Source organism: Oryzias latipes, chromosome 23, assembly GCF_053564925.1.
Source record: "Oryzias latipes strain Hd-rR chromosome 23, Olatipes_Hd-rR_3.1".
In the NCBI taxonomy this organism is placed as follows: domain Eukaryota; kingdom Metazoa; phylum Chordata; class Actinopteri; order Beloniformes; family Adrianichthyidae; genus Oryzias; species Oryzias latipes.
In genome coordinates this window covers 10,338,023-10,410,111 of record NC_136259.1, presented here as the reverse complement: position 1 = coordinate 10,410,111, position 72,089 = coordinate 10,338,023, and the positions used below count along the sequence as shown (strand labels likewise).

The following is a 72,089-nucleotide window of genomic DNA, read 5'->3' as shown; positions in this document are numbered from 1 at the left end:
ATTTACTTTAGACGTGGTCAACATTTCTATGCTACTGCTTAAGGCGGTTTCAGCTGTGAGCAGGCCTCCTGACTCGCTGTCAACTTTGAATGGTTGATGCTTTTGTGAGAATCGCGTGACGTCTTTACAGTCAGTTAGCAGCTTTATTGTTGGTGCTTAATTGCTTTTTATACCGTTTGTGCATCAGTAGATAGATATGTTAAATAGTTCGATATGTAACTTTTTCAACTCATTTTAACTTATTTTCTAAAAGGCCTATAACATGCTATTTTTAAGCATTTGATAGTAAACAATATTCATTTATGATATTTTACCTTTGGCACACAAAAGAATATAAAAAAAATTAAATATTAGGTGTTTTCCTGAGTTCTTTTCTAACCTGGAAGTAAGACGACTGTATCGCTGACTGTCACTCTTGGTGGGTGCCGCCCATTTCGTGACGTCAACCTAGACTCGGCCTCAGCAGCGGGTCTGCATTTCGTTCACCAAAACAAACAACATCCGAAGTTTTGCAAAGATGGATGTGCATATTGTTTATTAAAAAAAGTGTTTAGCTGATCACCGCTTGCTACACTGAGAAAGTGGGCGTGTTTGTTAGGGTAGGGGTGGTGCTGGCAGCTCAGACCCTTCCAGGAAGGGTTCCTCACTTTATGATGTCACAATGTGAAAGCAGATTTTTAGAGGAATATTCAGAAATGTGTGAATGGATCAAAATACTACTTTGGAATTGTTTTTGTGAGGAATGAACATTATAATACACTTAAAAGCTCAAAAAGTTGATTTTGCATGATATAGGCCCTTTAACATCAACACTGTGAAGAACATCAGAATGAGTGAATGCAAATTGGCGTTTGCAAAAAAAATTAGGTGACACATGTTTAATACAGTACTCAGGAGGGGAAAAGGTGTTTGAAAGAGCTGTTTCTTAAACCACCTAAAGGTTGTGGGTGTTTAAAGGCTGGAACTGAGAGTAATTGAGAGCTCAATTGAGAGCTCAGTTCAGTTTAGTGAGAGTTACCCACTGATCAAAAGAGAAATGCAACCTAAATGGCCGTTCATGCCAGTGAACAGGATTTTAGTTCCCCTAACAAAAAATTGACTTCAACATTTGTCTCCTTCCTCTTTTTGTGTCTCACACCAACAGTTGTTGAGTTATTCCTACAAATCCAGTTGGTTGCACAAACCTTTAGGTTTTAAATTTTTAAATAGATTAAAAAAAGCATTTTAGTTTTTCTTTTTTTGGTGAAATTCTCTCCTCCAATTAAAAAATTATCCATAATAAGTTGACATAGAGCTTTAATTGAGGTGCAAAGTCAGTTTGTTTACTGTTTAACATGTTCATGGGTCAGAACAGTTTAATGTATTGGTAAAGAAAACATCGTCTTGTCTAAACTGACATTTGCTGTGTAAGAATTTCCTCCTTACTTCCTAACTACTAAAACTGTGTGGTGCAGAACTATCTAGTACAGTTCAGACGCTATGCTCACTACATTTTTCTTTTGAACTGCAAAGATGATATCTTTATTTGTGTGGTCTATATTCGCCAATTTAGCGAGCATCGATACATGCTAACTTTTCGCCAAGACTTTTGGGAGATTTCTGGGGCACTGTATTTTGGAATTGTAGATTTGGACAGCTCCACAAATTAATATATATAGCGTACCATGTAGTGAGTAGTAAATCAATTTGGACACAACTATTTTTTAAGAAAGGTTATCAAGCAATTTGTTACAGAACTTCTGTTTTTCTGGGCAAATAGACTTTTAAGTCAGGACCATAAATATTTGGACAGAGACACATTCTTTCTAATTTTGTTTCTGTACATTACCACAGTGAATTTTAAATAAAACGACTCAGATGCCATTAAAGTGCAGACTTTCAGCTTTTATTTCATGGGTTGAACAAAAAGATTGCATAAAAATATGAAAAACTAAAGCATTTTTTTAAACACAATCCCTTCATTTCATGGACTCGTACGTAATTGGACAATTGACTTCCATGCTATTGCATGGGCAGGTGTGGGCAATTCCCTTGTTATGTCATTATGAGTGAAGCAGATAAAAGCCCTGGAGTTGATTAAAGGACTCGTGCTTGCATTTTGAAGATTTTGCTGAGAACAGATGACATGTGGTCAAAGGAGCTCTCCATGCAGGTGAAAGGAGCCATCATTAAGCTGAGAAAACAGAAAAAAACCATGCGAGAAATTGCTACAGTATTAGGAGTGGCAGAATCAACAGTGTGGTACATCCTGAGAAAGAAAGAAAGAAAGCACTGGTGAACTCAGCAGCGCAAAAAGACCTGGATGTCCACGGAAGACAACAGTGGTGGATGACCGCAGAGTCATTTCCATGGTGAAGAGGAACCCGTTCACAACAAAAAGACTGCATGAAAGTAGATACAGAGGGTAACTGCAAGATGCAAGCCACTCATAAGCCTCAAGAACAGGAAGGCTAGATTGGACTTTGCTAAAAAGGATCTAAAAAAGCCAGCACAGTTCTGGAAAAATATTCTTTGGACAGATGAAACCAAAATCACCCTCTACAAGAATGATGGCAAGAGAAAAGTATGGAGAAGCTCATGATCCAAACCACACTACATCATCAGTATGACACTGTGGAGGCAGTGTGATGGTCTGGGCGTGCAGAGCTGCTAGTGGCACTGGGACAGCAGTGTTTATTGATGACATGACACAGGACAGAAGCAGCCTAATGAATTCTGAAGTGTTTAGAGACATACTGTCTGCGCAGATCCAGGTGAATGCAGCCAAACTGATTGGGCGTTTCATAATGTAGATGGACAACGACCCAAAACATACAGCCAAAGCAACTCAGAAGTTTATTAAAGCAAAGAAGTGGAATATTCTTGAATGACCAAGTCAGTCACCTGATCTTAACCCAATTGAGCATTAATTTCACTTGTTGAAGACTAAACTTCAGACAGAAAGGCCCACAAACAAATAGCAACTGAAAGCCACTGCAGTAAAGGCCTGGCAGAGCATTCAGAAGGAGAAAACCCAGCATCTGGTGATGTCCATGAGTTCAAGGCTTCAGGCTGTCATTGCCAATAAAGGGTTTTCAACCAAATATTAGTAATGACCATTTTGTTTGCAGTTACAGTGATCCCTTGCTATAACGCGGTTTACTTTTCACGGTTTCGCTACTTCACGGATTTGCATCGTGCATTGTGTTCTGCATTCTGATTGGCTAAAAAAGTCACTCCGCTTCTTCTCTACCTGTGCGTCAATAATGTTGCAGTTTAATATGTACACGTGCGTAAATCAGCTTTCCAAATTACGTACATGCAAATCATCTTGCAATTTCAAGTTTCTCTAAAACCCATAGAAAAAGAGCAACACCAACTGTCAATCACTATATTCTTCTCCCGAACAAACACACAGCTGCACCGCGGGCTTGAGAAGGAGAAAACACTGCAGCTTCTCAGACTGAAGAGCATTGAAATACACCTGAGCCACTATTTGTCCATTTGTACTTTGTATTTTTTTCATGATCATTTTAAATTTTCTCCCTAATTCAATTACTCTCGGGTCGCGGTGGGCGGGGCTAATCTCCGCGATTTGAAGCCTGTTTACATCAATGATTCAAATTATTGACAGTACAGTACAGAAGTTATTTGTTGAAAAAAAAAAAAACGTTTTTAAAGTACTTTGATTTGTGAAACAAATGCTTGAGCCTGTAAAATGGTTTGTTCTTTCTTTTCAATGTATAATAGAGTATTTAATTGTATAATATTTTTCTAAAAAAATAGAGGTTTCTACTTCACAGATTTTGCCTATCACGGGTTCTTTCTGGAACGTAACCCCCGCGATAAACAAGGGTTTACTGTATTTCATTTGTCCAATTACTTACGAGCCCATGAAATAAAGGGATTGTGTTTAAAAAATGCTTTCGTTTTTCACATTTGCATGCAATCTTTTTGTTCAACCCATGAAATAAAAGCTGAAAGTCTGCACTTCAATGGCATCTGAGTTGTTTTATTTAAAATTCACTGTGGTAATATACAGAAACAAAATTAGAAAGAATGTGTCTCTGTCCAAATATTTATGGTCCTGACTGTGGGTTAAAAGAATATGGACAATGGGTCATGTAATAATTACTTTAATGAATGACAATTTATAGTGGACAATATTCATATATATGATATTTTACATTTTGCACACACAAGAACATTAACAAAAAGACACATTTGAAAATCTGGGTTATTCCTAATATTTTATTGTTTTATTGTATTAGTAACAGTTTCTTTTAAGTAGAAGAAAATGTGTAAGTAAGAGCTGCAGTATTACTGTTGAGAAATGAAATTCAGAAATGTTTAACTAATGAAAATGGATGCATGGGGTATTGAAATATTATAAACATGGATGCTGTGGGTACATCATATGCGGATTTAGTCAAGACATCAAAATGTCATACTGTTTAAGAATGTCTCTTTTGCCTTCACACTGTTCTGAATTCCAACACATTCCATTCTAATTGTATAAGTATGTCACATGTTTTGCATGCAGAGCTCTCCGCAAAACCACTTTAGTGAAGTAAACCGTCCCAATTTGTTTTCCACATATGTAAAACATGTTTATGCTTTTATTTTGTATTCACATGAGCTCACCTTAAGAAAAAGGTAGCAAATAAAAAATAATCTTACAAAGAATAGCATGTAACTTGTACAAACCTGCTTAACCTTTTAGGAGGAGGGCCAAGGTCTAGTTATTTATATGTATTCCAAGAAAAACATTATTTGCACAGGATTCCCTATTTAAATTTTGGATCAGTTGTATGGGCGACGGCAGTGTTTCGTTCATAGTTGGAGCTAAGAACCCTAAGAAGTTGGAGATGTTTAAAGTGAAATTTGGAAAGTTGGAACACTAAATAACCAGTCAAGTTCTGGGTCAGAAAATATAAAGTTTTAAAGTCTTGGTGATTCAGTAGACAGACTGTGTGGTGAACTTTCAAGCTTGTGTTTTTAAATGTTTACAACCAGGGAACTGAAGAACAGGACAGAGGATAATTATTGTGATCCAAATCTTTAAATCTCCCCATACTGCTGAATCTAAAAGAGACAAAAGCTCACATGGAAAAAGTAAAAAGATTACTGTTCTCATCAAGCTTTAGTGCGTTTCTCTGCTTGGCAGAAATCCTCTGTAGATCATGACTGAATATGTCCTATGTATTAAACACTGATTCACTATGTATATTCACTATGCATTGTATTAATTGGAAAATGTAAATATTTTTTTTTTAAATGTGTTACTTTATTACCAGAGAAGGTAAAAAATAAAATCAGGGGACCTTTTTTATTTTTACCTAAATGAAAATAAGCAAATTATCATGAAGTTCAGGAAGCCCAAGCAGTCTGGGGAGCCAGTACAAATGACAAAGGACCAATTCATATGTGTGCCCAAATAACTGGTTTAAAATTGTAAATATGTTGCCCATGAGTTGTTGCCAGTTTTTTGTAGTCTGTCAGAACAAAACAAAAAAACCCCGACTCTTATTGAAATTTTTTAGCAACCACAGGAGAACACAGGAGAACACAGGTGAGCACACGTGCCCTCTTCATTGAGGCAGAGCTACTTCCTGTCTCACTTTGTCTTTTCAGTGCACCTTTGTCAGATTTAAACACTTAATAAGGCATGTACATACATGAAATGCATTCACTGTCATATGGAAAGTAAGGACATGTTATAAACATGTATAGGACGTATAAAAACATTTAAATAAAGCATTACATTGGTAGCATAACGAGCTGGCAAAAGGCTGCACCAAAGGAGAGGTCGGTGCTGCCTCACCTCCTGGACTATTGATCAGGAATTGCACAATACACATTGATTTTGATCACACAGCAAAAACAATTGAATCATACAGAAAAAGTATTTGTAGCATGGATCGGTGAACAAATATTTTGTTATTAGTCGTCTATACATCTTATGATGGCGGTTGTGAACAAGTGGGATTAAACACTTTGAGTGTCCTGTACTTTGTGGGCCATAGGGCACGCATTAAACTTTAATTTTCTCAAAATTCTGTGTTCCATGGTGCTCAAAAAGCTGTTATTGTTTTAGTTTGACTTTGGCAACTATGAAGCTGCATCGCTTGGACTGTTGGAGCATTATGGGTACTGTAGAACTGAATAAAGTTCAGTAATTGCGAATGAATTGAGTAAACTTTTAACTATGGTGTTGCTGTCTCTGCTAAAGCTGCCTGTTGCGGATAAGAGAAAAACAAGAAGACCAACACAGTTCATTAGACAAACTTCCCATCAATCAACTCCTTCACCCAATCATATGCTTCTTGGCCCTTCAATGCATTCTGGGTAGTGTAGTAGTAGATTATACATTTGTTACATACAATTAAATGAAAATGCCAGAATATTAGAAGAAAAAAAACCAATAGATATTGAAATGACACAGCCAGTGCTACTGCAGAAATGTTGAAACAGAAAGGCAGTCATCAGAGATGTTTTCCAGTGACAGGCAGCCACTGTTCTTTACTGGAGGGTAAAATTCTACATATTCATTCTTCCTCATCGTACTGCTGGAGCCGGTTTGATTCATTTAAAAAATAGACTTTCAGGGGGTTATTCCAGAAAGCAAGGTAAAACTACCTTGACTTTAACCCTGAACTCTCGCTTAAGGAAGCCTAAATTTGCTTACTCTGGTTATGTTGGTTCCAAAACACCTGTTATGAGTTTGCTTAATTAACCTCCCCTTGGTAATCCTGAGTTAATGCGCGTGCACAGTGAGTGCACCAAGGCATTTTCAATGGATTGACAATTTCCAGAGCATCGTGGAAACACGTGGATTAAAAAGAGAGCTTCATACTTCAGTTTTTAATGACGGTGTATGAAGAGTATACGCCCATCATAACCTTCAACTAAACCTGCTCCAGACCAGGTTATGTTCAGAGCATAAGTTGCTATGGCAACTTAACATACCTTTAAACATACCTCCGTTTTTGGAACTGAAAGCTGAGGTTATCCGCTTCCTTTCCCTCAAACTTAGAGATTACTCACATAACCTGCTTTGTGGAACAGTGCCTAGTTCTTGCTTGTTCTTTCTCCAAGTTCATTTTGTTCTTTTTTTTTAATTTTCTTTAACAGGAATGCATCCTGTCAGGCATCATGTCAGTGAAGGGGAAAAGGGTTTTGCACATGGACCGCAACTCCTACTACGGAGCTGAGAGTGCTTCCATCACACCCCTTGAAGATGTAAGTTTAGACTGGCTTTAAAGTCTGTTGGGAATTGACACCGTAAAGGACAGCTGTTCTGTTAGACCTGGTTCATATTTTGAAATCTGCTTCTCTTCATCCTTTCAGCTTTACAAGCGCTTCAACATTCCTGGCAACCCGCCAGATTCAATGGGAAAAGGCCGGGATTGGAACGTGGACCTCATCCCCAAGTTCCTGATGGCTAACGGTGTTTGTCATTCCCCTGAAATATTTCCTATTCTTTTTTATTCAAGATGTAGGAAACCAGCTGAACCAAGTTTTTAGCAAACTATTCCTTTGGTTGACCATACCTTAAGGTTGTGCAGTCTGGCATAGATGGATAGATAGATAGATGGATAGATGGATAGATATTGATCGATTATGAACCCAGTCATTGACTACACATTGAGATTTAATCTGTTGTTGCTATAAGACGGGGTATTTCATATTTTAGCATGAATTTTGTTACCCTGATGCACATCACTGCTGCTTTAAACCCCTTACTAAGAACAAGTTTTTTTCTGAAACTGAAATCCCTCTTCCCATTGGGCGTCTGAAGATTTGTTACAGGTGTGCAGGTATGGTGAGTTATTGTGGCAATATGTTCAAATCTGAGATGGATATGCTAAACGTTTATCACAGGAGTTCTGTTCTAAAAAAAATCTTCGATAGACAAAATTCACAAAGGGACCATGAAAGGTGAAGTGTGTATAGTGAGGGATCAGTGTATTAACAGAATTTCTTTTTTAGATCAGCCAGTACCACAAGCTACGTTTTTAGTCGAGTATATACCAAAAGCCCCATACTGTGCATCCCTAAAATAACTTGATGTTTTTGTTTAAAACGGACCTTCACTTCTCCTTGTTTCAGGTCAGCTGGTCCGCATGCTGCTGATCACACAGGTGACCCGCTACCTGGATTTTAAAGTGATTGAAGGAAGTTATGTGTACAAGGGAGGAAAAATCCATAAAGTCCCCTCCACTGAGACGGAGGCCCTAGCGTCTAGTAAGATCTATTCACAGAATCATTTCCTGTACTGCTAACCTTTCCCTTACTCTGTTCAGTTTAAAACAAATTTAAAAGCACCATTTCACATTAATAGTAATCTAAAGTACTACACCAGCAATCCAGGAGAACATCAAATCAAGCAACAACAAAAGAGATTTAGGAATGTTATAATCCAGTTGATTTTGGTTTTGTCCATTAAAGGCCTCATGGGACTGTTTGAGAAGCGGCGCTTCAGAAAGTTCTTGATCTTTGTTTCCAACTTCGACGAAAATGACCCAAAAACCATGGAAGACGTCGATCCTCAAAAGACAACAATGCGGGCCATCTTCCAGAAGTTCAGCCTTGGGCAGGAGGTCATGGACTTCACGGGTCACTCCCTGGCGCTCTACCGCACAGATGAGTCAGTGCTCATTGGTTTTTGGGATGCGATCACATGCAGCAACTCCAGATGTTTAACGCTCTGAATATGTGTTCCTGCAGTTACCTGGATCAACCTTGCATTCAAACAATTAACAGAATAAAGCTTTACAGCGAGTCTTTGGCCAGGTACGGCAAGAGCCCATACCTCTACCCTCTGTATGGTCTGGGAGAACTTCCTCAAGGCTTTGCCAGGTAAAACAATGTTTCTAAGTCTTGTTAATTATTAGTTTGCATAGTTTGTGACAAACCGCTGCAAGTGTTCTACATTGTCAGATGTGTTACAATTTATTTTGAAATTCCAGACTCAGTGCCATCTACGGAGGGACGTACATGCTTAACAAACCCATAGAAGAGATCGTGATTGAGAAGGGGAAGGTGGTGGGAGTCAAGTCAGAGGGAGAGGTGAGCATGCTGGTCTGCACACCATCTGTTCATCCTGAACTTCCCATCATGAACAAATCTACTGAAAATGAAAGTCTCCTGATTATGGAGTCAGAGGAAGAATGTTTGCCTTTCCATCAAATCAATATTTATGTTCCTGTTTTATTGCAAAAGGTTTTTTCTAGCTTTTAACTGGGCTGTTTAAAGTGAAAGCTTCTTAATATCACATTTCTTGAGACAGTTGAACATTGTGAGCAGGTTTAACGACACTCAAAATTGTATAAATGCTGTGTATTTATACACAGTATTTATACATATTTAAACATGCATTGTTTGAATCTAGAACAACATTGCATATAATGGTTATAGGTTGGTGCCAGTATTAGGCAGCGGATCAGTGTGTGAATGTGTGTGTGCGCTTGGGTGAATGGGACTGTGACTGTACAGAGCTAAAACAAGAAAAACATACGGCATTTACCATCTAGATACTGATGAGGCAACACTCAACACAAGATGTGCGTATTGATTTTCTCCAAAATAACACCACAAAAATGCGTGTGTTCTGGCAGGTCTCTTTCTGTTTTTTCCTGTGACTGAACATAACTCACTTTCAATAAAGTTTATGCAAATAAACGGTTTGTAGTTGCAATAACTGGCACGACCACTAGATGGCACTGTGAACAGATTGAAAGTACTTACCGTAAGTTAATGAAGGATTTTAGACACGCCTGAAACATTTGCAGCATTTAGTAATAACGGAGTATCAACCTTGACCTACAAAGGCATTGTGTTTAATGCACTATTTCCTAAAAAAAAAATCAAAATAGCCATGAAGAGTAAACACATCTACATTCAACTTCTTTTCTGGATTTGCCCACCATAGATTGCAAGGTGCAAGCAGCTGATCTGTGACCCCAGCTATGTAATGGATCGTGTGAGGAAAGTGGGTCAGGTGATCAGGGTCATTTGCATCATGAACCACCCTATTGCCAACACGGGTGATATCAACTCCTGCCAGATCATCATTCCCCAAAATCAGGTCAACAGGAAGCATGGTGAGCATTTCAAGTCTTTGTTCTCCCTTCTAATGGAGCACAGATATTTCTAGCTTCAGTGTTGTGGAAATGCTGTTAAAGTTTACATTCTTACTTGTGTGATACATTTATGTTGAGCATGATGGACGTGGTAATTGTGAAGAGTGTGACCTTAATTGTCAGTTGCACGCAGTTGAAGATCAGTTTAAAAAAGGTTAACGTGACCTTCTCTGTTTTCAGACATCTACGTTTGTATGATCTCCTTTGCTCACAATGTGGCTGCACAGGGTAAATACATTGCTATTGCCAGCACCACAGTGGAAACGGGCAACCCAGAGAAGGAGATCAAGCCGGCTCTGGACCTGCTGGAGCCCATCGAGCAGAAGTTTGTCAGCATCAGCGACCAGTATGAACCCACTGACGCAGGCACCGACAGTCAGGTAGGATCAAACATGGGTGAATGTTGAAGACTATAGAATATAACATCGTCAGGGTATCTCATTTATTTGTTCAGCTTGCTTTGTTTGTGGCTGCTGATGTAGAGAATAAGGCAGAACTCGCTAACTCTTGCATCTCTAGTAACCTAGGATCTTTCTGTGCGGAGTTTGCATGTTCTCCCTGTGCATGCGTGGGTTTTCTCCTGGGACTCTGGCTTCCTCCCACCATCCAAAAACATGCCTTATAGGTTAATTGGTTATTCTAAATTGCCCCTAGGTATAAATTGGTGTGTGATATGTGGCTCTGCAACAGGTCGACCATGGTCGAGATAGGCTCCAGCAGCCTGTGACCCCGAAAGGGGCAAAAGGGGTTTAGAAGATGAATAAATGCTTTAACACCCAGATGAGATGGATTTGGAAATATTTGACTGAATTACACCATATTGTACACAAAAGTATAATTGAGACGGCTACATTAAAGTCTTCTTAGCACCAGTAAACTGTGCTGAAGCACAACGTTGGAGTTCAGACAGTAAAATAGAAGCTTTCAATGAGGATTTGAAACAGTTGTTTTTGTATGTGCTTAATGGCTTGCTTGTCCATTTACTAAAAAAATATAAACATAATTGGCTGTTAACAGAGAAAAATATTCAGAATTACTTTTTTTTTTAATCCTTCTAGATTTTCATCTCCCGTACCTACGATGCAACGACTCACTTTGAGACGACCTGCGATGACATCAAAGATATCTACCGGAGGATGACCGGCTCAGACTTTAACTTTGCGGAGATGGAGCGCGGGAAGCAGGACATCTTCGGCGATGCTGCAGAGTAGAGGCGACGCATTATCCGACAACAGAAATTCTACAAAAAAAAAAAAAAGTACAAACCTTTGGGCCAACTGCATATTCACATAGAGTTTGCCCATTATGGAAGTTGATGATATATAGAGGTATGATAGAGTTTTAGGGTTCAGGGATGGAACAAAGCTTTTTCAGATCATTCGGGTGGATGTTGCACTAAACATTGGAAATGGCGAGTTGACAGTAAAACCCTGTAAGTAAACATGTTAAGATGATGCATAGTCCAAAGATGCCAAAACAAATGAGTCCTAATCACTAAAACATACTGGCGGTATTTGTGAAGAGGGGGTGTTCGATTTTCTGTCGCGTTAACGTTTCTTTAAAAATGATAAATATCTGCAAATTCAATGTTTTGTTTGAAAATCTCTTCTTTTTGTCTCAGATTGAGAAGGACTTGGCTTGGTCCTTTTGTATTAAATCATGTAACTCTATTTCTGGGCTCTGCTAATTAAAGCAAATACAGGTTGCAGCACATCAGACATCACATGGTCAAGTTTTGTGAAGTAAAGTGATTTACTGTGGGCTATTTTCATATGTATATTTTTTTACTTGATGTCATCAAATCCCTGCAGATGAATCTGATGAGAAGTCGAGCCACAGCAGCATCTATACCTAAACCTGAACTACCTGTTCAACAGCTTGATTTACATCATCGCATTAAAGCAGTCCTGTGATCTATCAAACGATGGCAGACCCAAACATTACCAGCAGATGTGGTTCACTGTAGTTGCTTAAGGACCAAATGTGTGCTGCAGCAGTGATGAATTGATTAGAGCCCTGAAATGCTGTATAAAGACAAATATATGTAAGGAGATTTGGGCTCAAATGATTTCTGTACTACAAAGTAAAGGAAACGAAGCCCACAGAGTTTGGTTGTCATTTCCTCAACGTCTGTGAAGTGAAACAGTAGGACTTTGTAGTTGCATGAACTCATTTTCTTAAGAACTACCTTTAAAATGCCCTGTATTCTCTTCCTGAGTAGACGTTTATTTTAGCCGCCTGTGTTAATGTCTCAAAAATATCAATACCGTGTGTTAAATCCCAGCGTGTTTTTAGTGTTTTGGTCCCATATCCGGACAGACTGGGAAGAGCGGTGTCGCTCTGTTTACATTTTTTTGTTTTGATAATGAAGTGCAAGGTTTACAATATTGAAACAACAGAATATATACGAATTACGGCAGTAAATCGAAATTAAATAGCTTAATTGTAGTGATGTTGGTCACAAGGAGGAAGTGATGCATATTACGATGCTTCATACAAAACGTGCTTATTTCTGTTCAGAAATCAGAATAAAACATGCTGAAAGCATAAATGGTTAAGCTCTGCCCATAAGAAAGACAATATATTGAAAAAATAACACTGTACACAAGTGCAAATGTTAACAGAGTTGTCATTCGTGCTGTAGTCCTGAGGGCTATTCCAGAAACAAGGTAAACTTACCCTGACATTAATCTTGGTTAAATAACCATACTTTTTTACTGTGGGTATGTCGGTTTCAAAACACTGTTATGAGTTTGGTTAATTATCCTCTTGTTAACCATGAATTAATGGGTGTGCACGGCGAGTGCAACAAGGCATTTTTAATGGATTGCCAATTTTTGGAGTCACCATGGAAACTCGTGGAGAAAAAAAAGAGCTTCATACTTCAGTGAGAAAGGAGTCAGAGGTTTTAATGGCTGCGTATGAAGAATATAAGCCCATTGTAACCAAAAAAAAGTAATACGGCTGCATCACCATAAGAAAAAGTTATTGCTTAGCAAAAAAAACGGACAGAGTAAATGCGTGAGTTTCTAATCTCTTTTCCAGTTGCATTGTGATGCAAAATGCTTCTCGGAAAATGTACAGTACAGACCAAAAGTTTGGACACACCTCATTCAAAGAGTTGTTTTTATTTTCATGACTATGTAAATTGTAGAGTCACACTGAAGGCATCAAAATTATGCTTTAACACGTGGAATTATATACTTAACAAAAAAGTGTGAAACAACTGAAAATGTCATATTCTAGGTTCTTCATAGTAGCCACCTTTTGATTTGATTACTGCTTTGCACACTCTTGGCATTCTCTTGATGAGCTTCAATTGCCAGTCACCTGAAATGTTTATCACTTCACAGGTGTGCCCTGTCAGGTTTAATAAGTGTGATTTCTTGCCTTATAAATGGGGTTGGGACCATCAGTTGTGTTGTGCAGAAGTCAGGTGGATACACAGCTGATAGTCCAACTGAATAGGCCGTTAGATTTTGTATTATGGCAAGAAAAAAGCAGCTAAGTACAGAAAAACGAGTTGCCATCATTACTTTGAGAAATGAAGGTCAGTCCGAAAAAATTGGGAGAACTTTGAAAGTGTCCCCAAGTGCAGTCACAAAAACCATGAAGTGCTACAAAGAAACTGGCTCACATGCGGACCGCCCCATGAAAGGAAGACCAGGAGTCACCTCTGCTGTGGAGGATAAGTTCATCCGAGTCACCAGCCTCACAAATGGCAGGTTAACAGCTGCTAAGATTAGAGAGCAGGTCAATGGCATACAGAGTTCTAGCAGCAGACACATCTCTACAACAACTGTAAAAAGGAGACTGTGTGAATCAGGCCTTCGTGGTAGAATATCTGCTAGGAAACCACTGCTAAAGAAAGGCAACAAGCAGAAGAGACTTGTTTGGGCTAAAGAACCCAAGGAATGGACATTAGACCAGTGGAAATCTGTGCCTTGATCTGACGATGAGTCCAAATTGGAGATTTTTGGTTCCAACCACCATGTCTTTGTGTGACGCAGAAAAGGTGAACGGATGGAGTCTATATGCCTGGTTCCCACTGTGAAGCATTGAAGAGGAAGTGTGGTGGTGTGGGGGTGCTTTGCTGGTGACACTGTTGGGGATTTATTCCAAATTAAAGGCATACTGAACCAGCATGGCTAACACAGCATCTTGCAGCAGCATTCTATTCCATTCGGTTTGCGTCATCATTTATTTTTGAACAGGACAATGACCCGAAACACACCTCCAGGCTGTGTAAGGGCTAATTGACCAAAAAGGAGAGTAATGGTGTGCTGCACCAGATGACCTGGCCTCCACAGTCACCAGACATGAACCCAATCGAGATGGTTTGGGGTGAGCTGGACCGCAGAGTGAAGGCAAAAGGGCCAACAAGTGCTAAGCATCTCTGAGACCTCCTTCAAGACTGTTGGAAGACCATTTCAGGTGACTACGTCTTGAAGCTCATCAAGAGAATGCCAAGAGTGTGCAAAGCAGTAATCAAATCAAAGGGTGGCTACTTTGAAGAATCTAGAATATGACATATTTTCAGATGTTTCACACTTTTTTTGATATGTATGTAATTCCACGTGTTAATTCACAGTTTTGATGCCTTCAGTGTGAATCTACAATTTTCATAGACATGAAAATAAAGAAAACTCTTTGAATGAGAAAGTGTGTCTAAACTTTTGGTCTGTACTGTATATTTCCCACTTAAATTAATTACTTCAATTCAAGTAATTGAATTAAGGTTATTTAACCTAATTTCTTATGTATACCCAACTCAATAATTCTTTATAAAACTCAAAATAACATAATTATTTATCTTAATATCATATTATTCCAACTCAATTTAATGTTTTTCCAATTTAATTTATTCTATTTCTTCAATTCTCATATGTCTCAGTTAGGGTCCACAGATTTTTTCATCTTATAATATTAAAATGTAAACCAAACCAAAAGTGACAATTAATTGAATTAATTTGAATGAAATAAAGTAACTATGTCTGGGCGGCCGTGGTGCAGCTGTAGGGCAGTCGACCCATGATCGTAAGATTACAGGTTCGATTCCCGCCTTGCACGCCCATGTGTCAATGCGTCCTTGGGCAAGACACTGAACCCCACCTTGCCTCTGGTGGTAGGCGGGCGCCTGTGTCCGGCAGCGGAGCCGCCACCAGTGTGTGAATGTGTGTGTGACTGGGTGAATGAGTCTGTGACTGTAAAGTGCTTTGGGCCTTGTAGGTAGAAAAGCGCTATATAAGTATACGCCATTTACCACAACTGTGTTATTTTTAAGTTAACTGAACTCAAAAAAATATTTATTTATCTTAACCGAAGCAAATAATTTAGTTATATTAATGTTAGAAGGTTTATCTTTACAACATCTTATCACCCTCTCACGGTGGAAAAGACTCTGTATTATCTGAGCTTCATCATCCACTAAATGATCTTCAAATAGGCACGCCGTGCTCCGTCACCTCTCTGACACCAAGTAACCTTCAACTAAACCTGCCCCAGACCAGGTTATGTTCAGAGCATGATTTGCTATGGCAACTTGACATACCCTGAAAGATATCACCATTTTTGGAACTGAAAGTTGCGTTTATCAGCTTCCCCACCCTCAAACTTACCGAGGTAACTAATAACCTGCTTTCTGGAACAGGGCCCCAGCATGTGTACCCAGTATCCGGCTCAAAACACGGAGGAAAAATAAAGAGTCTTCCTCACATCAGTTACTCTCCAACTTTTCACACACAACTTAATTTCTCAACTGCTTCCTCCTACAGGTCACGTGTTCATTACAGAGGCTCTCATTGGCAAACGTCACAACGCATCACTCATCATTTATTACTGATTATAATTATGTTACAACTGAGAGCAAACAATATGTTTGTTCTGACGTTGTCATATTTCTATACAAACTTAACTATAGTTACATCTTCTCTCAACTTATCATACATGAGTATGAAAAGATGACTCCAAACATAAACTTCAAAAACTTATGCAACTTAAGTTTTGTTACAGGCTTTGTCCTTACATCTGCCACCATCTGGTCAGTTGGACAATATTCCAAAAAGATTTTCCCATCATTTACAGTTAACGTTACAAAATGGTAATTGATGTCAACATGTTTACATCTTTGTATGCTTATAGGATTCTTTGCTAACTTTATAGCCCCTTGGTTGTGTTTATAGACTTTGGGTAGGGTGGTACCCATCCATGCCCTGTAGCAGTTGTACCAGGTACATACATTCCTGAACAGTGGCAGCTAATGCCATATTCTCAGCTTCACAAGTGGATACAGCGAATGTAGGTCGGACCATTCTCGTTTAGACTGACTCAGTAACAAGTTGCGCTGCGTCTGTCACTTGTGTCTGTTGCCCAGTCTGCATCACTATATGCATGTAATCCCTGTCCCAATCCCATCTCCTGTAACGAAGTTCCATTTTGATTTCAGTACATGTCTTACAGCAGTCCAGTGTTCTTCTGTTGGTTCATTAAAATAGTGAGACAATTTACTTACTACAAAACTCAAGTCAGGCCGTGGACATGTTGCAAGATAAATAAGGCTCCTAATGTCTCTGTATTTTCTGGCATCAGTCATCTTTTCTGCAACATTTGTATAAATCAGCTTCTGTTCACTTAGGGGTTGATCTAGGTTTTACAATCCTGCATGTCAGACCTTCTCAGTATCTTTTTCACATCCTCTTGTTGTGTCATTTTTACAATGCCATCAGTCTGGTCAAAGTCAATGGCAAGAAAATGCTATAGTCTTCCTAAATCTTTCTTGATAAGCCCGTTTACTTAACTACATTACCCAGCATGCCCATTATGATTGCAGGACTGTCACGTGATACAGCAGCACGTGTGCGCAGCGGACACTGTTTACAAACATCTGTTGCTGGGGTCGTGTTGGAGGATGGAGGTGGCAAGCCGTCAGCCGTATTACTTTGGAGATATCGGTGGGTGACGCGCTCCAAACAGCTCTTACTGTGTCGCTGTATGATCATGAGAGCGGTTGACGTCAGCATGCTCGGCACGCGGCGAGCTAATGTGCTAAAAACAAGCAGGCTAATGCTGTGTAAGAAACAAGTTTGCAGAAATCAAATTGAGGAGATGAATGCGACATTTCCTATCAAACTAGTATCATATCCGTGATCTGATCAGTAGCTGTAATGAAGCTGGAGTTCCGCTGTGATCTAAGACCAGGATCTGGTTTGGCTCTCTGGAGGTTTAGCTGTTTGCAGTGAGATTCTGTCACGCGTCTGTTAGAGGCTGAAAGGCCGCTTTATGAACCGCGGTCAAGTGAGCCGACATCTGTGGAAGTGCGGTATCGCTAGCCGTCACTGACTTTTTGCATGCGCGTTTACATCATAGTTTACGGCACACACGCCCAGCGAGCTGGAAAGACGGTATAAAGCGCTAATATCACCCACACTGTTACCCATTGTCAAATAACATGTACTGTACTCTGAAATAAATTAGTTATTGCAAGCCCCATATTGTTATTTAATGTACAAATGTATTCATTGAGATTGCATGTCTGTTCATTCCATAATAAACTACCAGAAATAACATGTTTTGTCTGAAATATAATCAATCAGACATGAACAGACATACAATCTAAATGAATACATTTGTACATCAAATAACAATATGGGGCTTGCAATAACTAATTTATTTCAGAGTACAGTACATGTTATTTGATAATGGGTAACAGTGACATGGGTGATATTAGCGCTTTATGCCGTCTTTCCAGCTCGCTGGGCGTGTGTACCGTAAACTATGATGTAAACGCGCATATGCATGAAGATAAACTTTTTTACATTTATCTATCTTAATTATTTTCTTCAGTTAAGATAAATAATTTTTTTTAGTTCAGTCAACTTAAAAATAACACAGTTATCAGAAATTTATTTTCCTTTCATTCAAATTAATTCAATTGAGTAGGTGTAACTTTGGTGCTGCTAGATCGGCAGCGCAAGGAATTGTGGGATATCATTGCCTTTGCCTGTCTGGACGGATTTGGGTACAAGTGTAGATTTTTGTCTAAATATATTTAGTTGTAATTGTTTTACTGTGTTTTGCCGAGTTATTTTACCCTGTTATGTTTAATTCTTTCTGCACAATGAGCGAGAGGGAGGGAGGGAGAGGATGAGGAGGATATTTAGCACCTCTAATGCATCAGTATGGTATAAGAACTGAAGTTACAGTCAAAGTCATGATAAATAAAGGCTGCGTAGCTGTTGTAAATCCACACTGTCATGTATTATAATTTTATAAAAATGAGAAAATCTGCAGCCTCTAACTTAGAGCCTCTAACTTTTCAGGTTGTTGGGCCGAGAGAACAGAGTTACACAAGGCGGCGGCGCTCGGCCAGACCTCTCAGCTACGGCACCTCATCCAGGGGGGAGCCTCGGTCAATGTGGTGGCTGTGGACTCCATCACACCGCTGCATGAGGCCTGCCTGCGGGGGGAAGCTCAGTGTGTGAAGCTGCTGCTGGATGCTGGAGCTCAGGTGACTGCTGTTTCTGATTTCCCTTTGGGGATTAAGAAAGTATTTCTGAATTTATGCTGCGAATGACATCTGATGGAGTCAAGTTTCCTTCATCGAATGAATGAGTAATTTATCACAGACTCAAGGTCAAAATGACAAGACCATAAAAAAAAGCAACAACATTCATAAAACAACATTCACTGAAATAGAGAGCAGATAAAAATGCGGAGAACAATAGACAGTAAAACCAAGTGAAACACAGATTACAGACTTAAACTAAGTGCACCCACACCAGAACCTCCAGACTGGGGACTGATATTTAAGAATGCTGTACTTTACATTGGTGAGGGGTAAAATCATTTAATTCTCTGAGGCATTAAGATGTATAAAACCATAGATCAAATGTCTTAATAGAGCCTGGAGAATGTAAACAACTCACTATCACTATCACTATCACCGTGGTCTATTAAATAAATTCCGAAGGGCATCATTATGAGCAACTTTAAAACCTCTGCACACTATACCCCCTGTAGTCAATCCACAGGTGTGGCATGTTCAAAGCAGCGCAGTAAGATTTGAATCAAAGAATTTTAATATGATCATGAATAAAACCTGCGTGCCTTAGTGTTTATCTGAGCATTTAGCATATAGTCTACAGATGTCAGTAATGTCATCAGTAATATTGTCATTAATAACATGACTAAGATATTTAACTTTATGACTGACATCAAGCTCATTATTGCACAATTTAAAAGCAGAGAATTCAATGTCACATCAACCTTAGTGCAAACAATAAGCAGACCACTCGTATTAGCATTTAAATATCCTTTTTAAAACCATAAAAGGGAACAGACATTTAAAAGGTGTTGCAAACCAAAGCTCCAGGGACTGAAAACCACTAAATCATCTGCATAAATGATTTACTTTAAAACTTCCAATCAAACATCCGATATTGCATGCAGTCAGTTCATTTGTCAATTTATCAACATGGAGATGGAAGGGGACCAGAGACATTATGCCCCCCTGCCTCACCCCATTGCTCACATCAAAGGGAGACGAAACACTTGGCCCCCCTGCATGTTCTAATGAGAGAACCAGTGTGAGAAATTCTTACAAATAGCCATGGTGCACCCCGTTTGACCACCTTTAGAGGGCTTGGTGTGATCAACCCTTTCAAAGACCTTTGAGGCATCAATGAAACACATGAGCACAGATGAACTGAGCTGTCTGAATTTATGGATAATTTTTGTCTGTTCTATGTTTAGCTTTAAAACCAAATGGATTATCAACAAGGGAAATAAAATCTTCAATATATCTAATAATTTAATTTCCAAAACTTCAGCTTGACAGTCTTGTTTTTTATAATATGCAGAGCAAACATAGAATCATGACTCAGGAAGCCAGTATAGCAGATAGAAAGCAAAGGAATAATTCAGGGACTAGCACATTTAATGTTGTAATGATTTGTTATTACTGAGGTTCTTAATAGCTTCAGACACTTGATAAGAGCTTATCCTGATGTTTGCATTACCTTTCACTTTCCAATGTCAAATGCTTCACCATTTAAACACTAAAATACTGTAACAATGCTGTCTCCAGAGCTCTGCAATGTTGTCTGTTCCCATGATTCCTTCAGTAGTACCCGGTAGAGACATTTTGCAGTTATTAGCACATCCTTCCAAAAACCAACAACATTACTTTTTAATAGTTTCTTAGCCCCAGAATTTGCCTTTATGGTCTGCTCATTACAAATAAATCAAAGAGCGTACTTTTACTGAGCATTTGTCTTTTTTTTGTATTCAAACACCGGCCCTTGTCTGGGTTTTCTCACTTGCTGATGTAAATGTGTCTTTTGTCTCAGCTAGATAATCAGCAACATTATTCACAACAGTACTCATTAGTACTCATTATCCACATTATTTCTCATTACATCTAAAACATTTCGCAACAGCCTGTAAATTGCACAAATATTTCGTCCCTGCAGTACATCATCTCTGTGAGGATGATGATCTTACATCAGCTGTAACATAGATGTAAATAAATACACAGAAGTCTCAATAGATAATAATAATAAACAGTCTAATTATATGTGTGTGTGTGTGTGTGTGTGTGTGTATATATATATATATATATATATATATATATATATATATATATATATATATATATATATATATATATATATATATATATATATATATATATATATATATAATATGTGTGTGTGTTTTCACAGTTTTGTTTAATGTACATTAAAATAAATTTCACAAAAGCTGGTTTTGATTCACATTCTACTTTTATCTCATTATATCTTTTATCTGTGACTAGTCTGAGAGCAAAAGCCAACAACTTTGACTAAATATGAATGAATGAATGAAAACTTTATTAATCCCAACAAGGAGAAACTCAGTTCCAGTACATCTCGATGAAGAAGGTCAGACAAACAGCAACACAGGATACACACACACGTCTCGAGAGGTTACTGAGGTCAATGCAGCCGAGCGCCTTAGATGACCTGCGCCGGCGCACCTTTGTATAGCATGCAGATGGACCACGAAGAGGGCCAGGGGTTGGGTTTGGTGACAAAAAAAAAAAGTTGTATCCCTACAATGTGTTGATACAAGAAAAAAACTACACCGTTTAAACACAAATAGCACATATTCAGACAAAGACACAGTACATGAGGCTCAGGGGGGAAACGGTGGTGGACGGGAGTGGGGGGCCCCCCATGAGTCTGTCCATCAGGTGCAGCTCCGTGAGCCAGGCACATCTTCCGGGCAGCTCACAGAGGAGGTAGGGAGGGGGTTGGGAAGCCGAGGACAAGCAGGGAGGGGGTGAGTTGCAGTTATCAACCCTCAAGAACAGCTGCTGTAGTCCACTCTGTAGAAGCGGCTTTGTTTTGGTGGAGCCAAGGACAGTTGTCCATAGCTCCTTCGGGGAGTCTGATTAGATAAAAATATCCTTTAATAACCAAAGAAACCCAGACAGAGCTGCAGCCTTAGTTTTGAAAAGTCTTTGAGAACTGTTTTAACTACAGTGACAAAAACAAGTATTTGAGCTCCCTGTGATTTTGCAAGTTCTTTCTCTTAGAAATCATGTAGGGGTCTGACATTTTCCTTTTAGGTGGATTTCCACTGTGAGAAACATCATTTAAAATTTGGAAACCACATTGCATGACTTTTTAAAATCATTTATTTGTATGCTACTGCTGCAAATAAGTATTTGGACCCCTGAGAAAATCAATGTTAATATTTTGTACAGTTGCCTTTGTTTGCGATTCCACCGGTCAGACGTTTTTCCTCTAGGTTTTCTTTAGGTTTGCAAACACTGCAGGAGGAATTTTGGCCCACTACTCCTTACAGATCTTCTCTAGATCAGTCTGGTTTTTGGGCTGTCGCTGAGAAACCGATTTTCTATTGGGTTGTGGTCTGGAAACTGGCTAGGCCACTTCAGAACTTTGACATGCTTCTTACGGAGCCCCTCTTTGGTTCTCCTGGCTGTGTGTTTTGGTTCATTGTCATGTTAGAAGACCCAGCCACGCCCCATTTTCAATGCTCTAAATGAGGGAAGGAGGTTGTTCCCCAAAATCTGGCAATACATGCTCCCGGTCATCCTCTCCTCTTAATAAAGTGCAGTCGTCCTGTCCCATGTGTAGAAAACACCCCCATTGCATGATGGTACCACCCCCAAGCTTCACAGTAGGGATGGTGTTCTTGGTATATTACTTATCATTCTTCTTCCTACACGTTGACCGAAATTAAGACCAAAAAAGTTCTATTTGGTCTCATCTGATCACATGACTTTTCCCACGATCCTTTGGATCATTCAAATGGTCATTGGCTAACTTCAGTTGGGTCTGGAAATGTGCTGGTTTAAGCAGGGGTCCTTCTGTGCGACACATGATTTCAAACCATGACCTTTCAGTGGATTACTAACAGTAATCTTGGAAACAGTGGTCACCGCTCTTTTCAGGTCATTGACCAGACAGTGTTTCATATATTGATTTGCAGCAGTGGCATACAACTAAATTATTTAAAAATCATGCAATGAGATTTCCAGATTTTTTAGATGATGTCTCTTACAGTATACATGCAGCTAAGATGAAAATGTCAGACCCTTCCATGGTTTCAAAGTGGGAGAACCTGCAGAATCAAATGCGATTCAAATACTTATTTGCCTCTTTGTATACAGTGTTTTTGACATCCCCAAGCAGCACAAGACCACCTTTTTTGCAAATCTCATGTATTTTGGCTGCACCAAGATGGCAGCCAAAATACATGAGATTTGTCTCTACTGACGTGGAGCTGGATTTTGGTTTCATGAAAGTTCTTTTCTCATCTCTCAATTTTGCGGTGTACAGAGCCCCCCATGTGCCAGTGGTTTAAAAAAAGTCACGGATTACTAAATCGTGCGCAATGTTTATCAGAACCATGCCCATGGATTGCTACACCGTGCCGACGGATTGCTAAACCGTGCGCACGGATTAATCAATTGTGCATAGACTGTTGCGCAGTCTCTGAGCAGAGCGGCCGGACTCGTAGCTTCGTGTTTGCAGGTAGGGGAGGGTGCTTTGTTACAGTGTGTGCAACGGAGGAGGCTTTGGACCGCAGTCCATCCGGCTGGTGAGGTGCCAGGAGGAGATTTGTATCTCCAAGAAGAGGAGCAGCTTTGGGACGGGTGGAGGCGGCTTTTGAATGAACAGCCCTGAGAAACTGCAAACAACCAGACAAAATAAAAGCTGATGGTATTCCAGTTTAAGTTCATCCACGGCTAAATTCATCCGGGTTTGTCCGGCCAAGAATAAAGCACTAGCCGCATGGATTAAAAAAACTATAAGCGAACAAGCACCTAATCTTTTTTCTCTTTCGGCTTTTCCCATCAGGGGTCGCCACAGCGAATCATCCTTTTCCACCTCACTCTATCATGAACATCTTCTACCCTAACATTAGCAAACTTCATGTCCTCTGTTAAGACATCCATATATCTCCTCTTTGGCCGTCCTCTTGCCCTCGGGCCAGGCAGCTCCATCTCCAACATCCTTCTACCAATATATCCACTATCGCTCCTCTGAACATGTCCAAACCATCTCAGTCTGGCTTCTCTGACTTTGTCGCTAACACAGGCAACATGAGCCGTCCCTCTGATGTACTTGTTCCTTATCCTGTCTAACCTGGTCACTCCTAAGGAGAACCTCAACAACTTCATCTCCGCTACCTCCATATCAGCCTCTTGTCTCTGTCTCACTGCTACCGTCTCTAACTCATAGAGCAGAGCTGGTCTCACCACTGTCTTGTACACCTTTCCTTTGAGTCTTGCTGACACTCTTTTGTCACGCAACACTCCTGACACTTTCCTCCACCCGCTACTACCTGCCTGAACTCGCCTCTTCACCTCTTTTCCACACTCCCCATCACACTGAAGTGTTGACCCCAAGTACTTAAACTCCTGCACCTTCTTCACCTCAGCCCCCTGTAACCTAACGCTTCTACCTTGATCCCTCTCGTTCAGACGCATGTATTCTGTCTTCCTACGACTGACCTTCATGCCTCTTCTTTCCAGAGCAAACCTCCACCTCTCTAGCTGTAACCTCCACCTGCTCTCTACTCTCACAGCAAATTACAATGCCATCCGCAAACATCATTGTCCAGGGAGATTCCTGTCTTACCTCATCTGTCAGCCTGTCCATCAGCATAGCAAACAAAAAGGGACTCAAGGTGTAGTCCCACCTCCACATTGAACTCCTTTGTCTGACCTAAAGCACATCTCACCACCCTCATACTTCTCTCATACATGTCCTGAACTACTCTGACATACTTCTCTGCCACTCCAGACGACCTCATACAGTACCACAGCTCCTCCCTCGGCACCCTGTCATACGCCTTCTCTAAATCTACGAACACACAATGCAGCTCCTTCTGACCATCTCTGTACTTTTCATCAACATTCTCAAAGCAAAAATGGCATCAGTGGTGCTCTTACGGGGCATGAAACCATACTGCTGCTCACAAATCTCCACCTTCTTCCTAAGCCTGGCTTCCACTACTCTTTCCCACAACTTCATTGTGTGGCTCATCAACTTTATTCTTCTATAGTTGCTGCAGTTCTGCGTGTCACCCTTGTTCTTAAAGATCGGGACCAGAACGCTTCTCCTCCATTCCTCAGGCATCTTCTCACTCTCTAGAATCCTATTGAACAAACTCGTTAGAAATTCCATTGCTGTCTCTCCTAAGCACTTCCATACCTCCACAGATGCGTCATCAGGACCAACGGCCTTTCCGCTCTTCATCCTTTTTAGAGCCTTCCTAACCTCATTCTTTCCAATCTCTGCTACTTCCTGCTCCACAACAACCACATCTTCCTCCCGTCTTTCCCTGTCATTTTCCTCGATCATCAGCTGCTCAAAATACTCCTTACATCTTTTCTGTACACTCTCCTGGGTTGTTAGCACCTTTCCATCTCTGTCCTTAATCACCCTCATCTGTTGCACGTCCTTCCCATCTCTGTCTCTCTGTCTGGCTAGTCTGTACAAGTCCTTCTCTCCTTCCTTTGTGTCTAACCTGTCATATAGCTCATCGTAAGCTTTCTGTTTGGCCTTTGCCACCTCTCTATTCACTCTACGCTGCGCTTCCTTGTACTCCTGTCTACCTTCCTCGGTCCTTTCTACATCCCTCTTCCTTTTAGCCAACCTGTTCCTCTGGACGCATTCCTGTACTTCCTCATTCCACCACCAAGTGTCTTTACCGTCTTTCTTCTTTCCAGATGACACACCTAGCACCTTCCTACCTGTTTCCCCGATAATCTCTGCTGTAGTTTCCCAGTCATCTGGAAGCTCATACTGACCATCCAGGACCTGTCTCAACTTCTGCCTAAATTCCTCACAAGTTTCTTCATTCTGTAGTTTCCACCACTTGGTCTTCTTTTCTGTTTTCCCTCTCTTCTTCTTCCTGACCTCCAGAGTCATCTTACACACCACCATGCGGTGCTGTCTGGCTACACTCTCTCCTACCACCACTTTGCAGTCATTAACCTCTCTCAAATGACTTTGTCTACATAGGAGTCCACCTGATAAATGCTTCTTCGTAGTCCACCTGAGTACTCCTACCTCCACTTCTGTATGTCACTCTATGTTCCTCTCTCTTCTGGAAGTAAGTGTTGAATACAGCCATTTCCATCCTCTTCGCAAAGTCCACCACCATCTGTCCCTCCAGATTCCTTTCCTTCACACCAAACCTGCCCATCACCTCCTCATCACCTCTGTTGCCCTCACCAACATGCCCATTAAAGTCTGCTCCAATAACAACTCTCTCTCCTCTGGGGATACTCTCTATGACCTCATCCAACTCACTCCAGAATCTCTCCTTCACTTCTAACTCACAGCCAATCTGTGGCGCATACCCACTAACTACATTCACCATCACCCCTTCAATTTCTAACTTTAGGCTCATCATCCTGTCTGAGACTCTTTTCACCTCTAGAACACTGTTTACAAACTCCCCCTTCAGAATCACTTCTACCCCATTTGTCTTCCTATCAACACCATGATAGAACAGTTTGTATCCTCCTCCAATACTACGTGCCTTGCTGCCCTTCCACCTTGTCTCCTGCACACACAGTACATCTACCTTCCTTCTCTCCATCATGTCTGCCAACTCTCTGCCTTTCCCTGTCATTGTGTCAACGTTAAGAGTCCCTATTCTCAAACCTACTTAATAATAATCATAAAAATAATAAAGCCTGTTTAGGAGATCATCTCGCTCTATGCTGCAGGTTCATTTGTTTACAACGGAACTCACAATTTCTTCTTCTACAGTCGTACCATAATTTGTCCAGACCAATCACTGTCTTACACTGGATCGGACCAACTTTCAGCCAATCAAATAGTGTGACGTTATCATTAGTTGTAGGGCCCCGAACACTTATTGCAGGCCGAATACCAGTCATGTATAAATCCAAACTCCCAACGGAACTCTCTGAGCAAAGTGTGCGCACACGATTGTGCAACACTACGAGCACAATGGATTAATCCCTGGGCACGGTTTAGTAATCCATGGTCACGGTTTAGCAATCCGTGTGCACGGTTTATCAGATTTTTTTTAAACCACTGGCATCTGGGGGGCTCCGTAGAGGTGTGATAGGTGAAATAAACTTTTTCTATTTTTACACTTTCTGAATTGTGTTGCAACTTTCAATTACACTTTCTATTTGAATAGTTTGGAAAAATAAAGTATCTAAAAAAAAAAAATCATTTCTGCAATGAGATCTGCAATGTTCTCTGCCACTTAGTAAACGCTAGCGTCATGAATGGGGAACTCCTCAGATTCTGCATTTTGTGTCATCTGATAGGTGGATGCAAGGAACGTGGATGGAAGCACTCCACTGTGTGATGCCTGCTCAGCTGGAAGTGTGGAGTGTGTGAAGCTGCTGCTGGAGCACGGGGCACAGGCCAATCCCAGCCTGACCTCCCGTACAGCCTCCCCCCTCCACGAAGCCTGCATGGGAGGCAAGCATTCCTCACCATCCCCTCCATACCCGGTGTTTTTGTCACTAACGCTGGCGCTCTGCTGTTCACTGCAGGTAACTCAGCGTGTGCGAAGCTGCTGATCACTGTGGGTGCTCACCTGGAGGCATACGACCTTTACTACGGCACCCCCCTGCACGTGGCATGCGTCAATGAGCACACAGATTGTGTGAAGGTGCTGCTCAATGCAGGTGGGTCTCGGATGGAAATACAAAAAATATATACCCAACAGAACAGGAGAAGGCAAAATAAGAAAGAAAAGTGAGGAGACAGAATCCAGCGTCTCTGAATAATATGGGAGACATGAGGACAGAGAGCAACATCTGCCCCCCCACACCACGTCTGTTTTAGAGGAGGTATTGTGTGTTTCAGCCGGACGATGCAGAATCACAGACTGCAGTTTTCCAACTTCATTCAAAAATATTCTGACAGCTGAATGAGTCTGTCTCATCCAAATCTGTCCTCTATAGAAATCATATGTACAGTAGACACCCTGAAGCAGAGATGCTGCACCATGGTAACTATTGTAACCATGCTCCTGTCCAAATAGTTTTGATACAAGCTCTGCGTCATGATGGAATGATCACATGCAAGACGAGACCTATCCAAAGGTTTAAAGGCTGACATCCGCAGGGCTTTATTTCCCCCTCAGGTGCTAAAGTGAACGCTGCTCGGTTGCACGAGACCCCTCTGCACCACGCAGCCAAAAACATGCAGGTAGAGATGATTGAGGTGCTGGTGGAGTTCGGGGCCAACATCTACGCACGAGATCAGCACAACAGGAAGCCTGTGGACTACACGGCCCCAGGCTCCGCCTCTGCAGCCTGTCTGCATTTCTATGAGAGTAAGCTTCCTAAAGAGACACTTCTTTAAAGACCCACTCCGATGAAAATGATGTTTTTAACATGTTCTTGTTGCATTTTCTCATGATGGAGGCCATGTATAAAAGAAATTAAGATTAAGATTGCATTTCTGAGTATATATTTATTCATATTCCTGTGAATCAGGAGCAGATAAAAAAAGGCTGTTGGGAAAAGCTTGTAGGGTGATGTAGAAACTATGCATCCACTGTCAGACAAACAGATCCATCAACGTCCTTGTTTTCCTATTCTGAGCTGGAATCTGGGTCTAAACTGTACGACTGGATAGCTCTGATATTTCTTGCCATTTCTGTTTCACTGCTAATGTTGGGTTGAGGTTGTGAGGGGCTGTAAGTTAGCAGGCTAGAATGTAAACAAAGGGATGATGGGATATTAGCGGAGGCCTATCAAAAGTGCCAAAAGTCCCGCCCAAAGCTCAGAGGTGAATTTCTTATGAACTTCTGCTGCTCTGCAGAAACTATGTCCTAGAAAACAGGTTTTCAAATTTTAGATAAAAATGTCATTGTCATCATTAAAAGACCACTGGGAACCCTTTGAAAATAGATCAGAAGATGATGGGAGTGGGACTTAAAAAAAAAAAGAAATCAAGAAAATAACATCCATTTTCATCTTAGCACCAGCAGGCGTAGTTTCAAGGCAGTTTCTAAACTCTTGCTAAATTTACTCTATTCACATCAACTTCTTCTAGACGTTTTGATTCATTCCTTCACATGAAGCATTTATCAGATTTGAGCCATGACTTATTTGCTAACTATTATATTGTTCCTCTTCTCCTGCCTGCAGCCTCTCCGATGAGCCTGCAGCAGCTCAGCCGGCTGGCAGTGAGGAAGAAACTGGGAACCACTGCTCTGAAGGTCATAAGTCAACTGGAAATACCAAAACTCCTCATTAGCTACCTCTGCTATCGATGAGTGTCAGATTTCTGGGAGGAACTGCCGCAGCGACGACCGGCTTCGTGGTTGATGCGCTCTCATGGCCAAACAGCACAGTGCCAAACATGGCCTCATCATTGCATGCTGACCTCCAGGTCTGCTCTCAGGATCGGACACAGACCATTTGGAATTATTTAACATTAGGACTTATGAACAAAATAACTTTAAAACCAGCTGAAATGTACTTTTTCTTTCTTAATCAGCTTTACTGCCACATTAAAATGAACATCATGTAGATTTTAGACAGAGCAGTGGAAAATTGATGCTTAAAGTAATTTATGTGAGTTTTTGAAAAGCACAGAGGGGTTATAATGCAGCTCCTGTCTTCGTTTAAACTGACAGCAAACCGATCATTTGAGCTGCTTTTGTCTAGCAGATCTGTGTCTACACAAAAAACATTTGTGAGAATTATCATGAGGAGGAAATACTGACTCTTCAGGCTGTCGGTGAGTGCAGCTCATGGGGAAAAATGCCTCAGTCGCTCAGTAAAGCTCAAACTGTGAAGGTCTGCGGGGGGAAACGCTGCCATTTTACAGACCACAAACACTCTCAGTCACACCTAGGGACAGTTTAGAGAACCCACAACACCGTCCATCTCCTGGAACCTTTTCAAACCTGGTTTCACTTCTGTGCCATAAAGCATTAGCTGCACACAGCACGGGGGATCAAGTTTCTAGGCGACTCTCTGGTTAGTTTATTAAAGTCATTGATACAATCATTCTGATCATTGATGAAAGGCTGATCTTCAGACATCCAATAAATGCCTCATTTTGTCCCTGGTGTACAGAGATTCCTTCATTTTTCATGACAATTTTATTGGAGTTTTACGTAGTAGAATGTGGGATTTGTGTCCAGCTGAAATTCTTCCTTTCATTATCATTTTATGTGTAATCCTTTTGCAAAACTGATATCAATTAACCTGATTAGTTTCTCTGCTGAATAAAAAAAAAAGTTTATTTTTTTCAGAATTTGGTTCATAGCTGATTTCCCAACATTTTGTTGGTCTAACAAACTGACAGGAAAGATATACTTATGTCTTTTTATGTTTAAAGTGTGTGAACTACACAATGTTAATGAATGAAAGTTTTTAAGATTGCCCCCCCCCCCCCCCAGAAAATATCGGATTCCTAGTTGTGGTCGACTCCGCTTCAGCTGAGCTCACAAAATGACTGAGAATCTCTCCATGTTAAGCCTGACATTACAAAAACTAGAATACAAATGAGTCACTAATCACTTTGTTCATTTCATTATGTGTATTATGTGATTGTGTCAGTAAAGAACGTGGCCCTTTCAAAATAAAGACCAGAAAACAGATAATGGCAGTAAGCATCACTCTTTGGGAAACACACAAGCTAATAATGTTTGATAAACATGTTGACCACTCAGTCCATGTTTCTGTTGACATGTTTGATGATCTGCACTGTATCTACAAGTTTTTATTAAAATACATCCATCATGTATTTGGTCTGTTGGATTAGATGTTGTATTATCAAACATTTAAATATTTTTCACTGTTTTCCATATGTTTATTCTGGAAAACATTTAAAGTCTCTGGAGCAGCTTTGACTTGGAGTTGTATTGCTAAAAAGCAACTCAAGGTTTGTTCCAAACAGTTTCATCAAACTCAGTGTGCTTCTTCTTCCTGTTACACTTATGAATAAATGTTTCACAATACTGAGTAGGATTTTCATTTGAGAGAAAATGAGTTCTACTAAAGTCACTGGAGACCAACTCACCTCATTACCTTTTCATCTTTTGCTAATTTTCACCGCTCCTCATGTACCTGAACATCTTCAGAGGGTTCAAAACCTTTTGTATTCATTCAGTCATTTTCTACTGTTTTATCCCTTTTGGGGTCATGGGGCTGCTGGAGCCTATCCCAGTCACAGCCACAATCACACACCCATTTACACTCACACCTAGGGACAATTCAGAGTTGCCAATTGACCAATGAAGCATGTTTTTGGACAGTGGGAGGAAGCCAGAGACCCTGGAGAGAACCCATGCATGCACGGGGAGAACATGCACACTCCACACAGAAAGGTCTGTCATTGGTGTTCTGTTTCAGGTCCCCCAGCTGGGACTTGAACTGGGGGCCTTCTTGCTGTGAGGCAAGAGCGCTAACCGTTGCCCCACCGTGCAGTCCCTTTTTGCACAATCAGCTAAATTATTAATTTTGATCTATTGTCAAAGTGTTCCCAGTGGTCTTTTAATCGTTGTGATGTTATTTTTAGACAAAATCCAAAAACATGTGTCGTTTTCTAGGACATAGTTTCTGCAGAGCAGCAGGAGTTCATTAGAAATTCACCTCTGAATTTTGGGCAGGGACTGTTGGCATGGAGTAAGCCTGCCTCCACTTCCCATCTTCCATCTGTTTAAACTCTATCCTGCTAGCTTACAACCCTTCACACCACTAACCTAACATTAGCAGTGGAGCAAAAATGGCAAAAATATCAGAGCTATCCAGTCGTCCAGGTCAGACGAGGAAAACAAAGACATACATGGATCTATTTGTGGATGCATCAGAATGGGGCAAAGCAGGGAGTTTGTGGTCTGCCCATTGTAGATTTTACGTAACATCTAAATCCTTTCTTAAGCGGCATTTTTTGTCTGTTCCTGATTGACAATGATTTTAATAAAGAATTACTCTGAAATGCAGTTTTAATCTTAAATCATTTTATCTGTGTCCTCCATCATCAGAAATATCCCACTAGAAAAATGTTAAAACCACCATTTGATTTGGAACTAGTCTTTAATTTGTATATCTTTTATAGGTGTGTGAAATTTGTTCTCCACATTCTCCACCCATCCTCTGGAGGAGCGGTGAGCTGCAGACACAGCCGCGCTTGAGAAGATTTGGTGGTTTAACCCCCCCAATCCAATCCTTTAATGCAGAGTGTCAAAAAAGGCACTGGGTCCCATTTTTAAAGACTTTGGTATGCCTGGATTTGAACTTATGACCTTATGGACACTCTTCCACTGAGCTGGTTATTATTCTGATATTATTACTGCACTGAATGAAACTATAACGGGGACGTAATAAATGTAGGAGGGGACGGCGCCTTCTTTAGAAAAAGTGAGTGGTGGATTGTTCCTGTAGATCCAGATGAAGTCTATTACAGGATCCAGAGAGGGGAGCTGTGATTTGGATGCGGAAGTCTGGAGTGACAGAGAAGAACGTTACAGTTGTTCAGGACATGGATGAGAGCTGGAAGACAGTGGTGAGGTGTTCTATAGATGGGACAGAGTTGAAGGTGAAGGTGGGACTGTACCAAGGATCAACTTTGAGCTGCTTCTTGGTTGCTGTGGCAACGAACGGACTGACACATAAGGTCATACAGGAACTTCTGTGGATCATGAATTTTGCAGATGACACTGTGATCTGTAGTGAGGGCAGGGAGCAGGAGGAGGAACATCTTGAGAGGTGGAGGTTTAATATAGAAAGAAAATGAACGAAAGCAACTGCAGCTGCAGTAAGACAGAGAATCTGTGTGTAAATAAGAGGAACTGGCCTGGAATGGTGAGGTCACAGGCAAGAAGGTGGTGGACTTTAAGTGTAGGAAAGAGGTCAAGAGGCAGAGGGTGGAGGAATGTTTCAGGTGTGATGTTTGACTAAAGAGTGTCATCAAGAATGAAAAGAAAGGTGTAGCAGACTTTGGTGAGAGCAGCCATGTTGGTGATTCAGAGATAGAAGGCAGAGCCAGAAGCGGCAGAGATTAAGATGCTGGGAATGCAGAGAAGCAGATGGAAATGTTTGGACATGTTGAGAGGAGGAACAGTGATGATGTTGGTGAAAGGATGTTGAGGTTGGAGTTAAGAGGTCTAGAGTAAGAGCAAAGAGGAGGTTCATGGGTTTGGAGAAGGAGATTTGTGTGAGCGAGGAGAAAGAAGGGGGGTCAGATGGGAGCAACTGGAAGGCAAAGAAGCATCACATCAAAGTTCCTGTTCTTGAGACTCTTACTGGAAGCGTTTTTATCAAGTTAAAAAAATCTAGCTCTTCCCTGTAGCTGTTACCACACACAGCAAATTCTACCAGGCCGATTCAACTCTACAGGAGTCAATTTCAACACTTATAAAGTGTCTATATGGGTCCACACCACAAAGTGTCAAAATAACTCTTTTGAAAGTGTTGAGCCTTTTACACTAAGATTGAGTTGTTTTTTACTCTGTCAGTGTAAAGAATTTAACACTTTTCAACTCTGGTCAGTGTTTGATTTTTTCAACACTTGTACATAGAGTTAAAAATTAGCACTGTCGAGAGTTTTTTTATTAAACACCAAATAGAGTTACCAATTTGAATCTATCGTTTATTTCAACACTTTTGAAGTGTTTATATGAGTCCACACCAGATATTGTCAATTTAACTTTTTTGGGGGTGTTGGTAAATAAGCACAGTCATTGAAAATTGTCACAGACCTACAATAGGTGCATTAGATTACTAAAATAAAGAAACAGTGTTTAGTTGAAATGCATTTATTTTAACTGCACCACAAAAATTATAAAACAATCTTTAAAACAAAGCAGTATGGAACAATGTATGCTCTTTCATTCTCATTAGCACATTGCTTATCAAAAGGTCTATAATAAGTAAGCTGGTCAATACAAATCACAGCTTATTTATCACTCTGCTCTTCAATGCAATATGCATGAAAGTGTTCATCAAAGTGCAGTGTGTTGACAGCACAACCTATTATAAAAGCATCGTTTTCATGCATTACAATAGTACAAATTTTCTTACTCAGGTAAATCATGGGATGTTCCAGTACACAGAAATAGACCAAGGTGGTATTCAGTACCATAATTTTTTAGCCAATTTGTAGTTTGGACATTTGAAGATAAATTCAAATCTAGTATCTGACATAACAAATTTCCACCCTTCAATTTATCAAGAATTGTTGTTTTTAAAGGACCAAATTCATATCTTTTAAAACAATAGTTTTCAAAGTAAAAAGCCATTTGACGCTGGTGTTGTTTTGCCAAAGATTTAGGAAGATTTTTGAAATTTTTTACAGACTTTTTAAAAAATTTGTGTTTACCTTCGAATCGCATACACCACACATGAATAAGTGGACCAATCTTTTTCATAGATTTTGGATAATGGATCATTAGGTGGTGTTTAGGAATTAGTTTTTTTATCAGGGAACAACGTTTTGAACATGTTATGGTGATCACAGATTAGATGTTTCAAATAGCATATCATGCCATCAGTAAGGACAGTTGAAAAAAACAATATCAACAATCTGCATCAAAAGAAGCAAAAAGTTCCAATATTTATTGTCCCTTTCAACTATGTCACCAAAGATGAGGGGAGTATTCTGGAGGGTACACCACGACTGAATAGCGTTTAAACCTAAGTGCTTGCTGCTGTCATCAATTTTTAACCCACTTGGTTTGTTTTTACGGTCCACGTGACCATAATTAAAACTGTTTTTCCTGTCAAGTAATGTATTCGTAGAGATATAACCACTTTTAATCAGGTACTGAAAAACCATCTTAAGCTCATACTGTAAGACCCCTTCCAACAAATCATGCATTATATCAACAGCATAGTTGTCACTGCTATGAAAATATTCCAATGAATTGAGCACGCAATATTTTTTAACACCATAAATGGAAGGAAGAGCAGGATCTTCCCTAAGAGCATTACAATGTTCAACAAGAAGATCTCTAGAACGCAGAACGAGGCTAGGATTATTTTCAGTGAACACTGACTAAATTTCTTCTTTGTTTGTTAGACAGAAACTACACCAGTGGGTTGCACTAAATGATTCAACAAAACCTAACAAGCTATTTAAAGCAAGATTATCACCTTTAACCTGAATTACAGTGCCAAACAATGGTTCTTTAAGGCAGTGTTTTTCAACCACTGTGGTGCCGAAAGATATTGTCAAGTGTGCCGTGGAAAATTATTCATTTGTGTGCATGTGCATTCTAGCGCCCGGCAGAATAATCATTACTCTTCAGTACTCTTCCATACCAGTAGGTGGCAGCAGCAGATAACTAATTGCTTTGTGCTTGTAGTCAAGCGAACTAGTGACACATGCATGCAGCGGCAGGTGGCGTTGACGGTGACATTGTGAAAGACAGGACAGCGGAGAAAGTGATGGATAAGTTTTTGAAGAGGAAAAATTCTGGCTCTGAACTGGACCCTGGACAAAATCCTTACCCAAATGAAGGCCCTAGTATGAGTGAAGGTCAAAAGAAAGCAAAGACGGTGACGTCCAGGAAAGTTTTTAGCGGGAGGCAATATAAAGAAAGCTATCTTTCATTTGGATTTACTTTTACCGGTGACGCTACGGCACCGACTCCGTTGTGCTTGGTATGTGGGGAAAAGCTCTCCAACGAGGCTATGGTCCCAAGTAAACTTAAACGCCATCTCCAAACGAAACACACTTCACTTCAAAACAAAAATGTGGAATATTTTGTTCGCCTGCGTGAACACACAGATAAACAGGCAACTTTCATGAGAAAAACTGCAAAGGTAAATGAGAGAGCCCTTAAAGCTAGCTACCATGTTGCTGAACTTGTGGCTAAATCCAAAAAGTCCCGCACTGTGGCAGAGCAATCAATACTTCCTGCCTGCAAAGCCATTGTAAATGAGATGCTCGGACCTGAAGCGGCTAAAGAAATAGTCCAAGTCCCTCTTTCCGATAACACAATTTCCAGACGAATTAATGAGATGTCTGCGGACATCGAAAGTGTGGTTTTGGACAAGATCCGTATCAGTAATAAGTTTGCGTTGCAAATTGATGAGTCTACTGACATAAGTGGACATGCTCAACTTTTGGCTAATGTGCGTTTTGTGGACGGAGACATAATCAGGGAAAACTTTCTATTTTGCAAGGCTTTGCCAGAAAAAACAACTGGAAATGAAATATTTCGGGTGACATCAGAATATCTGGAAAAAGGAGGACTTAAGTGGGAAAATTGCACGAGTGTCTGCACTGATGGAGCTGCAGCCATGGTCAGGCGCGCCAAAGGCTTTGTAAGCAGAGTGAAAGAAAAAAACCCAGATGTGATCATCACGCACTGTTTTTTACATCGCGAAGCCCTCGTAGCCAAGACTTTACCAGCAGACCTTGTTCCTGTGTTGGACGATGTTGTGCGCATGGTAAACTTTGTGAAGTCACGACCCGTGAAAAGTCGCATATTTGCGGCTTTGTGTGAGGAAATGGGAGCGGAGCATAAAGCCTTGCTGTTTCATACGGAGGTCCGATGGTTGTCACGTGGCAAGGTACTGGCGCGTGTGTATGAGCTGCGAGAGGAACTTAAAGTGTTTCTGACAAATGACGGGTCCGATTACGCAAAGCTGCTCGCAAGTGATGAGTGGTGTGCAAGGCTGGCGTACCTGGCAGATATTTTTCATCGTCTGAATGAACTGAACACACGAATGCAAGGCCGAAATGAAAATCTTCTTACAAGTACAGATAAAATAAACGGATTCCGTTCAAAGGTGCAACTCTGGCAGCAACATGTGGAAAGTGGCAATCTTGAAATGTTCCCACTCACCAATAAATGGCAAGGTGTTAATACTGCAGCACTGTGTGAGATAGTAGTTAAACATTTGAAAACTCTTACGGAGAAGATGTCATTTTATTTTCCTTCAACCTCCACGGACTGCCTTGACTGGGTTAGGGACCCATTCAGCTCAGCATCAGCTGTTGGAAAGGACATGACTTTACAGGAGCAGGAGGAACTTACTGAACTGAGACAAGATCGTGGTCTCAAGCTAAATTTTGCTGATCAACGTTTGGAGAGTTTTTGGTTGGCAGCTGCCAAGGAGTTCCCCATGCTGGCCAACAAAGCTGTTTTGACATTGCTCCCATTTTCCACAACATATCTGTGTGAGATGAGCTTTTCAAGCCTGACTGCTGTAAAAACTAAAAACAGAGAAAGACTGAGAGCTGTGGAGGAAGAGCTTCGTGTGTGTCTTTCCTCAATTCCTGCCAGGATATCAGCTCTGTGCTCTGCCAAACCGGCCCAGGTCTCACACTGAGTATAAACATGAACGATTATAAAATGACCCATGTGTGATGTGCGATGTTCAACGTTGTGTGGTTCAAAATAAATGGGCTTGATGCCAGAAAAGAGATTATGCATTCAGTTACTCTTACTGCGTCTTCCTCTCTGAGAGTGTGCGGAGTCGTGCGGTGAATGGGACACGCCCCCGGACAGCTCTCCAGCGCAGCCAGTTGATTGACAGCTCAGTTGATTCACATTCAGGCTTTCGTTTTCCCCGCTACAAGTGACACACCAGCTGGGTCGTTACAATATAAATAATATAACACTTATATTGCCATAAGTTTTTTTTTCACTTTATCAGTGGGTGGTGTGCCGCAGGATTTTTTCAACGACAGAAGTGTGCCGTGGCTCAAAAAAGGTTGAAAAACACTGCTTTAAGGAAAGGAAGTTGGATTCCTTTAGTTTCTAAAATTTTTAAATCATCAATTAAAGGTTTCAAAACCATATTTTTTTAAATCTTCAGTGTAGAAAAGAACTGCTAGATGTATATTCATCAACACAGAGTTTAATTTGGGCGGGAGGCTTTTTATGGTGAAATAAACACAACCAAGTTTGTGGATGCTCTTTTTGGACCCCAATGAATTAGCCATTTCAAAGTCGTCATAATATAGCAAAATCTGTAAAGCATACTTCTGCTTTGAAAATAGAGGATGGTTTTGAAAATAGAATCCGTCACTTGTGTCAATGTATGTCCCACTTTTTCTGCATTTCTCTTGTAAGAAACCCTCCCTTATTTCACTATTTTTGAAAATTGAATTTAACGTGCCTAAAATTGGTATATATATGTATTTGTCTGTAACAGGAATTTGACAGTAAACACCTGTTTTTCTACTTCTGCGTGTATCCAATCTCACACCAAGAACAAATTCTTTAGGGTCAACTATTTCCCATTTTTCAGCATAATATTTTCCTCTTTTTTTCTCAGTATTAAATGAAGTAAACGGATTATTTAATTGGTTTAAACTAAGCTCAACTTTTTTGTAAATGTCAGATTTTTTATCTTCAGAAGAAAATGTCTGAAACGCTGCTTCACGTGCTTGCATATGTACATCATTGACAACTTCCTCCATTGAGGAAACTATTGTTTGGACTGTATTTTCAGATAGACCTGATGCTTGTAGTTGAGCGACAATTGAGCCACACATTCCAACAAGAGGGTTTTGTGTAACATTTGTAGGAACCTGCAGCATAGATGCTGAAGTTGTTGGCTGATCAACAGCAATATCTTCAGCAGATTGATGCGTCATTTCCTGATTAGATATAACTGTCCACTAAACTGACAACTGTGTACAGTTTTAAGATGCTTTCTGAATCCACTGTATGTACAAAAAGATGAAATACATCCTAACTCCCCACATTTTAAACGCAAATTTTTTGCTGGGTATAAACCATGAAAGAACTTTAAATGCTTGCAAAGATTTGACAGTGATGAAAGTCAGGCAAGGAAAAAATCCCTGAACTTTTCTTTGAGCGATATGGCGGGCACAGAGCGAAATTTTGGAAAAATACGTGGTCTTAGATGCATTCTGGTGCATTCTGGCAGCTAGTTATTCACTTCTTTATCAAGAAACTAAGACTAATTGGAGCATCATGATTTGTCATTCAAATTAAAAATCTACGCTTTTCCTTAAAGCTGCAAAACATACAATTGCTAAAATATAGTAACATCAAAGCCCCAAATGGCAAAAAGAACACCAGTAACTATGATATTCTATGAAAATACCTCAGTTATTTATACATTATTTCTGCTTTAGAAATGACTGATGTACAACATCCACTTGCACTGTTTTCTCAAACTATAATTACATCAAAATATGGGATCTGCTTTAAACTATAATTCTATAAAATAATACATCAATTCTTTAACACCAATACTAAGTAATCTGGGAAATATCAAAACAAACATACAAACTAAACTAAACATTGTAAACATTATTTTTTAAGGGAGTGCGGGTCCAAACCATCAAATACTTATAATGAATCTCAACTATACTGAACTAAATCATGGTAATTAGGAAATACAAATAAATTAGATAGAGAAATGTATTCAAAATAAAAACTGAAACTCAAAACTAAAATTGAAATTATTTCAAAATGTGGTTTTGAGATTATTTTACACAAAAAAGTATTTGACCTACACTACCTTAAAAATCTTTTTTTTTTTTTCCAGCCAAGACCACTTCAATTTGTTTTTTATCGTCTTCTCACAACTGAGGTCGTGACCACGCTCAATAATGACGATGCCTGCCATTATTTTAACACAAATTTGATCGCAAACTCTTCAGGTGTGTTTGTGAAAGTTTAGCGTGGACCGCCAGTTTTGGTCTCTAGGGAAGCAAGTCACGCTGACCACGTGGTGCAGACAGAGCCAATCAGACCCGTCGACGCATCCGAAAGCAACTAAAACGTCCCGTCATTGGTCAATTAGGCCGGGAAGACGAGAGATGGCCACGACCATAGAGGAAGCGATCTGCGGAGAAATATAGAAAATAAAGCTAAAATTAGCTGATTTCAGACCATTTTCTAATCCGGAAAGCGATTTGTCCCTAGAGATCAGGTCTTTATTTCCCGGAAAGTACGTTCGGTTTGCTCAAAAACCCGGATTTCCGGGAATTCCCGGAAGACTTTCATCACTGATTTGAACAAGTTTTGTGGTGCATTTTACAAACAAAACACGAGAACATTCTCAATCTGTTAACGGTGTTCTGACCTTAAATCTGGTGTCATGCTAACGCTCTTGCAGAAGTCATGCTCTCAGTTCCTTGACTCGTGGGCTTTCTTTTGTGTTTCCAACATCAATGTTATACACTGTGGTTTGGATAAATGCGTAGAAACTGGAGAGGGCTTCATCATAGGAGATGCTGAAGACAAAATGTGCTTTAAACAGCACATCAAATGCAGCCACTGATGTCAAGGCACTGCATGGGATTGGTTTCTGGTCCACCATGATGAAGAACCTCCGGATTTCTTTTCTTTGCTCCCCAACACAGAGTAGGAAGGGCTGCCTAACATCAACTTTCTCCAAAAATGTATTAAGACTGACTCCTTCCTGCAGTTAAAGACAAAGATGTAATGCTTGAATATTTGCATTTTTTTAAAACAAAGAATAAGTAGCATACAACACCAACACACAGACATTGTTAACTTTGATATGTATGCTAACGGAACACACCTTTACAAATCTTACAAGACGGTGGGCTGCCTGTGCTGAGCTGATTTTGTCTGATTTCTTGTGGCCTTTGGATGTAGGAGGCAAGAGATGCAGCAGCAGCAGAAGAGCTGATGTATCACTGTCCCAGCCTTAAATAAAAAGTACATTTTTAAAGTACCTATTGGTATAAAAATATTTTCATCACAATTTTCTTTATCTTTTTTGAATAGATCTAAATTCTATGACTTTATTGAGAAAGAAAGAGAAAATATCTAACCAAGCCTAAATTGACAGAACCCCTGTAACAAATTCATAAAGCTGCAACTGTTTAATAAACTGCCCATGTTTACCAAAGTAATTCTCAGCTTTGGGGTCCATAGATGCCAGTAACTCCTCTAGGTAGGAACTCGATGGAAGACGCTGGCTTGCAGCAATCACTTTGTTCTTGAAATAGGATGGCCACTTTGCCAGAAACCTTCCTGATACTTCATCCCCAAACATCATGGAAAAGTCCTGGTCGATCTTTGAAGAAACAAACATGAAACCTAATAGGTAGGATTCAAATGTTCTAAATTTTTGGAATAAACTAATGATTCTTACCAACTCTGGCGTGTCAAGGAAACGAGGGAAGACTTCAAAGACTGACAATGTTGCATCTTGGTCATGAATCAGCTTCTGTCTGTACTCAAAGGTGGCTCTCATCTTCTCTTTAATCACAGATTTATTTGTAGAGTGTCTTATATAGAGAGAGCCTCTCTGCACTCCTCACCAAACAGCTGTCCATCTATTAACAAAGAATCTCTTTTGGTTCTTGGACTTTCCTGGTAGTCAGGCCTTGAACGCAAATGAGCGCCAACATTGGTGTTTCGCTGGACCGTCTTCAGTCTCCAGGCAAGATAGCCAGTTTTGGTGTCTGGATCATAATAATGTTCCTGCATTTAGATGAATAAACACACATGGACAGTCACACAAAAGTTACAAAAGACTATTACTACGATAAAACGTGGACAACAAAAGTCTACAGAACTTACAAATCCATTTTTTGAATATGGATCTTGAAGATAGGGAAAAAGGGTCACAATGCCCAGAGCATAGCTGGTGCGAGCACTTATCGGTGGAATCCTCCTATTAAACGAAGATACAGCACTGATTATTTACATTGTTTCTCAACCACATTCCACTGTAGTGCATGATACCTTACCCATATGCAGATGTTATGTCTGCAACCAGAATATTCACCATCTGCCTTCGTATTGCATCTGACAGAGTTTTAGTTTTGTCATACTCCTTGAAGATTTCCTCTCCCTTTGGGTTGGACCTTAAGGCTGAATGAACCATCTGGAAACAAAACATAAATAAATAATACAACTCATTCCCACATACTAACAAACATGTGCATTTAAAACAAACATACTTAGTAAAGCCAATTATTTGAGGAAAAATGTGTATCATGATCAAATATAATTTAACACCAGTGTTACAATTTTTAATTGAAGATGTATTTATCAAATGGTTTAACACTTTGCCTGCTTAGCTTCATCCCGGTCCATCTCTCTCACGTCCTTTCTTTTGTTTTGCACTGATGGGAGGATCATAGTTGAATCTGATGAAGTGGAAGATGCTGAAGAGTTTGATATGGAAACTGGTGATGGTTGGGGGGCTGATAATGATTCTGGATCTGTTGATTGTGATTCTTCTGCGGTCAAATTAATTGTAAGATCTAAAATGAACAAAAGCAAGAGCAGAACAGACATGTTCTTCATATTTTAAGATAAATTAAAACTTTAATCACATTAATAAACATGACAAAAAATAATTCAGAGAAGCAATTTAACATGCATCAACAAAATATACATTTTATATACCAGTTATTAAAACTGCATCACTTTAGTGCAATAAAACGAATACAAACATTGTATTATATCATATCAGTGCTAGAACAGTTCAGCTAAATAAATAAAAATACTAGTTTGATGAAACAGTATGTAAAGATTATTATAATTTTTTTTTCTAAATAAGGAAGACTACCGGTACTCACCCAACACTGGCTGCTGCTTGTATTTGACTTTAAAGTTTTTGACCCCAGACTTCAACAGCTCATCAAATATGTCCTCATCCACTTCTGTTCCAGACTGATCCATCAGAACAAGCACTCCTTCAGTCAGGAGCTGAACATGCAGACTATATTTGTCCGCTACTGGAAAAAAAAAAATACAGACAGTGGAAGTTATAAATAACAATCCATAAGGCCTTGATCCGAAAACTGACCACTATGGTTGATTTAAGTAAAAAATAAAATGGCACAAACCATCTTGAAGAAAGCGGGTAAAGTCGAAGCATTCTTCACTGCGTGGAACTTTGACATATTTTTGAACTCCACCATATTCCACAGTTCCCAGCATATCCTGTGTTTAAATAAAGGGCGTAGAGATTAACTATGTATGCGTTGAACGTACTTCAAAATTTAATAACGCGATGAGAGTCCACCATAGCGCGGCTGTGGGATTTTTTTTACACGCGAGGTTAGCTAAACGTCATGCTAACATTTCACAAAGTGTGCACAACCACCAAACATCAAGTTCAACTTCATTAAATTTTATTTGCTTAACTAAAAATGTGCTTGTGTGTCGTTTACCATGGCCGCAGTTAATTACTACAGTGTTGTACGCATGATTTTAATTCGACGCCTCCGTCCTGTACTACAACTAATTTGCGTGGCTGACATGATGTATCCGCGTTTAATACCGACATAAAATCTGATGCAAACAAATGAAAATCGATCAATTTACCAACAAGAAGCATATAGTTTACTTACCAACAAGGTAAACCTTAAAACCACGGCTTCCAACGGTGTTCGCATGCAGTCCGAGCAGTGCAGAGGGCGGTAAAATGTACACTTCAGGTGTTACAGGAAATGTGGGAATTTAGAGTGACGACCTCAGAGTTAAAATTCTCATGACACTGACAGATTTATTTTGGAAACACGTTGATTTGACACTCATTTTCAACCACTATTTTTTAGTTTAGTGTTAAATATATGGGATGCAACTCAACAAAGAGTTAAATTAACTCTTATTTTACTAAAATTTGATCAACACTCCAAAATCAACTCTTTTGAATTTGCTGTGCAGAACAGAACTGCTTCAGTGTGGAAATCTCGTTACTAAACTATTAAGTTTTACAGGGTTCTGGGACATTACACATCCAACTTAAAAAAAACATTTTTTTATTTTACCTGAGCTTCACGTTATTCGTCATTTCATAACCAGAAATCAAAAATAGCTGTAACTGCTGGCTCAACTGCAGTTGCACTCTGTGACCATTAGATGGTGCTGCAGGTCCATAAAAGCTGAATGATTGGTGACATTATTAGTCTCAACGTTTGGGCTTGTTTGGCAGAGAAAATAGAAGCTCTATTAACTTCTTAAGTCTGTGGGTAGTTGATCAAAGCCTGTTCTCTGCCTCCTGAAGTCCTGAGGTTGTATTTTAGCAAGAACCCAGAACAAACATGAAAAGCAGAACAGGAAAGTAGATACAGGTTTTTAGGAGGTAAACAGCAGGTCTGAGATCAATACTGAGCTGGAGGATGAAATGGCCCATACATATCTTACAATAACCTTCAAACATGCAGCACAGTCTAAATCATACAGATGATTATGTGAGAACGACACACAAACAACCTTTTATTGTAAGGTTTATGACACAGTTATAAAAGAACAAACATAAACTTGGTGCTTTCCAAATCTGCTAATAAGTTAAATACAAGATTTAGATTAAGGTTACACACCATGATACCCTGTTCTTTCAGGTCAAGGCCCAAAAATGCCACGTAAAAATGAAAAGGAGAAAGTAGTTTGGGAGAAGCAAAAGGAAGTGGCTGTGGAAAAGACCCTTTAAACCTACCAAATGAATGCATTTATAATAAAATAAAACATAATATAATATAATATAATATAATATAATATAATATAATATAATATAATATAATATAATATAATATCATACTGCCATGGAATGTCTCTCTCTCTCTCTCTCTCTCTCTCTCTCTCTCTCTCTCTCTATCTATCTATCTATCTATCTATCTATCTATCTATCTATCTATCTATTTATCCATCCGTCCGTCCGTCCGTCTCTCTGTCCGTCCGTCCCTCCCTCCCTCTCTCTGTCTGTCCGTGCGTCCATCGATCTTTATCTAACTATCTATCTATCTGTAATCTATCTGTGATCAATCATTCTTCCATTAATCACTGCAGGAACAGTTCTGATAGATTTGTACCTCTGAAATAAACTGGAAACAGGAGCTTACTCTGTCAAAGAAGATTATTCCAGATGTTTCCTTCAAAGAACTCTGGAATGGAGAACCACTAAAACGTCTGTGCAGATGTTTTTCCGCACCGCAGCTACATTTGTGGACTTCAAAACAGAAAGACTGGCATTAACAAATGTCAGATTTTCATTCCAGGTTCTGTGTTTGTGAGAACTTCTTTATAGTTTAGTTGAAGTAATATTTTCTCTTTTCCTCTTTGTATCAAAGTGACTCTCATGGTTCTTAAAATCTTTACAGCTCTGAAAAAAATCAGAATTGTCATCAGACTGTGGCACAACTGAGTTTTTTTCCCCGTTTCCACTAAACTGCCTGTGTGGTGTTTAAAACCAGCCTGACAGTTAGGTTTGAACTAAAATAAAACACGCCCTACACTTTTCCCCACAAAGTCTATTTGTGTCCTTTCTTTTTCCGGAAACGTCGTAGTTCTGACTTTGTTATCTGTCTGAATGAGACACTTCCTGTCGTCCCGTGGTCTTATCGTGAGCAGCTACAAAGATTAAGGGTGTCCACAGAGCTAAGATTCCTGTTTCAACATAAATTCCACAGACGTGACAGCACCACCCACTGAGCCATGATGACACCAGCTCAGAGAACACGTTTCCCAGGATGCCGGGGGAGAAGCCCGTGAAGATGTTGGTGCAAACAGGACTGGAAGACTTGCACTTTGATTACAGCCATATTCTGATTGCACAGTGAAAATTAAAGGCTTCATAATTGTTTTCAGCTTCTAGCCCCCGCCTTTGTCTGCTCCCACCCTTACAGTCACACAGAGCACTCTGGTCTGAGATGATGTCCTTTGAGGGTTCCAGAGAGCGACACTGCTGGAGCTGTAACCCGAACGACATGCAGAGGCACTTCAAACGCACAAACACCATCTGGTTGCAGTTTGTTATAGTAGTCCCATTCACAGAGAGCCTTATCCTGACAGAGCTGCTGCAGTCTGAACCAAGGCAGGCCTTTTTCCTTCCCAGATGCTTCATTCCTTGTGTTTTGTGTTGAGCTGCATGATTACAGCATTCCAATAAATTTCAGGGCAATTTCTAAAGATGACAACCAGTTCTTTTTTTTGCTTTTTGTGGTTTTTGGAAAATGATTCAGCTCTAAAGACCAAAGATAATCTTCTTTCAAAATAAACTACACATTTTAAGAAAATGTTGAGACTTTCTTTGATCACAGAGCAAAACTCTTCCCCTTCACCACATGCTTATAGCTGCGATGCAGACTCAGACATTTCTGACTTTCCAGATTTGTGGAGTTATTTAAATAAAATGCAAAACAAAGTCTACTTATTGAAAAAAACTATCTTAGGTAGAAAGAAAGTAACATTTACTATTTATTTTTGCCGCAACATCAAAAAATCACTTCTTCTTGATTTTGATCTTTTCAAAATAAAAGCAGCTCTTAGTTTGTTTAGCCAGAGTAATAACATTTGTGTGACCAAACTTTTATTACCCCTTTTATTGCCATTGCTAGATCTTTATTTGCCTTTTAGTCTTTAAAAGGAGGGAAAAAAGGATAGTTTTGAAAATCCATCTCTGGTATAATACCAGAGTATATACATGAGTATAATTTGTGTGACAACTCATGACTACTTCTTTTCCTCAGAGTATCCAGAGAGTAATTTCCTCAGGAATTACACCAGGCCTGCTTCAATAGTCTCTCTATGACTGAACCACTTGCACATTGGTGCGAGATCTGGAGGGTTGGGCTGTCCAACCTTCATGACACCCAACACTCTGTTACTGTAACTGGGACTGAGTTTGGAAGTTCATTCAGGACTCAGCAGCTCACCTGCAGCTTCATTTTCGGATTGTGTGCGGAAGTGATGTCATCGCTGGAGTCAAACCTGTCCATGCCTGCAGGTAATTATCACCACCCTGAGGCATCAAACACATGTTCCCTCGTTTAATAGACCTCAGAATGTGTTTGGTTTGGACTTAATAATCTGTTGTTTGTTCTTTGCTCTTTTTAAGCCAAATGACAGAGTGGCAGCCAAAACAATACAATTCTGTTACGTAAAACACATAACTGTTGAACAAAAACCAGCTGTTGGCCTTAATGAGAATTAAAGAAACATTGGGTTTGTCATGATGTTAATGACATGTCAGATCCAGTCGCTGAAACCCAGAAGTAAACTCAAGCCAGGAAGTCTTGGAACGGATTTATTTTCAATGTCAAAATAGATTATGGGGTGATAGTAAGTAGGTCTTGAGGATCGCCGTCGGTGATAGAGCCGGAGTCTTGTGGATGGCGTTGTGGAGGATCGGCGAGCGTGGCGGAGGACTTGAGGAAGCCGCAGCTAGTGAGAACTGAGCGTGGCGAGGATGACTTTGTGGCCCGAGCAGGATGAAGAGAGGAGCTCTCGATGAGGAGGAACCAGCGATGCCCGTGGGGAGGAACCTGACGACGAGTGACATGGCGAGGTAAGTAAAGAGCCAGACTTGAGGTACTTAGCTTAACACGGAGGCCAGACATAAACACCAGAGTGTGTAACGAACTGGCGATGACTGCTGGGGTTGGATCTCCTTAAGAAGGCTGGCAGGTGATGAGGTGATGAAGTGCAGCTGGTTCCAATCAGCAGAGCAAACGAGAGCTGGTAGGGGGAGGTAGGCTGACAGAGGCACCATGACAGGGTTGTATTCTTTCAAGGATTTTACTTAGAAATACATTTTCTTTCAAAGCATAATCAGGTTTGAACAATGAATGGTCTTCTGTTATGTGTTTTTGTGAAGCAAAATCCAGAAGTCATCAGTTGGTGGTGCGAAGCCAGTGTTTAATCTTTCAGTATAAAAGCTCCTAGCTAAACCCATCATGAGGGTCGCGGTTTGCAGGAGCTCTGCTCCGTACTCACCGAACCTCTCAAGCCTGTTGTCCAGACCTGCATACATATGTGATTCTTTGCTTCACTCATCAGTTATGAGGACAAAACGTCATGAAGCCCTGACACTAAACAGTCTTGAGGTTGTTCTTGGAGCCACATTCCAGGGTGAAATCACACTTCTTTAAGTTAAACAACAATCAGTGAAAGTTACTGAGGAGCTCAGCTTTGGAAGAATGAAAACACATGATCTTGATGGGATCAATGAGGTGGTGGTAGGTGGGTCTCAACAAGAAGCAGGAACCCAGAACCCTTTAGTGAGAACCAAACATGAGTTGCGTTAGTCACTGAGGAAAAGTTGAATGTGACCCATGTTTTTCTTGCTTGTTAATGCTTCTAAGTAAAAATGTGCTGCAGGTTAGATCCTGACACCTGTCATTTAGCTTGCAGACATTAAAAAGTCTTTGCTGGGTAGTTTTGGTGTGCGTGTATCAGAACTACAGGGGATGAAGAGGAGGAGGAAAAAACAGTTCGGCCATTAACCTGCATTAACTGATTCACAGCACAGTTTTTATTCTGTTTAATAAAATAGGAAGACTTTCAGTCTAAGTTATAGCATTGGTCTGTTTTAAATGTATCCACCTGTATCTTTTGCAAAAACTCACAGAGGAGCTTTTGGCTTTTTCTTTACAAGAAAACGTATAGACGTTTAAATGCTCCGTGGCCTCAGAAGGGACATTTGTGTGTTGAATAAAAAAAACATTTCAGTCAGACAACTCATGCAGTAAAGAAGATTTATTTCCATATTTCTTTTAGTTTGTCATAAGGCTCCGTTTAGATACATAAAACAAAGATCTCCATAGAAAACTTTGGGTATTAAACTACCCCTAACGGAGCTCACAGGTGGAAGCCGGGGAGGATGGTGGGGTGATGAACGCAGAGCTCGCGAAAATTAAAGAAGAAGGATTGGACCGCACACCTGGAACTTAAGTAGGACGCTAAACAGGTGAGTTAATTAGACTGAACCGCCCGCGGGGAGGAGTAACCAGGTAAACGCACTGCTCTAGTTGCCTTCCTGAAATACTCCCAGGGTCGTTCATATTATACTGGCAGGTCCAATCTCAGGTTGTCCTTGACTTGTTGCACAAAAGCAAGATCATTTGGATCAATCTTGTTGGCATGTACATATTCTTTGTTGTTTGGATTTTTAGAAAATTAAACTAGAATATTAGACTAGTTTACAAAACATAGCAAGGAAATGTAATCACTTGACTCCAAAAGTAGCAAGAGTTTGTATAACATAACTGGATGATTTTGTTCCGAGCTCACACACTCACTCACACCTAGAAGCAATTGAAAGACACTAGGAAACCTGTGAAGAAGCCAGAGGAAACCCACACATGCACGGGGAGAACATGCAACTCCCCACAGAAAAGTCTCAGTCAGGATTTGAACCGATGTAAGGCAAGAGCGCTAACCACTGCACGACAGAGAAGCTCTAACCCAGGCTCAAACACACACAACAGGCTACATGAATTGACCATGAAGATGTATTCAAAGGTTAACCTAATCTAGAGCAGACTTCTGTTTAGCAGAAACTGACATTTGTTTCTCAGTTTACCTGTGGTACACCTTTCTTCTCTTACTTTTCCAATTGTATTTTCAAATATTATGCATTGAAACTTGTTATAAACAACTGAATCTTTTTGTGATCATATGAAGAAAAGTGAAAATTATACACATTCTTACAAAACAAAAGAAGAACAACGTTGAACCAAAGGGTTTGCGGAAGCTCCAAAAACCTGATTAACGCGTAATGCAAAATTGGCCAATGAAGTTGAGATAAAACATGTAAAGCTAATGGAATGCAGCACAATTTAAATGAATGATAAAAGTTAAAGAAGTATAGAAAAAACAACAACATGTTTGACAAAGTCAGTTCGATTCCTCCAGTCTTGGCAAAAGAGATCCAGGCACAAGTATGATGCTGCGTTCACACCAAACGCGATTCCTGTGGCGAATTAGCATCAACTGCCTCTTTGTTGCATTCACCCGTAGGGGTGCTGCAGGTTTTTGGGATGTCCTGACCTGTAAAGTGTTGTAGAAAGAAGCGGCCACATCTGAACACTTGTTCAAAAATGTGTTGATAAATCAATCAAAAACACAAACGGAATGTAAGAAATAAACGCAGGTGACCTTGGGGCGTGTCGGTAATCTAAAGGACGTCATGAAAATGAAACATACCATTGTTGTGCATGCGTATTGTAAAGTATTTGTAAGGATAATGTCAGTTACACACACTAATGACATACGGGTGATGCTGTCGTAAGGTGTCCTTACACTCTCATCATTAGTAAGGAGAGAGTATTGGCTCGCACGGGATGTGCACATGATATTTCAATGTCCATAAGATGCCCATAGGATGTCCCCACTACGCTCTGTTTGACTCAGGCTCCATCCAAGGAGCAAGCACTAATTACCTGTTCAGGTAGCCAGGACAGGCTCCGGCAACCTTGTGACCCTGAAAGGAATATATTGAAAATGGATTGATATATTAAACATTTAAGTAATCTGTTGGATACTTTTGCACTCACTACAATACAGTAAAGTAAAGTAAAGAAAAAATGATCTTCTTGAAATGTTCTGTTTGTCATTCCGACTATCCAACTATAATTTCATGTAAACACAATTCGTGTTTCCACAAGATTATTTTTCTGGAAAAAACCTGACCGTGAGGCTAAACTTTTTTCCTTTCAAGCACCTGTTATATGGATGTGTCAGAACCAGCCGTACCTCACAGTTTTTTCCCATCAGAGCTTTGAATGTTTGATATGACGGAGTTTTAGGGCCACCAAAAAATAAATAAATAGAAAAATTAAGAGATTTTAAGTCATAAATTTATGAAAAAATTAAGATTAAAGATTAATTAAAGTCGTATTGAGCATACAGGGCAGCAAGTGAATGCAGCGCAGCAGAAGAGCAGACCGACTAAACTCAATTGAACAGGTGTTCCAAATGTTGGGAAGCTCATTTGTTTGATTTACGATTTATTAATGTTTTATTTATTGATGTGTGTATATTGTAGGATCTCTGCTGCTCGATGAAGCCGTCGGTTTCCCTGCAGCTGTCCACTTCAATCCTTTCTTTCTCCACCAAAGACAAGATCTCTACGTCTGTGTGATGCTTCTGTCTGAGGAGGAACACTTATTGGCATTGTCAATGTTCTCATGCTAATAGAAGACACTATTTTCATTCATCTTTGTAGTTTTCTGTTGAAACGGGACGCTCCATCTGGAGGAGGGGGCGTATGTAACACTGTTTATTTCCGCATTGGTGTTCGAATGACAGGATCCTGACGTAAAGTGACAAATGAACTTCAGGGTGTTTGGATGAAAAGGAAAATAAAGGCTGCAGCAGTCCTCTACACCCAAACGCATCTCTGAGCTCCTTATTTTACATATGAAACTCTGCTTTAGCGACACAGAACCCCGGAATGCCGGCTCCACTGACAATAATCTGATTTTGAGTCGCCAAAAGGTTCAGAATCTCTTTGTTTTAAACCTATCTGGAAATAAAGCTTCACAAAAGGCTACACATATTTCATCTTCAAGCTGGGCTCCCATAAACGGAAAACTTTGGCAATTTTTCTTCATTAATCTATAACTTTTTCTCTCGTAAATTTACCTGATTTCTTCTCGTAAATTTACGACTTAAAATCTCGTAATTTAACAGTTATGACTTTCTTTCTCGTAAATTTACAACTTAAAAGTTGTAATTAAAACTTTTTTTTTTTTTTTTGTAAATTGGCCCTAAAAGTCCGTTGTAGTTTGAGGTAAATTCTGATGATGGGAATTTATTTTTATCCTTGCTGTATTTATAGAGACATAACCCAATGCTACTTTTTGAGCTAAAATCTTAAACTGTACTCAGGCTCAAGATATTTTTTCTTCTACAGCACACCTCATGCTGTTTCCTCTGGACATTGACCTCTGTCCCGGGACCTAAGATATCCTGACCCACCACTGCCTCCCATCCCCTCTTCAGCCCTCCGTTGTGCTGTGAAAACTCTGATAACAGCTTTGACCAATTGGCCTGTAATCTCTCTGTTGACACAGCACTCTGTTTTTTCACATTTGTCAGTTGGCAGGACAAAATTAAATGCAGAAGATAGAGTTTTCCACAGGAAAGGATGAATCAAACTTTCCATGCAACCTGGAACCTATGCAAACTGGAAAGTCTGCAAAATATAGGAGAGCAAAGATGGTTCCAGGTCTGAATCCTGAAAACTGAGTCCACAACAGTCTGCTGCAACTCTATTGTTATTAAAATGGAACATCATATGTGGGCAGATTTGTTCAGCAGCTTAAAAGTAGTCCTACATTTATTGAACATCTACAGTGGGGCAAGGAGTATTTAGTCAGCCATCAGTTTTACAAGTTCTCCCAGCTAAAAAGATGAAACTGGCCTGTAATTTTCATCATAGGTATCCCTCAACTAACAAAATTAGGAATAAAATCCAGAAAACCACATTGTCTGATTTTTTAATAATTTATTTGTAAATGATGGTGAAAAATAAGTATTTGGTCAATAACAAAATTTCAACTCAATACTTTGTTATATACCCTTTGTTCGCAATGGCAGCAGTCAAACATTTTCTGTAAGTCTTCACAAGGTTTTCACAAACTGTTACTGGTATTTTGGCCCATTCCTCCATGTAGATCTCCTCTGGAGCAGTGAGGTTTTGGGGTTGTCGCTGGGCAACACGGACTTTCAACTCCCTCCAAATTTCTGGGGCCTCATTTATAAAACTTTGCGTAGGATTTGCGTCAGAAGTGGCGTACGGATGAAACATAGGATGTGCGTACGCACAGAAATATTCGGATTTATAAAACCGTGCGCACGCACATCCTACGCATCTTTCCCTTAATAAATCACAACCAATTCTAAATGCAGCGCAGCTTTTGCGGCCTCATGACACGCCCATAGTTGCCCATAAATAGTCCGTGAAACGCCCACAAATGAATATTCATTGATTGCAAAACCATGGCACACACCGAGAGGAAATGAAAAAAACGTAACTTCACTCAATGTGAAGTAGAATTTATCGTTGGCGAGGTGGAAAAGAGGAGAAAAGTGTTGTTTGGAGGGCACAGTGTGGGCATTACTAATGCCAAAAAGCCACGTGAGTGGCAGACGCCGTTAATGCTGTAGCCTCACAACCTCGGACCGTGGCTGAAATAAAAAAGAAATGGTCGGACATCAAAGTCGAGGCAAAAAAACGTCTGGCGCTGCATCGCCAGAGTGTGTCTGCCACGGGGGGGGACACCGGAGCTGACCCCTCTTGATGAGAGACAAGCGGCAAGAATTGGGGAATCCCTTAGTGGAGTGGTGACTCAGGCGCAGGGGGACGCCGACGCGCCAGATGCACCGGGTGACACCCCCCCAAAAGCCCGCAGAGGTCCAACACGGCTCGAGGAAGTCGGAACCGGCTCATAAGCCACTCGTCCTCGTTTGCCAGCACGTCTTCTTGCTGTCTAAAGATGCGTTCACTCCAAATTCTTCCATTTGCCACATCTTCTAAGAGCGCAAGATCAGCCATTGTGCGTCATTACGCATTGTGATGGGGCATTTTATTTCCATCCATTTATTGCATCTGACAAGCTACAGATGTCGGTAATAATCGACGTGGAAAAGGGAAATTGTTTAGCAAATGTAATTTCTTGCTGCTTTCTGAATGGTTGAGACATACGCCATACATTGTTTTATCAAAAATAAAACAAACTAAAGGCATATGCATGAATACCATAATTCTGTAGCTTATGAAGAAATATTTTACTATGAAAACAACTTTCCCTAGTGGACAATTAATGCATCTCTCTCTATCTATCCATCTGTCTGTCTGATTGCACCTATCTGCTCCGCCAGACGGACACACTGTCGAGAAAATCAGTTTTGTACATTATTTCGTTCTGTTAACTATTATTTATGAGGATGAATTGCACAACATGCCAATATTGCAGAACATATTTCACTTTTCTTTTTCCAAATAAGTGTTCATTTGAATTTCTGTTGTAATTTTCGTTTGATTTTTTTTATTTGTTTCACTGCTGATCGATCAAACGGGTGTTCGTGTAGGCTGTTAATTGTAAGACTTGCTTTGTGAAGTCTTCATGTTATTTCTGAGAGGCAGTATTGTCATTTTCACTTTCACGTGTTTCTTCCATCTGCCGACGGCGTCGCCGTTTCTCATTTCCCCCGTTTTTGTGCGTACGCCTGGGTCAGAGCTTGCGTGAAGGACCGCACATTTTCCCGTCAAGTTTGCTTTTTATAAATCTCAACTATTGCGTAGAGAGTGGCGTACGCCTTCTTTTGTGCGTACGCAACATTTATAAATGAGGCCCCTGAAGACTGCCTAGGCCACTCCAGGACCTTGAAATGCTTCTTTCGAAGTTACTCCTTCGTTACCCAGGCAGTGTGTTTGGGATTGTTGTCATGCTGAAAGACCAAGCCACATTTCATTTTCAATGCCCTCTGACAATACATGGCCCCATTCATTTTTTACTTTACACAGATCAGTCGTCCACATCACTTTGCTGAAATACAGCTCCAAAACATGATGTTTCAACCCCCATACTTTACAGTAGGTATGGTGTTCTTTAGATGCAACTCAGCATTCTTTCTCCTCTAAACACGAAAAGCAGAGTTCTTACCAAAAGGTTCTATTTTGGTTTTATTTGACCAGAAGACATCCTCCCAATTATCGTCTGGATCATCCAAATGCTCTCTAGCAAAATTTAAATGGGCCTGCACATGTGCTGTCTTTAGCAGGGGGACACGTCTGACACTTCAGGATTTTAAGTCACAGGGTGAGATCTGGTGGGGAGGCCCCAATCGAGGAAGATTATCAATGGTCTTGTATGTCTTCTATTTCCTAATAATTTCTCCCACTTAAAATAACTTTTGCCATTTTTTTAAAGAAATTTTAAGTCCTTCATTGAATCCCTATCAGTCTCTGATCTCAGCTTTTGCCATGTTAACACTTTCAATGACGTTTTTTTTTCTATCACTATTAAATCGTGCCTGTTTTTCTCCTTAACACAGTGACACAACACTGTGCTGATAAAAGTCCCCTCCCAGCATTTTCAATATAACACAGATGTCTCTTGTGGCAGAGTAAAAACTCTCACCCTCCAGCTCTTCCGCCATCTTTTCTTGCAACTTGAGCAAAATATGTCAGACTTGATAGCACAAGCCTGGTTTTCCAAATTGCAATGCCATGGGAGAGCCAGAACAGCAGGTCAGAGAGGAGGCTATACCACACTCCCACCCTGAACTTGGGTACACAGCCCCAACAACTACAGATATGCTGAGCGAGGCAGCAACTGACCTGAAAGACAAGATCATGTCTAGAATGAACACTAGGCAACCCTGACACCAGCTACAATGGTTAAGTGATGTACCTTCTGAAAGTCTTCTGGAAACTGTGAATGAAGCATTGAGGGCAATTCCTACCACAACAATCACAGAAACCAATGAAATAGTTTACACTTCAGCAGCAGTGATCCTTGAGATGCTTGGCCATAAGAGCAACCATGGGAGAAAACAATACTCACCATGGAAGCAACGGTTAGAGGCCAAAATCCAGGCTACTCAGAAGGATGTGAGTAAGCTGACGCTCAAAGAGGTGCAATGAGAAAGCAAGTACCTAAGAGATACAGCTAGATGCCCATACCTGAAGCACTGGAAACTGCCAAACAAAGGCTCCTAGCCTTGAACAGCCGCCTCAAAAGGTACACAAGAGACAATGAAACCAGACGGATAAACAATCAGTTCGCAACTCAACCTGCGAAAGTGTACCCTCAGGCCGCATTTACACTGCATGGTTCAAGTGACCAAATTCCGATTTTTCCCTTTCATGTGGCACAGACCGGATATGAACGGTGAACGTGTAAGCAGGACAAAAGCACATGGTTTCCGTTTTTCTCACATCGGATACAGGCCTATCTCATATGTGGAAATAAATCGGAAACGAATCGGATACGTGCATTTGCGAGTGCCATATAAGCAGACAAATCGGATGTTCCCCAGTAAATGCGAGTCGTACGTCAGTGACATCAACTCAGGACACCACCAACTGAGATCACATGACTTATTAAGATGCTTTTTGTGCGCTGATTTTGCTGTCAGCGTGTTACCTTTCAGCCTCAGGCTTCAGACCATAGTCAGAAACCGCTGTTATTTCCGGTCCGGTCCCGGTCGGGACGCAAACGGTAACTAATCAAGCGGGACACCGTTGCTATGGAACAGGCTAGAAGCCGTTTATTTCTTTGCGGAGTGTGGGCGTGTATGATGGCAACCGCACGTGCTGTGTGTGTGTGAGTGTGTGTGTGTGTGTAATGAGAGGAGAGGGGATGTGAGTGCGGAGCGGGAGAGTGTCGGAGAACCGTAATAAAAAGAAGGTGTCTCCCCCAAAAGATTGTTTTGGAGTCTTTCTTAACCCACTCTGTGCAGAAACCGCCTACGGACCTGGAGAAAATCTCCCGTGCGTTTCTGACCATGGTCGGAAAAAGAGAAGTCATCGCGCAGGAAACGTTCAACACTTGGATCAAACTGTTAGTACAGCACGTCTGCAAACACTTCCTCATTTAAAACTCAGAGAGAGCACATAAGACGACCGAACAGCCCTCCTTTTTACTCTCCCGCGCATCCCCTCAGGAGCGCCCAAGGCAACGCCTCCTTCCGTCGCTGCGTTGCCTCCATGACAACCGCAGTCACACAAAAGTCTGAAGCATGTCCGCGGAATGCGGAAATGCTGCTACGTGGTCCTCAGAACGTCTTCGTTTGATAGTTTCAGCATTGTATAGTGTAAATGCAAAAATCGGATACGGGTCACTTTTAATAGATGATGTGAGCGGGTCGTCAAAAAAATCGGATATAGTCAGAAAATCGGATATGAGCAACAAGACCTGAAGTGTAAATGCAGCCTCAGTGGCAGGGTCAAAACAGCTGAGCAGACCCACCAAGCTAGAAACTGAACAGTACTGGAAAAGTATATGGGAGAAAGAGACAGCACATAACAGCAATGCCCAGTGGGTGGTCTCTCTGAGAAAAAAACATAGCAACCTCCTTGAACAGAATCCAGTAACCATCATAGTGGCAGACATCCAAGAAAGAGTCAGAGTCAGGTATGAGGAACTGGACAGCACCGGGCCCTGACATGTTACATGCCTACTGGCTAAAGAAACTCACCGCACTCCACGAGTGCCTGGCAGCACAAATGAACCAGCTTCTAAGAGATGGGACTCACCCCAAATGGCTAACAGAAGGGCGAACGATCCTGATCCCTCAAAGGGTGCAGTCCCATCCAACTACCGGCCAATAACCTGTCGCCCCACAACATGGAAGCTCATGTCAGGCATCATTGCAACAAAGATAAATAGGCACATGGATCAATACATGAGCAACACACAGAAGGCATTGGTAGAGATTCCAGAGGAGCCAAACACCAACTCCTGGTTGACAGAACAGTCGCTCAAGACTGCAGGTCACGACACACCAACTTGTGCACAGCCTGGATTGATTTCAAGAAAGCCTATGACTCAAGGCCACACACTTGGATCACTTAAGTAAAGCTTAAGTGAAGTAATAAGTTCACTTATTCACTAACTTAACAAAATTATAGGCTTTATTAATGTGTAAGATGCTATTAAGATATTTATTAGCATATAGATGTCTTGCAAATACCTGAAAGTGTTTATAAGATTCATTGACGTCTAAAGTCAGACCTTTGTCTTCAAAATCCATATTACTAAACTGCTTATAAGCTCAACAAATGTATTAATTAACTTTGTTAACAGTTTATTAATTGTTTTGCAGCACCTCATCTAAAGTGAGGATGGTTTTTACTACAAACAACCACAAAGCATAAAGCTTGTAAAAAGAACTTTATTACATGAAAACAGACTAAACACACAAAACTCTTTCTGTAAAAGAAATATAATATTTTAATTCAGACAAATTTTCAAAAACAAAACAAAGTAAAGTAGGAACCAGTGTTGGATGACGCTAGCGTCATAAGGATAAAGTATTAGCATCTATCCTGAGTGAAACATTCATTGTAAATCCCATCACCAGGAGACAGTTCTCTGGATTCAATGCCAACTGCATTCAACCACTGTTGGCTTGCATCCACTGGAAAGTTGTGCAGGCAAGTAATTTTTGAAGATCGAAGACAATAAACCTACATGAGCCATGCTAAAGCTAACATGCTAACGACCGACCGGTACAGAATCGAAGATGGGCAGGTTAACTAATTTACCATTGGCTAATGAATCTGTCAATCAAACTCTTCAGCAAATCAGGCGTGCTCCGTTTCAGCCAATTGAATGGCCTCTTTGACTTTCTCTGAGCTTTCACACAGGTGACAAAAAATGCCCCGCCCATCTTTGAATCTGTACAGGTCGTTAGCGTGTTAGCTTCAGCATTGCTCCTGTAGGTTTATTCCTTCGGTCTTCAAAAATTACTGGCTTATGCAACTTTCCAGTGGATTTGGATGCAAGGCAACGGTGGTTGACTTGAATGCAGTTGGCATTGAATGCAGAGAACTGTCTCCTGGTGATGGGATTTGCAATGAATGTTTCACTCAGGATAGTTTGCTAATATTGTAAGGCAGTTACTTCAACATATAGGATAACCCCCTGTCAGCCCATTCTTATTGGTTAAAGAAGTAACTACTTGGAGTTCAGATTAAGTTGTGGGTAACATGAAGAGATTTCAGAAGGTGCTCACGCTCATCGCATGGACAGGTCTCTCTGCTGTTCTGTACCCGAGCAAGAGCCTGAGCAAATATTGCAAGCCTGTTGCTGTTAAAAGGCATTATCTGTACTTACCTGCTCAAGACGAGTAAAAGTTTCCGAGCAAAGAGTTTTTGTCGTGTGCAGTGATTTCCCTCCCCACGCACGTCCTGAAGAGTTGCACAATCGCCATCACCGGGAAATCACAGCACGACAAATGGTGTCAGAAGTGGGATCTTCAAGCTTTCAAAAATTGTGAGTAAAATCCACCTCACCAAAGAAAGTAAAACCGACTGGTCCAACTTCGCAAGAAAGAGAAAAGTCTGCCAAAAGTTTACCTGCTATAAACTGACCACGGAGCCCGGCCTGCAACACATTCACTAGCTACACCTTTTGGCAGGAGGCCATATTACACCAGATCAGTGCTCTGTTTGGGAGTTGTGTAACCTTGCGGTCTGCGAGGAAACGCTGAAGAATTATTGAATAGACGATTGTGGAGTGTTTCCAAATTAAAAAAAACAACATCAAAGAATTCAAAGTATTCCAAGATGGATGAGGAATTACAAGGAGCTACAGCAAGCACATCTGAGTCTGAGAGTGCCCCAAAATGGTTACAAGCATTGTTATAAAATCAAAACCAGCAGACAAAGCACCTTAAGATAATGCTAGCCCCTGTTTTAACACACATTACTGGGGGAATACCTCATGCATAGCTAGATTTGTCCTCCCCTGCAACTTCAAATAGATATGAAGAAAGTTTGCCCCCTTAAGCAGGCAACCACCAGAATTTGTTGTTGCACCTTTGGCTTCAGGGCCCTCTGTGAGACAGAAATAGCGAGTCTTTGTTCCTTTTACAGCAGAACAGGAGATTTTTTATTTTTATTTTATTATTATCAATTTTTTTTAACTTGTCCTGTCCAACTGCTGGGCAAACAGATGAGAGATGAAGGCCTTTGTGATGGACATATTTTACTTTAACAAAAGCAGGACCAGAACTGGAAGCACGTTGGTGAAGAACTGGATGTTATTAACCAACGTGCTTCCAGTTCTGGTCCTGCTAGAATAATCTCAAGGCAAGAGCATCACATGAGACGACAAGATGCTAGGGAGTTGGAGCATAGAGCTGACCCTTTGTTACCCAGCCGTGATGAGCAAAGATTTAATACCACTACCCACAACAGTCATCATGCTTCACAATTCAATTCAATTCAATTCAATTTTATTTGTATAGCCCAAAATCACAACAACAGTCGTCTCGATGGGCTTCGAAGTAAAACATGAACTCAAAAGGATCACGAATACAAAGAGTTCAAAAGGAAAATAATAAAAATGAACTAACAAACTGACTAAGCTATACTGGCATCCCTGCCCTTAGACCCCCCTTCGCGGTAAGGAAAAACTCGGACAGGCGATTTACCAGAACTCTTAGAGAAGAATTAACTTATCTAAATCTACAACTACATATATAAAGTCCAGCAGACAAGCTTCATCCATCTGTGGTTGGGAGGACAGTCAAAGGCGCGAGTCGAGCCGGAGACAGGAACCACAGCCAGGTGTAGGAGCAGGAGCAGAGACGAGGTACTCGGTCAGGTACAGAGCAGAGACGAGCCAGAGATGAGCCAGAGGCAGGATCCACAGCCAGGTGTAGGAGCGGGAGCAAAGGCGAGGTAGACGGTCAGCAGCTGGAGCACGGATGAGCCAATAGGAGTCTGGAAGCACTCCCACTCCCCAGGAGGGGAGAGGAAAAGAGGGACAATACATGAATCGCACTGCACCAAACAGAGGCATGGAAACTTAAATGATGAATAATGATCAAGAATGAAGAAGAGAGGAAGGGTAGAAGTAGAAGAGAAAAGAGGACAGAACCCCGGAGCACCATAGTTACCCCAGCTTCAACTTCTAGCAGCCTTTTAAAACAAATAGTTACTATTAAGATATGGATGGAGTACAACTGAAAGAGTGGACCGGCTGCATGACTGTTTAAGAGGGACTGCAATACGCTATGTGTGCTCCCTTCCTGAAAGAACAAAAGAGGATTATATTCTCCTGGTGGAACAGCTTACCCAGCGCTTTGGAAAAAGGGACCCCCCACAACAGTGAGGAGAAAGTTAGGAGAGCTTCGCCAAGGAAAAGAAGCATCTGCTGAATTTGCAGAAGAGGTCCGACGTTTGGTCACCTTGACTTATCCAGGGGTGGACCTTGATCTTCAAGATCAGATGGCAACTGATGCTTTTCTAAAAGGACCGAAAAACCAAAAGGTGGCCTATGAAGTAATGAATCAAGACCCCTTGCTCCCTTTCAAAAGCTCAAAAATGTGTTGAGGCCCATGAGCATAATTTTCAAGCGACTGTTGGAGGTGAGGCCGATATAAGGAACCCGACAAGGCGAGTCTCTTGGGCTGAAGATGGAGACACCTGTGAAGACTTTCCAACAACTTCTCGCAGAGTACAGTCCCCTCAATATGTGACTACTGCTCAACATTGACAAATCAAGTTAAGAACTTGGTTCACACTGTAGGAAACCTGCAGTTACAGGTTGAACGTCTCCAATCTACTCAATCTGAACATCAAAGAGACAGATCACCAACTCACTCCTCAGTTCAGTTTGAAAGACCACTGAGTCTCCACCAAGTGCAGCCTGGCCGAATACGGTCCCAATCCCACAGTCCCACACGTGGACTTACTGGCACATGTTTCAGATGTGGAGAGTCAGGACACTTAAGAAGAGACTGCATCAGATCAAAGAGCCCGCCTGCTTCACATAACCAGGGTGACAAAAACTCTGACAAAGGCTTACGGTTAGAAATGACATTTGACATAAGCCAACAGCAACATTACAGATTGGCTGCACCAAAAACCAAGGGGAGAGCCTACAGATTCCAGTGAAAAGTGATTGGCATCCCAACACAAGCTGTGGTTGATACAGGAGCACAAACAACTATAATTTATGAGGAACTTTTCCAGCAGTTTTCCAAAGAAAAGGAGCAGGAGTTGGTGACAGCATGGTTGCAAAGCGTGGTCTAAATGTTAACTTAAAAATTGCATCCAAGTCCATTGACTGGGATGTGTACGTGGCCCCGATACGGGACTCTGTTCTGCTGGGACTGGATCTAATGAAGGGTCATGGTGTTGTCATTCATGCACGTGGCAAAATCTTTATTGATAATGAGCTTGTGCCCTCCAAAATAGTGAGGGGGGATGGAACAGACTATTATGTTACCAGGGTGATGCTGAGTCAGACTACAACCATACCACCATCATCTGAATAATAATGGATTAGATTTATCTGCGCTTTTCCAGATGCTCAAAGCGCTTACATTGTGGCCATTATTCATTCACTCCTCATTCATACTTGGTGATGGTAAGCTATGGTTGTAGCCACAGCTGCCCTGGGGCAGTCTGACAGAGGCGTGGCTGCCATTTCGCGCCTACGGCCCCTCTGACCATCACCGGGATCATACATGCACATTCACACACCAGTGGAGCCACACTGGAGGCAAGGAGGGTGAAGTGTCTTGCCCAAGGACACAACGACATTTGGCTGGTGGGAGCGGGGAATCGAACCGCCAACCGTTCGATCATTGGACGACCCGCTCAACCACCTGAGCCACTGTCGAATGTGTAGTTTGGGGTGAAGTTGACGACCCAAGACCTGAAATACCAGCCGTGTTGGAACCAATGAGCATCACTGAAGCTATAGCTTCAGGGGGTGTATTTACAACTATGAAAAAGACAGTGGCAGTCAGGTTCTGCAACTTTTCAACTAGCAAATCAGCAATACCAAAAGGAGCTTGTCTTGGACTGCTGGTTGAAGCTGATCCTACAGAGCTAGAATGTGCAGGAGAGCATCAAGCAGAACCTGACCTAAACATGGAAAGGAAGAGCTCGTCAATTGTTGTGGGGAGAGTAGTCACATCTTCCGACCTCCCAGAGCATCTTCATGGCCTCACAGCAGCTGTCAGTGAAACCTTAAGTGAGGAACAACAACAACAGTTTATCCAGCTACTGCTGACATATCAATCTCCGTTTGCCAAGAATGACTCGGACTTGGGTTATCTGTCTGCTGTTACACACAGGACTGATACAGGATCTGCCAAGCCTGTTCGTCAACCAGTAAGGCGCATACCTCTTGGATTTCAAGGTGAAGAGGAGGCACACCTTCAAGCTATGCTAAAAGCTGGAGTCATAACACCATCTTCATCTGAATGGGCTTCCCATGTAGTCTTGGTACGGAAAAAAGATGGAGGAGTCCGGTGGTGTGTAGATTATTGCCGTCTCAACAACCTGACCACCAAAGACGCATATCCTTTACCCAAGATTGAAGAGTGTCTGGATGTGCTTGGAGGAGCCACTGTGTTTTCAATGCTTGATCTTCAGTCCGGATACTGACAGATAGCCATGAATGGAAAAGATCGTCAGAAGACAGCTTTCATCACTAGATGGTGTCTATATGAATATACACACATGCCATTTGGCCTCTGTAATGCCCCAAGCACTTTTCAGAGGGCAATAGAGTTAGTGCTCCGTGGACTCCAGTGGGAAACATTGCTGATCTACCTGGACGATATTATTGTTCTGGGTCGGGGGGTAGATGAAAGTCTGGACAGGCTCCCACAAGTTTTTAAATGTCTACACACCTATGGGCTCAAGTTAAAACCATCTAAGTGCCATTTACTTCAGGATGAGGTGCTTTTCCTGGGCCACATTGTGAATGGTCAAGGAGTTCAGCCAAACCCAGCGCTGGTTAGTGATGTGCAGCTCTGGGAGCCACCCCAGAACCAACAGGATGTACAAGCTTTTCTTGGGTTGTGTAACTATTATCGAAAGTTTGTTCCAGCTTTTGCAGAGTTAGCCAGTCGCCTTCACTGCCTCTTAAAAAAGGGGGTTCCCTTTCTTTGGACTGAAGAGCATCAAGATGCAGTTGCGCAATTAAAAGAGAAGCTGACAACTGCACCAGTGCTTTGCTACCCCATTTCTGAAGGCAAGTTTATTCTTGATACAGATGCATCAAATCACAGCATTGGAGCTGTACTATCACAACTCCAGTGGGGAGAAGAGCGAGTCTTGACATATGCCAGCAACCATCTCACACCAGCACAACAGAGATACTGTGTCACCAGAAGAGAGCTGCTTGCTATTGTTCGCTACACACGGCAGTTTCGCCACTACCTACTGGGCAAGAAGTTCCTTTTGCGGACAGACCAAGGCAGCCTTTGCAGGCTTGACATAACCCTCCTCATTCTGGTCACTTAGGTGAGGCAAAAACCCTGGAACGTGTGCGCCAGAGCTATCACTGGTATGGAATGGGGGGATATGTCCACCTATTTGTGAAGAAATGTCAGTATTGCAATGCATGCAAGTCAGCACATTCCACAATAAAGGCTAGACTGCAAAATTATCAAGCAGGAGCCCCACTCGATCGACTGCATCTAGACATTTTTGGCCCATTTCCAGTCTCTAGCTCTGGAAACAAGTACATTTTGACCATTATTGACCAATTCACACGGTGGGTTGAAGCCTTTCCTGTACCAGACCAAGGTGCAGAAACTACAGCAAAGAAACTGGTGTATGACTTCATTGCTCGTTTTGGGGCACCTCTGGAATTACATACAGATCAAGGCCGGAACTTTGAGAGTTTGCTGTTCCAGAATGTTTGCAAACTTCTGCAAATTACCAAGACGAGGACAACTCCTTACCATTCCGCATCCAACGGCCAAGTAGAACAGTTCAATCGAACACTGCTCCAGATGATAAGGTGTTACGTGGACCAGAATCAGAAGAACTGGGATGAGCACTTACCGCTGCTTACTTCGGACAACTCCTTACCATCCCGCATCCAACGGCCAAGTAGAACGGTTCAATCGAACACTGCTCCAGATGATAAGGTGTTACGTGGACCAGAATCAGAAGAACTGGGATGAGCACTTACCGCTGCTTAGTTCGGCCTATCGCAGCTCTCAACATGCTACCACTGGGTTTACACCTAATAGACTCATGCTTGGTAGAGAACTCCCTCAGCCTCAAGATGTGCAAACTGGCATCGCTGCACTCAAATCTGACCGTATGGAAACCCTGGAGTTCCTTCATCACCTGGATGAAGGAATGAAAAATGCCCATACCCTTGCAAGAAAACATCTCCGGATGGCACAGGAATGTCAGAATAAGCTGCATGATGTTCGGGCAAGAAAGAACGCATACCAAGTTGGAGACCTGGTTTATGTAAAGGATGACACTTAAAAGGAAAGGTCTGAGCCCAAAGCTTCAAGTGCCATGGAAGGGACCAATGATTGTATCTGCATGTCGCGGTCCTGTTCTTTATGAGATTCAGGGGCTGAAACGCAGCAAGATAATGCATCACGATCGTCTGAAACCATACAATGGTGACATCATTCCAGCCTGGGTTAAGCGTAGATGGAGTCAAGTCTTGCAGTGTGAAACGGATTCAGGAGTACAAAAAAGTGAAGAAGAGGTGCCACTGGTACCAGAGTATTTTCTAATGGGACACTATGCAGAGTATCAAGTAAAAGGGGAACCACAAAGCATGTTGGATAAAGAGAAGAAAGAGACTTGGCGTGGGGAACAGAAGACCCAAGAAAAGACTATGAAAACCTCCAAGGGGCGTATAGCGAATCCTCCAGAAAGATTTAGAGAATAGTTAAAGGATAGAAGTTGTAAAGGTTCAGGAACCACTCAAGTCTTAGGTCTGGTTAACCTTAACTGTAAAAATTGTGTTCAGTTACGTGTTCAATTCAGAGATGTGTTCAGTAATTCCAGATTACATCAGACCACTGGTAATTCAGTTCTGTATTATTTCATTATTTTTAGGCATTACTACTGAAGGGACTCAGTACTCCCAAGGGGGGGTAGTGTAAGGCAGTTAATTCAACATAGTATAACCCCCTGTCAGCCCATTCTTGTTGGTTAAAGAAGTAACGCGATACTTGGAGATCAGATTAAGTTGTGGGTAACGTGAAGAGATTTCAGAAGGTGCTCACGCTCATTGCATGGACAGGTCTCTCTGCTGTTCTGTGCCCGAGCAAGAGCCTGAGCAAATATTGCAAGCCTGTTGCTGTTAAAAGGCATTATCTGTACTTACCTGCTCAAGACGAGTAAAAGTTTCCGAGCAAAGAGTTTTTGTGCAGTGATTTCCCTCCCCACGCACGTCCTGAAGAGTTGCGCAATCGCCATCACCGGGAAATCACAGCACGACAATATTTATCCTTGTTAGCTATGATGCTAGAGTCATCCAACACTGGTCCCTATGTTTTGTTTTTAAAAATTTTCTGAAATAAATTATTATATTTCTTTTACAAAAAGAGTTTTGTATGTTTAGTCTGTTTTAATGTTATAAAGTTCTTTTTACAAGCTTTATGCTTTGTGGTTGTTGGTGGTAAAAAACGTCCTCACTTTAGATGAAGTGCTGCAAAACAATTAATAAACTTTAAACTTGACTTTAGATGTTAATGAATCTTATAAACACTTTCAGGTATTTGCAAGACATCTATAATGCTAATAAATATCTTAATAGCATCTTACACATTAATAAAGCCTATAAATTTGTTAAGTTAGTTAATAAACCTTATTAAGCTTATTAACACTTAGGCTTGTGTGAGACATCTATAATGCTAATAAATGTTGTACTAGAACCCCAGACAATAATAATAATTCTTAATTTGTTAACAAAGCTTGTTAATACATCTTATTAAGCTTATTAACACTGACACATTTGATAATGCCAAAAAAATGTATCATTAGCATCTTAAAAACATCCTAAAGATAATGCTTATAAATGTGTTAATTAAGTAATTTAATAAACCTTATTAGACTTATTGTACTAATAAATGTCTTACTAACACCATTAAAATTAATTTATAACGCTTGTTAATGTGTTAACAAAGCTTGTTAAGGAATCTTAAAAGTGTTATCGCTACAACAGCTAAATACCTCCAACGAGTAATGCAAGTCCTGAGAAGCCAGCTCAATGGCAAGAACCAGACCCGGGCAATAAACAGCTACGAAGTGCCAGTTATCAGATACCCTGCAGGAATAATAAGATGGCCAAAGGAAGAGGTAAAGACCACAAATGTTCAGACATGAAAGCTCCTCACCATGCATGGAGGGTTCCATCCCAAATCCAGCACCCTGAGACTGTATGCTAGCTGCAAGGAAGGATGTAGTGAGCAGGGATGTAGTGAGCGTGGAAACCACAATCCAGGAGGAAACATCCAAGATGCTTGAGTACATCAAGCTCAAGGTCCCAACTGACAGTGTGCTCAGTGAATGTCTCAGGCAATGGAGAGCAGAGGATGCAGTGCTGGAGGACAGAATCTCATGGGAGGACAAACCCCTGCATGGGATGTACCACCGGACCATAACTGAAGTGGCCGATATCAAGAAGTCCTACCAATGGCTAGAAAGGGCTGGCCAACAGGACAGCACTGAAGCGCTCATCCTGGCAGCTCAGGAATAAGCCCTGAGCACAGAGTGATAGAGGCTCAGATCTACCACACTAGACAAGACCCAAGGTGTAGGCTGTGCAAAGAGGCGCCTGAAACAATCTAGCACATAACTGCAGGGTGTAAGATGCTGGCAGGTAAAGCATACATGGAGCGCCACAATCAAGTGACTGGAATAATAAACAGGAACATGTGTGCAGAATATGGACTGGAAACCACAAGGTCAAAATAGGAAACACCTCCAAAGGTTGTAGAGAATGAAAGGGCAAAGATCCTGTGGGACTTCCAGAGATCCAGACCGATAGAGTGGTAGTGGCGAACCAACCAGACATTGTAGTGGTGGATAAAGATAAAGGCATTGCCAAGCGATGGGAACATCAGGAAGACGGAACATGAGAAACTGGAGAAATACTAGGGAATAAGAGAAGAACTGGAGAAAGCCTGGAAAGTGAAGGTGACAGTGGTGCCTGTGGTAATTGGGGCACACAGGGCAGTAACTCCCAAGCTGGAGGAGTGGATAGAACAGATACCTGTAAAGACCTCAGACCTCTCAATCCAGAAAAGTGCAGTGCTAGGAACAGCTAAGATACTGCGCAGGACCCTCAAGCTCCCAGGCCTCTGGTAGAGGACCTGAGCTTGTGTGTCAGAAACCACCCGCGGAAGGGTGAGAGGGGCGTTTCTTTATATATATGTGTGTGTGTGTGTGTATGCATATGTGTGTGTATATATATATATATATATACACACATATACACACACACACAGATATATATATATATGTGTGTGTGTGTGTATATATATATATATATATATATATATATATATATATATATATATATATATATATATATATATATATATATATATATATATATATGTATATAGTATTTTGAGACTAAAATCCTGGTAAATAAACAGTATTATGAACAATTAATACATTACATTGTTTATGTAATGATAATTCAAAAACTACACAGTAAGATTATACAAAGATACTTTTTCATTAACAGATGAGGCGTTTTATTGCAAAAACAGAAAGCAGCGACTATCGTATGTCATGCTCTCCTGTATAGCGTGCAATGGGGGGAACATGGCTTCTAAGCCTGCTGGCTACGTGAGGAGCGCATGCCACGGAAGGGGTGAGGGGGACCACGGAGCAGGAGGAGACTCACGGGCGAAACACTCCAGTCGTCTGGAGTGGTCTTCTGCTGGGGACTTGAGTGCCGCGGGGCAAGTAGCGACTGCCTGATGACAGAATTTGCGCTTGGTGTATATAAACAGTGACGTATGCATCAGAGGATGATCGATTGGCCGTTCTGCAGGTCAGTCAAGTCCTTTATTTCTCTGTGAGGATTTTGATTCGTTGACAGATTTTTTAGAAGTACTCTTTTATTTTTTTGGTTATTAATCTTTGCTGGCCTGCGATCTACCTTGATGTCTTTGAAGATCGACCGGTCGATCGCGATCGACGTAATGAGGACCCCTGGTCTAAAGCAATAGCTCTTTTCCCTTCTGAGGTGTGATCAAGAAGACTTTGCAAAGGTCAGCTTGGAAAGGTGGGCCAGGTTGCGGTTCAGTGTCCTTTAGCGTGGTACAGATCTGGTTTGATCGCATAATATGATGGAACAAATTGCTGTTGCACGGTTCACTTAACGGTGCCTGAGCACAGAAGGAAGCAATCACTGCAGGCAATCAAGGCAGGTTTTGGGGGCGTTTATGAGCTTCTGCACTTCATTGATCCTCAGGAGTGAGTTTTTGCTTTGAACAAATGCACAGAATCTCATATAAAAAGGAGCCCTGTGAAAGTTAAAATGCCTGATCCCTGCATTTGCCACGCGTCAGAAACAGCAGAAAGTTTTAGCAGCCCAACACATTCCAAAAATAAAAACTTTTGGAAATTCCTCATAGGTCTGTTATTTAGTCAGACTCTTTACCGAAAGGATACATTGAGAAAAATCAATCAAACAACGTTAGGTAACTCCTGGTTTATCAGTGAATTTTATTTTAGAATCCTTGTCTTAATTCCAGCAAACCTCCAAGCCAAACACAGCCTAAAAAATGGACACCTTTGCTAGAGGTTTGATAGAATCTTAAATCAGAAAATATAAAGGGAAAAATGTGTTAATCCTGTCAGTAAAGTTGGCAGAACCGTACGAACTGCACATACTTGGTCTTTTCTACATGTGGATGTGCTCCAAGCATGAAAGCAAATGTCACACAAATTCAGTGCACAGCTGCTTAAGGAACTCTTAAGTTTGTTCCCATCATAGTTCAAGCTTTGGCTGAAGGAACTCCAATATCCTTCACCGCTGCAACAATTGCATTAGCAGACAGCTGGTGCTGCCAGTAAGCAAGGGATTCAGACATTACCCAATATCCTGAGTCTGGAGGGAGCTGCTGGTTCAGATGGGCAGCGGTTGCCCATTACAGGCCTGCGGCTTCCGCTCACATGGGAGATGTGCATAAATGATACGCTGGAAGATAAGTCAATGTTTGCTCTAAAGGACAAAAAACCAAGAGCTGCATCTTTGCAGATATGTTGAGTGTGTGTGTTAAGAACAACTATACACTGCTCAAAAAATTAGGGAACTCCTGAACAACTCAATGTTACTCCAAGTCATTCCCACTTCTGTGTAATCAAACTGTTCAATTAGGAAGCAACAATGACTGACGTCGATTTCAATCATTTTTGTGGAAGTGAAATAGACAACAGGAGGAAACAATAGGTCATCACCCACACACATCCCATTAACCCTTGTGCTATCCTAGGCATTTTAACATTGGGAGTTGGGTCATCTAGACCAGTGGTCCCCAACCACCGGGCCGCGGACCGGTACCGGGCCGCAGGACACTTGGCACCGGTACCGGTCCGCGGGAAATTTTGGCACCGGGACGAACAGAAAGAAAAAATAATTTCCATTTTACTGTTTTTTCGAAAAAAACGTTTTATTTTGAAAAGTGACCAGATTCTCTCTGTTACATCCGTCACACTTAACGCACGTCAAAGTCGTGACACACCAAACATCATGTGATACACCCCGCTAAAATTAAACCCAAACAACCAAAATGGGCAAAAAACAAGGGGAAACGGTCCAATGAAGGGACAGAAGAGGAACCTGCACCCGCTAAAAAATCTGGAAAATCCGGAAATCTGCCTCTAACAGGCAGCGGTAAACATGCCTTGCGCTGCACCTCAACCCCCCCCCCAGTCCGCGGTAAACGTGTCTTGCGTTGTACCAATCCGCGGTGACAAAAAGGTTGGGGCGCTAAACCTTTTTTCTTCAATGATTTGTGATCTTCACTGCTGTCCATGGATTACATGAAATCTTTTCACCTTTATCCACCTTTGTCATGGTAGGGAGAACACGTCAAAGTAAGGGTGGGGTCATCTAAGATAGCACAAGGGTTAAGGTGTGATTCTGCAAGTGGTGACCACAGACAACTTCTCCGTCCTCATGGTTTCTGGCTGATGTTTTTGTGACTTTTGAATGCGACAGTGATGTCACTAGTGGTACCATGAGAAAGCGTCTACAAAGCACACAAGTGGCCCAGGTAGTGCCACTCATCCAGGACAGCACATCAATGCCAGCTGTGGCAAAAAGTGCAATGTCCAGAGTAGGTGTGTGTATTTGCATACCTATCCCGAGACACGTCCCATGATACGATACGTATCACGAAATTGTACCTGAACACCTTTTTCTTTTTTTTTTAAGAGTATGAAAAACCTCTACCTGAATATAGTTATGCCTTTCATTGTAAATGTAAATTCATCCATCCATCCATCTTCCTCCGCTTATCTGGGACCAGGTTGCGGGGGCAGCAGTCTAAGCAGAGATGCCCAGACTTCCCTCAACCCGGCCACTTCCTCCAGCTCCTCTGGGGGGACCCCGTGGCGTTCCCAGTAGGGGTGTTAGAAAAAATCGATTCGGCAAAATATTGCGATATTTCACTTTGCAATACTCGTATCGATTCAAAAGGGTCAGTCCGATATTTCTTTAAATATTCCTGAGAGTCCTTTAGTGTCTGACTCATGTTGTCCACTTCACTCTCTGACCGCTAGTTGGCAGCAGAGTACACGGAGCCTCTTTGAGCAGCTCTACACTACGCAGGACAACAGGAAGACTGCAGCCAGAGGCAGCTTGTTCTGTTGTTATGAGACATGAACTACTTCGTTTTGACTTGGGATGGGTACCAAACAGAAACTCTGTGCCATGTTACTGCCAGCAACATATAAAAACGAGGATTGCGGTGCTTTTTAGTGGCTCAGAAAAAAACGAGTGAAGCAGCGCAGCGGCTAATAGGCTAACGCACTAAGCATCGGCTAAAATGCTTTCGTCGAAGCGGGCCAAAGTTCTGCAGAACCTCTAAGAAATATATTCTAGTTCAGCGACCTGGTCGATCCGAGGGATGTGTACAACGCTCTGAAAAAAGGCCAACATCGTGGCGACCAGCGTTACCAGTTTACTTCCGCGTGTGAGAAAGCGTGGCTGCACATCTTTGTCACATTAAAGCAGCTTTCCTTCATTCTGTCATGCTGCCTCATCATCACAATTTATTGTTTTTTGGAAAGAACCAGTGGCCCCCTCCCCCCATTTTTGAAGCACCATTCAGGCTCCTGAACCGTTTAAAACTGGAGAAACTACGTTTAGCAATGTTGAAAATAAAACGACATTTTATTTCCCCAATAGAAACATATTGCTTAAGGCACATTAATTCTTTTTTTTTTCTTATAATGAAAAATATTTTTTTGTGGAAATGAGATACAGTTGCAGTGCTTAACATTGTGATCATCAATTAAACTGATTTTGACCATTTTATTACAACGGAAGACATTGAAATTTCGGTAGTGTTTTTTCAAAGTCATGTTCTTTAAAAAAAAGAGAGAAAACATGTTTCGGTGAAATATCGCGATACGTATTGTATCGCAGGGCGCGTATTGGGATACGTATCGTATCACCAGACTCTTGCCAATAGACACCTCTAGTTCCCAGGCTAGCCGGCAGACATCATCTCTCCAACATGTCCTGGGTCTTCCCCGGGGCCTCCTCCTAGTGGGACATGCCTGGAACACCTCCCCAGGGAGGCGTCCAGGAGGCATCCGGACTAGATGCCCGAGCCACCTCAACTGACTCCTTTCGGTGTGGAGGAGAAGCGGTCCTACTCCGAGCTCTCAGCGGGTGACCTAGCTTCTCACTCTATCTCTGAGGGAGCGCCCAGCCACCCTAATTTCAGGCGCTTGTATTCGGGACCTCGTTCTTTCGGTCATGACCCATAGCTCTTGACCATAGGTGAGTATTGGAACGAAGATCGATCAGTACATTGAGAGCTTTGCTTTTTGGTTCAGCTCTCTCTTCACGAAAACGGACCGATACAGCGACTGCATAACTATGGACGCTGCTCCAATCCGCCTGTCAATCTCACGCTCTGGTCTTCCCTCACTCGTGAACAAGACCCCAAGATTTTTAAACTCCTCCACCTGGGGCAGGGACACTCCACCCACTGAGAGATGGCAAACTACCTTTCTCCGGTCGAGAACCATGCCCTCAGATTTAGCGGTGCTGACCGTCATCCCAGCCGCTTCAC

At 41.2% G+C, this 72,089-nt stretch overlaps 3 protein-coding genes across 5 annotated transcripts in view; 2 read left to right on the top strand and 1 right to left on the bottom strand.

The window, feature by feature from the left end:
- Window positions 1–12,226, top strand: part of gdi2 (GDP dissociation inhibitor 2) — a 13,264-nt gene extending 1,038 nt beyond the window's left edge. The window contains exons 2-10 of the mRNA XM_023952236.2: window positions 7,114–7,221; window positions 7,330–7,429; window positions 8,092–8,226; window positions 8,431–8,629; window positions 8,710–8,841; window positions 8,952–9,051; window positions 9,914–10,085; window positions 10,305–10,504; window positions 11,183–12,226. Of these exons, the coding sequence (XP_023808004.1) occupies window positions 7,114–7,221; window positions 7,330–7,429; window positions 8,092–8,226; window positions 8,431–8,629; window positions 8,710–8,841; window positions 8,952–9,051; window positions 9,914–10,085; window positions 10,305–10,504; window positions 11,183–11,335 (1,299 nt within the window). The 3' untranslated portion in view covers window positions 11,336–12,226. The remainder of the gene's footprint in view (window positions 1–7,113; window positions 7,222–7,329; window positions 7,430–8,091; window positions 8,227–8,430; window positions 8,630–8,709; window positions 8,842–8,951; window positions 9,052–9,913; window positions 10,086–10,304; window positions 10,505–11,182) is intronic.
- Window positions 12,227–16,923: 4,697 nt separating this feature from the next.
- On the top strand, window positions 16,924–30,618 carry LOC101166519 (ankyrin repeat and SOCS box protein 13). Its single transcript, XM_004082966.5, has 6 exons — window positions 16,924–17,074; window positions 18,443–18,630; window positions 26,953–27,109; window positions 27,184–27,318; window positions 27,780–27,971; window positions 28,792–30,618. The coding sequence occupies exons 1-6, from the start codon at window positions 17,032–17,034 to the stop codon at window positions 28,917–28,919; spliced, it is 843 nt and encodes a 280-aa protein (XP_004083014.1). The 5' UTR covers window positions 16,924–17,031; the 3' UTR covers window positions 28,920–30,618.
- A 2,779-nt stretch (window positions 30,619–33,397) lies between these two features.
- On the bottom strand, window positions 33,398–43,043 carry LOC111946938 (uncharacterized). Of its 3 annotated transcripts, none has more exons than XM_078941634.1 (10): window positions 42,929–43,043; window positions 42,422–42,518; window positions 42,152–42,310; window positions 41,640–41,833; window positions 41,315–41,451; window positions 41,145–41,238; window positions 40,714–41,045; window positions 40,464–40,635; window positions 40,135–40,262; window positions 33,398–40,011 (listed from the first exon to the last, which is right to left on the bottom strand). In XM_078941634.1, the coding sequence occupies exons 1-7, from the start codon at window positions 42,971–42,973 to the stop codon at window positions 40,851–40,853; spliced, it is 921 nt and encodes a 306-aa protein (XP_078797760.1). In that variant the 5' UTR covers window positions 42,974–43,043; the 3' UTR covers window positions 33,398–40,011; window positions 40,135–40,262; window positions 40,464–40,635; window positions 40,714–40,850. The 3 variants fall into 3 exon arrangements, with proteins under 3 accessions (XP_078797760.1, XP_078797762.1, XP_078797761.1); XM_078941636.1 differs by having other exon boundaries at window positions 41,640–41,809; XM_078941635.1 differs by having other exon boundaries at window positions 42,152–42,307.
- Window positions 43,044–72,089: the final 29,046 nt, after the last annotated feature.

Coding starts and splice junctions, on each gene's coding strand:
- LOC101166519 (XM_004082966.5), top strand. CDS start 17,032: ATGGAGGTGGCAAGCCGTCAGCCGTATTACTTTGGAGATATCG. Junction 18,631..26,952: donor TGCTGGATGCTGGAGCTCAG/GTGACTGCTGTT, acceptor GTCATCTGATAG/GTGGATGCAAGGAACGTGGA. Junction 27,319..27,779: donor GAAGGTGCTGCTCAATGCAG/GTGGGTCTCGGA, acceptor TTTCCCCCTCAG/GTGCTAAAGTGAACGCTGCT.
- LOC111946938 (XM_078941634.1), bottom strand. CDS start 42,973: ATGCGAACACCGTTGGAAGCCGTGGTTTTAAGGTTTACCTTGTTG. Junction 42,519..42,928: donor TTTTAAGGTTTACCTTGTTG/GTAAGTAAACTA, acceptor ATTTAAACACAG/GATATGCTGGGAACTGTGGA. Junction 41,452..41,639: donor ACCGGGATGAAGCTAAGCAG/GCAAAGTGTTAA, acceptor TTTTGTTTCCAG/ATGGTTCATTCAGCCTTAAG.